The following is a 61,111-nucleotide window of genomic DNA, read 5'->3' on the forward strand; positions in this document are numbered from 1 at the left end:
GGGCCCCGAGGCCCCCTCCCTGTGCGTGTCCCCCCTGCCCCTACCCAGAGCCATGGCAGAGCCACCCAGTGAGACACACCGCAGGAGACACAGCACAGCCAGAGGACTCAGCGTCACACACACGACCACCACCCAGGTGGTAGGTAGCTCAGACACTGGGGACGCACAGGAGCACCACCCCATCGCACCCCACCCCAGTTTCACTACACAGACTCACTACACCACCCCATCACACAACCCCAGGCGAGACTCGGAACGCACACAGCACTACCTTCCACACCCCATCACGCCACAACAGGGTCACAGTCACAAAGTGCCATGTAGACGAACACGGGCCCTCAGAACACTGCTTTGAAGACACACACATCACCCACGCTACCAGACCTGGCCTGGTTCCACCTCACACAGAGCCCCGAGACCATGCAACCTACGGACCTGGGAACCAACACACACCCACACTCAGCACCACCGCACACCACAAGTTGCGCACTGCCCCCACACACCGCTGGGGACTTTGTGGACCAAGTTGCACAGTCACACAATACACACTCTGGACCTGAGCAAAGACCCACAGGGCAAAACGGACAGACCACGGGTGCTCATTGTTGATGACGGACAGAAAGGTGCTCATGGACTCGCACATGGCACAGAAATTCACAGACTACCACACGATGCCATCCCACACACTCCCATGCTGTACCCCTCATCCACTGGGGTACCATCACACACACACCCTTGTTGCACCTTCAAACACACCCGGGTGCCACACACACCCCATCTTGTTCTGTGTGTGTACACACCCAGCCAGCACCCACACCCAAGACCTGCCACGTATGCACAGCATTCCACAAGCCGCCCACTGGAACCGGAGGACTCACGGCCTCCCACCCCACACCTTTGCTCTACGAGGAACATTCCAGACTCTCCCTCGGGAGAGTAGAAAGGGTAAAGAGCAAGAGAGAGCCTGTCCTAGCAGCTTTCTCAGAATGTGAGTCCCCCCCTCCACTTATGGGAGTGGCCGTGAAGGGGACACAGGCGAGGGGCACGGTATGAGCCCGGTGCATGGCGGGTGGGTGGGGAAGGCTGGGGACCTGGTCAGGGAAACACTTGAAAGGCTGGAGACCAGAGTGAGAAACATGGAGACAGAGACGGAGTCAGAGCCACCGAGACACGGGCACGGCAGGGGGACAGGGCCAGAGAGTAGGAGGAGGCAGGGAGTCAGTTCCTCGGCCTCCCCCAGCGCCCAGAACCTCGGCCCAATCCTGTACTCTGACCCAGCCCCTTCCCTCTCTGCTGTCCCTGTTGCCATGGTAACAGGAAGGCCGACTATGCAGCAAAGGAGGCTGGGCCTGCAGACCTGGCCTGTCTCCATGGAGACTGGGGAAGGGGGGGGGAGAGCCACATCTTCTAAGCCAGGTAATTGGCCCCCAGACCCCTCTTCCCATTTGTACCCCCTTCCAGGGGGAAGGAGGAAGGACCTGTCAACATATCCTTTCCCTGTCCTGACACCTTAGCCGGCAGAGATGAGCCTGGACCATGGGGACAGGGATTGAGGGGTGGAGAAGCTGGGGGGTGTCTGGAATCCCAGGAGATGCTAGGCTCTGTCCTGCTCTCCAGCTGAGCTCAGAAAGACCTCGGTCCCCCACACCCCACCCTAAACACGCGCTCCCTCCTCAAACACAAGCCTGGTGAGACTGATGACTGTGCATCGTGCTCCCAGCAAGAGGCTCTGCGGAAGTTGGGGGGGGGGTGAGTTAAGAAGGTCACAGGGATGGACAGCGACAGGGGAACTCAGCACGAGAGACAGAGAGACCCATAAGAGAAATGGATACACAGTCCAGAACCAGAAAGAGGCAGATACAGATGGACGAAGACAGAGAGGTAAAACAGAGAAGAAAGAACAAACGGAGGGAGACAGAGAGGTAGAAGTACTCAGTGAAGGTGACAGGGACACAGGGACATGTTCAGCAAACTGGAGAGACTCAGAGATAGACTGGGGAGAGACTCCTGCCAGGAATGTGGGAGGGGAGACACAGGAACGGGGAGAGATCCCAGCGAAGATCAGCAGCGTGACATTGGCACTGAGATGGGGAGAGGCCAAAATGTCTGCAGTTATATTCCAGTCACTCGACAGACTGACCGTATGGCCCGAGAACAGAGACATCCATTAGAGTTTGTAAAAGATGTGGAGACAAGAAACACTGAGACAGGCACAAGCTCACCCCCACACCTGTCCCTGAGGGGCACACACACGCAAGTGTCTGAGACACACAAGGGGCTGGATGGAGAATGGGGGCGCTGCGTGACGGGCAGGGCTCCGGGGGCGTGGCCCACCCGAGGACTGTGCAGGCAGGCAGGCCCTGCAGGGAAGACAGAGCGATGCTGGGGCCCGGCCGGTGCTGAACGGACAGCTCCCTGCTCTGAGCCACCGGCAGCAGGGGCCCGCCCAGCCTCTCTCCGGCACCCTGCCCCTCAGTTTGGCTTCGCTCCTCGCACCAGCCCCCTCCCCGTCACCTTCTAGTTTTCTATGGCTTCTTCTCTCTCACCTGTCTCTGCTCCACCCCAGTCCGTTTTTTCTCAGCCCCGACTCCCAGGTGTCTTACCCTTCCTGCTTTATGTTTCCTCCTCTGCCCATGTCTCTGGTCTCCTTCTCCACCCTACCGCCTCTTCCCTCGTAACCACATACTCCCAGTCTCTCCCTTCTTTGTCCTTAACTCTCTTTCCTTATCTCTCTGCCTCCCCCCGTGGTCTCTCACTCATCTTCGTCTCTTCCCATGCTGTCTCTCTCCCCACCTCTCCTCGGCCTCATTTTGGCTCCTGCTGTGTGACCTTCACTTGTCCTTTCTCAGCTGCAGTTCCCACAGAAACCTCCAGCGGGGTGGGAGAAGTCCAGGACAGAAAGCAGACCCACCCTTCTCCCCCTATGGGATTTACCCCTTCCTCTCTTAGGGGCCGGGGAGGTACATCTTCGGCAGGAATGCAAGGTCACAGACATTTGAAGATGACCTCATGGACGTGTACACACACATACATATGCACTTGATTACGAAGTCGCCAAATCATCCCTGCCCAGGGACACACTTGCCACCCCACGGGCCCCCCAGGCACGCCACACTGAGCCTGTCCTCCCCAGCCCCATCTGGTCTCTGTCTTTGTGTGCAGTATTTCCTGGTGTCCCCGCCTCTTCAGATCCCTGCATCTCTCTCCATCTGTCTCAGGGTCTTTGTCGCAGCCTCCTTCTGTACTGAGAGAAGGTCAGTGGACAGGGGCCAGCTGCCGGGACCTGGGCTGACCTGCTGGTCCTGGGCAGGGCGGAGGGCAAAAGTGACCATCCAGTCTGTGGTTCTCAGCAGGCTCCCCGGGGGCTCCAAGCCTTTAACGCCCTCACACCCCCAGGAAATAAGATTGGAGTATCCCCAGTTTGGGGGTTTTTGTTCTCTTTTTTTATTCCAACGGGGCTGGGGTGTGGCAGGGGGAGGTCTCATAGAAATTCCGAAGTTTCTCCCCCGAAAAAAGAGAGAAAAAAGAGGCAAGGGGCGCCAGAGGACACCCATCTGCCCAGAGGCCCTCCTCCGCAAGTGGGGAGCGGCTCAATTCTTGGGAACCCGAGCAGTCCCAGGATGGGGTTCTCCCGGCGGACTGCTTTCCGCTTCAGGGGAGAGCCCCGTGGTCCCCGGAGGCCTCGGCTCCCACGCTGCTCAGGTCCGCAGTGGGGGCCGCGAGCGGGTCCGCGGCACCGTCCGGCGAGTCCACTAGGGGGCGCAGGCAGGCTCCTGAGCTGGGCCCCGACTTCATCTGGACCCCAAGGCAAAATCTCGGCGTCCGGCCCGCAGGGGCACAAGTCCTGTCCCTCGCTCGCTGTGGAGGCCGGGACGGCCGGGGTATGGGGTGGGCCTGTCCAGATGCCTGTCTGGCCCATGGTCACTCGTGCTCAGCCAGCTCTCGGGGGCCGGGTCGCGGCCGGGGAGGACTGGTAGCCTCGGCGGGGGCGCCAAGTCCACGCGGGGGCGCTCCGGCCCCAGAGGTCCGCAGAGCCTGGATGCGCCGGCACTCCTGGCAGACGCGCACGTGCGTGCAGGGGGTGGAGGCGAGGGGTCGGGACACCCCAGGCGGCCCGGGGTCGTCCAGGAGGCGCTGGGGGCCCCCATGCGCGCCTCCCGAGTCCCCGCCCGCGCCGGCCGAGTAGAGTTTGCCGTTGCTGAGGCGCATCTCACGAACGGCTCGCAGCGACAGCAGGGCCCGGCTCGGGGCCCCCGGGCGCCGGCGCCGGCGAGAGCGCGATGTCTTGCGGCAAGACACCGCGTGCCGCAGCTCCTGCAGCATCTCCTGGCACACAGACACCTGCGAGCAGCAAGCGGGGGTCACCGGTGGCACGCTCCCCACTGTCCACTCTCGTGCCCTCCTGGCTCTGCGTTGGTCTCTCGCCTCCCCCAGCTTTTCTCCACATCCCTCTCCTTTTCCCGCTCTTCTCCGTGACCCCTGCTCTCCCTGCGCCGCCTCCTTCCTTCTCTTCTTCCCCCCGCCTGGCCTCCCCCTCCCGGGTCCCGTAGCCGCCCCCCTCCTGTCTCACCTCTCCACTTCTCAGTCCCTGTCTCTACTCTCTCCCGCCTGGTTCTCACGGGGCTTGCTTCCTGGACCTGCCCTTCCCTTTCTCTTTTCACTCTAAATTCTCCGCCTGCCTCTAGCCTCTCCCCTCCTCTTTGTTCTCCATCTCCTGCCTCTGATTCAGGCTGTCGTTGTTGGTAGGCATATTTGTTGAGCACCTCTTGTGTGCCGTGCACTGCTTTGGGCTCCAACGATCAGTGGGGAACCAAACAGGTGGTTATATTCCAGTGTGTGGACATAAAAACAAAAAAAAACGGCCCTGGCTGGTGTAACTCAGTGGATTGAGCGCGGGCCTGCGAACCAATCGCGGTTCGATTCCCAGTCAGGGCACATGCCTGGGTTGCAAGCTGGTTTCCTGCAGGCCGGTTCCCAGCAGGGGACACACGAAAGGCAACCATACATTGATGTTTCTCTCCCTCTCTCCTTCCCTTCCCCTCTAAAGATAAATAAATAAAATCTATAAAAAAAAAAAAAACAGAAAAAAACCCCACCACACACACATGCAAATATGGGTAGTATGTGAGCTTGTGATGAGTGCTTTGGAGAAAAACACAATCCCAAAGAGAGGTGGAGTGCACAGGGGGGAAGTGGTGCTGAATTTCAGCAAGGGGCGCTTAGGGAAAACTCACTAAGAGGACCTTCCAGTGCCCCGTGGAGCCTGGCCGGAGAGTGGGCAGACAGCTCAGCAGGACCAAGGCGCCCAGGTGCAGGTGCTGCGGCGCACTCAGGAGCCATGAGATTGGGGTGTGCAAGGGGGAGAAGGGTGGACGAGGTTAGAGGAGCAGCGGGGGCCAGTCCCTGCAAGGCCAGGGGACACCGGGGACTTGGCTGTTATTCTGAGTCAGTTGGCAGCCTGTGGAGAATGTGAAGTAGGGGGTGCTGGGCCCTCACAGGATCTCACTCTGGAACTGTGTTCCCAATAGCCTGCAGGGAGGCCAAGGGCGAGGGCAGGGAGGCACTGAGGGTGCTGAGGAGGGCAGAAGGGATGGGATTCCGAGTACAGTATTTTGAAGGTGGAGCCAGCAAGAGTTGCCAAGAGATCAGACAGAGGGTGTGAGGGACAGGGAAGAGTGAAGGGTGACTCCCCACCTTCTGGCCTGAGCGGCCAGAATGACAGCGTTACCTGGTGAGTGGGCGGGAAGTCCTTGTTGGACACGTGTGTTACGAGCACTACCCGCCAGACACCCACAGAGAGATGTTGAGTACTGAGTTGTGTTTCCAAACCGGGGGTTTGGGGAGAGGTCCTGTGAGATACAAGACCTCTCCCCCAGATCCCCCACCCTCCTGTAAGCCCCCTGCCCACAGATCAGGGTTGCTGTGTGGCCAACAGCACACGCAGGCCAGCTGACATGCTGGCCTCCGCCTGGCTTGCTCTGCCACTTGAGCCGGGAAGCCCGCTGCCATGGCGTGGACACACACACGGCCCTGCGGGGAGGTCCCTGTGCCAGGCACGGAGGCCTCCTGCCGGCTGCCGAGTGAACGACTGTTTAAACCATGGTCCTTAGTCTCTGTATCTTAGGATGGTTTGACATCTTCAGAATCTTGCTGACCAGGGAGGGACTGCCCCTCCTAGAGGGAGCCAATTGTGAGACAGCAAAGGGTTAAGGGCCGCCTTCCACATGCAAACCAACGAAGGCCAAGTCTGCACCCCAACCACCCCGTTTGGCTGCTCAGACAGCCTGCTGCCTAAATCAGCTGGGGCCAGGTGCCAAGCAACTGGAAACCCCTCCTCTGGCCCAGAGCCCGCCCCCATCGCCCACCCAGGAGGTCCTGTGCTGAGTCCCCTGCCCTGCCTTGTCTCTCCCACAGAAGCCCCGGGAAAGGCTCTGGCCCAGGCTCCCGGCCTCACTCCTGCTCCTGCCCAGACCGGGTGCTTCCCTAAGTGGCCCGTGTGGCTCCGAGGCTCCTTCTCTCGGGAACCATAAGTAATAAATTCTTTCAGTGGCATTGGCCTCTCCATAAATTAAAGCCACTTTGTGAATTAAAATCCCACAGGTACATTTAGAGTCAGCAAGCCATCCTACAAGTGGCTCCTCCAGCCCCAGTGGAACCTTCAGCCGACATCCTGACCATGATCTTGCCAGAGACCCTGGGCAGTCAGAATCTCGCAGCTAAGCTGCTCCCAGATTCCTGACCCACAGAAACTGTGAACTGATAGGTTTGCTGTTTTAAGACACTAAATGTGGGGGCAATTTGTCACATGGCTCTGGACAACCAATACAGGAGTGCTCGGCATCGAGGTGGTTTAACAAATCATGTGGCTACATGAGATCACCAAGGAGAGGAGAGATAATTCCAGACCCGAGCACAAGTCCCCACAAAGCAGTGGCCAGTGAGGGAGGAGTGAGGCGGGTGTGGGCAGTGTGGGTTTTGAGGACAGAACGGTGGGCCCAGCTGAAGCCTACTGCCACCTCGCACGTGATGAAGCCTGAGACTCAGGCACTGGATTTCGGACGTGGAGGTCACTGGTTACAAGAGTGGCTTCAGTGGAGAGGAGGTGGGGACAGCAGCTGGCCTGGAGAGTGTCCAAGAGTGACTGGGAGGAGAGGGACTGGGAACGGCAAGGCTGTCAGGGAAGGGGGCGGTGGGGTGGTGGCTGGGAGGGCAAGTGGGGCCGAGAGAGGGTTTCTGAACGTGGGAGAACGACAGCACGTTTGTGTGCCTCTGGCCTGGACGCAGTGAGGAGGGCTCGGTGACAGCGTGGAGGCAAGGAGGTCGCTGCCGAGGGGTGTCCCAGGGAAGGTGAGCTCGGGGGCGATGGGCCAGGTGGAGGTACCTCAGCCGGGAGCGTGGGCTTCCACAGAGCGAGCACCAGGGCGCGTGGGGAAAGCAGGAGGCAGCCAAATGTGGGGGCGGAGCGCTGCCCGCTCTCTTGAATCCTGCTTTGCTCAGGGCAGGCGGAGTGAGGTCACTGGCCAAGCAGGGGGAGGGGCTGGGGGCGTGAGGCGAAGGTGGGAGCCAGGTAGGCGTGCAGGGCACAGGTGGGTCTGGAAGAGCAGGACGGCCGGGCAGCACTGGAGGCCGGAACACGGTGTGACCAGTCGGCAAGCCTGTTTGTTCCGGTCTCGTTCTGCTACACCTCCGTCACCTCTCTCCTCATGTTTCTTCTCACTTGACCTCCTCTGCCTCTCCCCACACGCTTCTCACTCCTTTCCACGGCATCTCTCTCTGGGCCTGTGTCCCCTTCCTCCTCTGTCTGTGGACTCTCCCCGAAACCTATCTGCTCTCTCTCACCAATGTCCTCCAGCCCTGGTCCCTTTCAGATGCCCTCACTTCCCTGGCTCCCTCCTCACCACCTGCTTTCCTCCAGTAAGGCCCCCAGTGGCAGTCTTCATGCCCCTCCGCCCCTGGGGTCCCACTGCTCCCCCACACCCTGCGCCAGCCTCCTCACCTCTTCAGACTCTGCTGACCTCCGCGTGGACCATATGAACTCCATGACTGCCACGAAGACAGCAATGATGAGGCCACAGATGAGCACGACAAAAATACCACCAATATTCTCCATGCCCAGACCTGGGGGTCGGGGAGAGCCAGGGTTGGGCTGTGTGAGCACGGGGAGGGGGGGGAGGCTGTGAGGGGGTGCCTCCACATCCTCTGGAGGGCACGGCATGCAGGGCGGCTGACCTTTAGCTCGGTGGTCCTCCTCCTTGGGGCACCGGCCCCCCTCCCACCACTTGCGCTTCAGGATCTCCAGCCGGTTGTTCTCCTGCAGCTGCAGGATGGCCAGTGTGATCTCATCCCGGAACGGGGAGCCTGGACCGGGCACACGAGGCAGTGGACTGGTCAGCCCCGGAGCCCTGCCCACCAAACCCCAACTGCTCCTCGACCCCGGCCCCTCCTCCCACCTCTGCCACTTCCCCAGGGTCACCCCTGTCTGCTTTGGGTCTGCTTTTGAGTCTGAGCCTTTGGGTCTGATCGCTGCTTCCCAGCAACCACACTGGGCCATGTCCGTGTCCCCTTCCTGCAGCCACTGGGGCTGCCCCGTCCGCCCCGGCCCAGCGCTCAGCTCCAGGCACACCGGCCCCCAGGCTGTTCCTCCGGTCTTCCGGGAGCAGCCCCACCCTAGGACCTTTGCCTCTGCCTGGAATGTTCCTTCTCTTAATTCACTCAGGGCTCTCTGTGTAGGGTGCCACCTCAGGGGGGTCTTTTCTGACGAACTTTATTTAAAGTGACGCGAAGCACTCTGCTTCCTGCCAGTCTCTTCCCCTAATTTACTTCAGAGCAGTCGTCACCACATGACACCACATCACAAAGCTGTGCTCACTGTCGGTTTGCTGTCTGTGCCCCGAGTGGAGGGCAGGAGGGTGGGGCCTGCCAGCGCCCCACGGTCAGCCAGCAGGCAGCACCGGCCTGGCACAGAGCCGGGCCTCAGACAGACCTGCCGAGGGAGTGACTGGCAGCCACCTCTCTCCTCCCCGTCAACCGTGCTTGCCCTCTCCCGTGCTCACTCATTCACCACGATACGGGAGCATCTACCCGGGCCAGGAAGTTGGGAGACGGGCTAGTGGGGTGACTGGTGTTTCTCGGGCTCCCCAGCAGCACCGCCACCGTACCCAGCGGCATGCCGATGCCGTAGCCCTTGGTGTCGAGGAGGCCCCCGATCTGGGTGAGGTTGCAGTTGAGGCGCCGGTGGTACTCGTTCATGGTGGACTCGAGCAGGAAGGCGTAGCGGGAGTTGAGGACTCGGGCAATGCCTTCCTCTGTGCTCTTGACGAACACGCTGGGCTGCTTTGACTGCATGTAGTTCCACATTCGCTGGTACGTCTGATACCGCGAGTTCTGGGTGGAATGGGCCAGAGGGGAGGAGGTGAGGGCCTTTCCGTCCCCTGCCCTTCCCCCGAACCCTGCTGCCCGCCCTCCAGTGAGTCCCCATCAACCCAAAAGGGAGCAAGGAGACCAGAGGGAGACAGTGCAGAAGCCAAAAGGACAGGCTGCTCACGGCCAGGGCCAAGTCGTCCCACGTCCCCCGGCCCAGGGGGAGCCCCAACGACCACAGCCTCGAAAGAAGAGGCTGTGGTCTGTTTTTCAACCCGTCTCTGTCCACCATCCCTGTGCCTGGCTCAGCCTGGCACCAGCCCTGTCTTCCTGGTGCTCCCAGGTCCTACTCATAGATCCTGGGAGCAGATGCTCACCCCCAAACCTAGCCGGGGCCCAGCCTGTTTCAGGAAGACCTGAGTCCATGCCAACCAGGACCGCTTACTTCCTACCAGCCCTGCAGGAACCTTCTGGGAGTGACTACCCCTGCCCTTACCACCTGGTGCCCACCCTGCGTCCCCCTGTTTGACCTGAGGTCCAGACTCCTTTCCTCCAGGTACCTCACAGGCCCCGCTCCATTGCTCAGCAGGAGCAACCTCCTGCTGAGCAACCTCCCAACCCTATTCCAATGGCTTCCCACTTGGGAGCTGACCCTGCCACCCACCTGAAAGACCTGAGAACTCACCCCCTCCTCCTTTCCTGCCCACCCTTCAGCCAGCAGCCCCTGGCCAACTCCAGCCTTCTCTCCAGACCACCTGTCTACCCCCAAATGCCCCAGAGGGAACTTTTAGCTTTTAAATGGGTTACCCTTCAAGGGTTTCCACATCTCCACTCAGAGGGTTCAATTTCAGCCTTATCCTGGCATTCAAGGCCTCTGCAGTTTCTTACTCAAACCACCCTGCCAGGTTTGCTTTCCTCTTGATTTCTTCCTACCTCCCCAAAATGTATATGGACAAGCTGCCTTCACCTTAAAGTGCCTTCCCCCCTTCGTTGCTGGCCCATTTTGCCAGGCCTGAACCCACCCACCTCCAGGGCCCACTTTGGGCTGTCCAGCACCGATGTGACATTAGATCCCACACCTGCCTCCTTCCCCACATTCTCTGGGTGAAAGTCCAGTGTCCCCAGCCAGACGGCAGACTCCTCATGACAGTATGAGTGTGTCTTCCGCTCCCCAGCCTCCCTGGCCTGCGTGACAATCAGCTCCTCTGACCCAGGAGGGCTGACCCGGCACCACGCCTGCCCGGCTGCTGTGTGCGGCAAGGATCCCGACACCCAGCCCAGGTGACTCTGGGGGCCGCACCTGGAAGAAGGTCATGGTGGAGCCAGCGTGGATGGTGCCGTACTCAATGTTGGTCTGGTCCGCCAGGTCGTCAGCCGATTCCACAGGCACCTCCATGCGCTGCACGGTGAGGAAGGCGGCCAGGTTGGCCGTGTAGGAGGAGATGATGATCAAGGTGAAGGCCCACCTGAGGGGGGGGAGGGGTGAGCTACAGGCCGGAGCCACCCTGCCCGTGCCCATGGGCCCCACTGCTGGTGCCCCCTCAGTGACCCGGCATCCGGAACACTCCGTGACTGCTGACTGGTGCAGAGACTGGGGGCCCAGATGCTGAAGCCAGACTCTCTGGGTTTAAATATTGCTTCTAGAGACATCTGCTTCCAGACACAAGAGCATAAGATGGTCTAGAAATATCTTCCACCAAGAAAAACTAAACAACTAGACAGAATATAAGAAACTACGTAAATATGCAGGACAGCAGGCATCACAGGACTGTGATTCCCGAGGGAAACAGACAGACACGTGAAGTGAGCTTCGCTCGCCGTCGCCGAGCCTGCCGGCTGGACCTGCTTTACAGGCTGCAGTGCCGGGAAGGAAGGAAAGCCCAGCCTGGCCGACTCCCTGAGCTGTGGAGGTGGAGATCACAAACCCAGGAGGCCACGGTGCCTGGAGTTTGTGGGCTGGAGAACCCCAGGGGTGCTCTGCACTGAGATGGTTCTAGAAATTGCATGGGGTCCCCTTGAGTCTTTGGCTGAACGTCCAGTTGTAATTCTAGCAGCCAGACGAGAACAACTTTCAAAGAGAGAACAGCTCCCAGGCCTGGGAATTTTATGAGCTCTCTCCATCCCGAGAGTGCTCATCGGCTTCATGAGACATTAAGCAGAGACCCAAAAGGAAAACCCATTACAAACAGAGTTAACTTAGCCCCAGAATAAAGGCTACACTAGATCTGCCCCCAAAGAACTTAAACACGGGACTGGAAAAGATAGAAATAATCTAAAAGTAACTTGACTGTCTGCCAGAAAAAGTTCAAGACCTTTGAAGTGATACATTCAACAATGTAAACAATGTAAAGTTCACACTGCATGTCATTCAGCAAAACATTTCCCAGACGTACAAAAGCACAGGAAGCCGTAACCAAGCACAACCAAGAGTAAAATCACTCCATCGAAACCGACCCAGGCTGACAGAAATGAGAAGGACATTAAGCAGCTATTACAAATATGTTCTTAATGCTCAAGGATACAAAGAAAAACGTGGACAAAAGTGGACAAAATGCAGAGACGCAGAAGATACAAAACAGAAATGAACGGGACTTCTCGAGGTAAAACACACAACGCCCAAGAGGAAAATTTTACTGGAAGGGATTACACAGATTAGACGTTGCAGCAGAAAAGAACAGGGAATTGGAAGAAAGCAAACAAGTCTATCCAAAATGAAGCATAAAAAGGAAAAAAATGCCTGACAACGGGCACAGAGACCCACTCGCCTGAGGAATAATATCAATTGGTCACACACACATGGCTGGAGTCCCAGAAAGAGAGGAGAGAGAGGAATTACAGAAAAATACAAATTTGAAGTAAGGCCCCAAATTTTTCAAATTTGATGAAAACTACAAATATACAAATCCAAGAAGTTCAATAAACCCAATAAACACACAAGATACACACACAAAACACAACAAGGCACACTGTAACCAATTGCTGAAAACCATCAATAAAGAGAAAATCTAAAAAATCATCCAGGAGAGAGAGAAATATACTAGACACAGAAAATCAAAGGTAAGAGTGACAGTAGACTTCTTGTCAGAAAGCATGCAAGCCAGAAGACAAAGCAACAGTGTGGTAAAAGGAAAAAAAAAAAAAGCTCACCAACCTAGAATTCCATATTCAGAAAAAAAAGATCCTTCAAGGAAGATAACATACTAAGGAATTTCTCATACAAACAAAAGCTTGGAGAACTAATTGCTAGCAGGTTTGCACTTCAAGAACTGCTAAAGGAAGTTCTTCAGGCAAAAGGAAAATACTAGATGGAAATTTGAATGTACATGAAGGCATGAAGAGCACCAGGAATGGTAAATATCAGACATACTCCTCATGCAAAATTTTCATCCAGTAGGGGGCGCGCGAGAGCCAACCACACATTGGTGTTTCCACTTTCTCCCTCCCTTCCCCTCGGTCCTATAAATAAAATCTTTAAAAAATTTTAATCTAAAAGACATTTACTGTTGAAGCAAGCACACACATATCTAATATATTGGGGTTCACAATGTAATGTGGGGTTCATAAGATAACTAGAAGTAAAACTATGTCAGCAGTAGCTTGAAGGATGGAAGGGAGTTGTGGAAGTATAAAGTTGTAAGGGACTTGCATCTGATGTAAAGTGTCATGATGCTACTTGAAAATACTTTATAGTAATTGAAGATGCATATGGTAGACCCAGAGCAACTACTAAGAAAAATCAAGCAAACAAGTTTAATTAAGCCCTGGCTGGTGTGGCTCATTTGGTTGGGCGTTGTCCCACAAACCAAAAGGTCGCTGGTTTGACTCCCCGTCAGGGCACATGCCTGGGTTGCAGGCCCAGTACCTCGGGGCACGTAATGAAGGCAACCGATTGATGTTTCTTGCCCTCTCTTTCTACCTCCCTTCCCCTCTCTCTAAAAATCAAAGTAAAAAAAAAAATCAAAATTTAAAAAACAAGTAAAACTAATAAATCAAAAGCAAGCATAAGACAGAATTTTTAAACTCTCGATAGATACAAAAGAAGAGAAGAAAACGAGGGAGACTGGAAGAAAGAACAGATGGGACAAATAGAAGACGAACAGCAAGTTGGCAGATGTAAACCCGACCATGTCAATAATTACGATAAAGGTCTCGGTCATGGGTTGGCGAGCTGTGGCCCACAGGCCAAACCTGGTTTGCCATCTGCTTTGGGTACACAAGCTAAGAATAGTTTTCACATTTTCAAGTGACTTAAAAGAAAGCAAAAGAAGAGTAGTATTTCATGACACGTGACATAAAATTCAAGCTGTAGCACCAGTGTCCATAAATACAGGCTTTGCTGGAGCACAGCCACACTCACTGGGGCATTGTCTCTGGCTGCTTTCACACACCATCAGGGCGAAGTAGTTGGGACAGGGATGCAGGGCCAGCGAAGCCTAAAATATTTACTGTCTGGTCTGAGAAGGAAAAAGTTTGCCAACCCCTGCTCCACATACGCTTCCTAGAAGAAACCCACGTAAGGCCCTGACTGGTGTGGCTCAGTGGATTGCGCGCCGGACTGCAAACCAAAGGGTTGCCAGTTTGAGTCCCAATCAGAGCACATGCCTGGGTTGCAGGCCAAGTCCCCAGTAGGGGCGTGAGAGGCAACCACACATTGATGTTTCTCTCCCTCTCTTTCTCCCTCACGTTCCCTCTCTCTAAATATAAATGAATAAAAACTTTTAAAAATATATAATATATAGGTAGGCTGGAAGTGACAGAATGGGATAAAGATATACTAAACATGAGAAAGCATGGCTGTGGTAAAATGAAAGGTAACTTCAGAACAAGGGCTGTTACCAGGAATAAATAGGGACATTATATAACGACAAAGGGATCAATTAATCAAGAGAACATAATAATCCTAAACACTTATGCCTCTAATTACAAAGTTTCAAAATTTATGAAGCAAAAACTGATACAACTGGAAAGAAAAATAGATACAATTTCTCCACAATTACAGGTGGAGATTTCAACATGCCTCTCCCAATAATTGCTAAAACAAGTAGACAAAAAATCAGTAAGGATACAGAACACTTGAATAACACTGTCAACCTACTGGCTCTAATTGCCATTTATAAAGTGCTGCACCCACCAACAGCACATTCTGTTCAAGTGCACACAGACCAGCCACCAGGATAGACCATACGCTGAGCCACAAAACAAGTCTCAATAAATATCAAAGGATTAAAATCCTACAGAGCATGTCCTCAAACCACAGTGGCACTAAACTAGAAATCAATAATAGAAAGATCTCTGGAAAAATCCCCAAATCCCGGCTCCATCACTGTCTAGCTGTGTGACCTTGGAGTCGGCTGTGAGGGAAGTACAATCATGGCCCCTCCTCCCAGGGCTGTTGTGAGAGTTACATCTGTGCAAGCGTGTGCTCTCACTGTCCTGGTGACGCAGAAGAGGGACCCTCTGCCTGTGGGGCCCCAGGGCAGCCGCTATCTTTCTTACTCTGTCCCTGTCTGTCCTGCTGCCTGGCAGGTGAGAGAGACTGAGCTCCCTGCAGATGGTTCAGATCTGGTGAGGGCTCCCAGGCCACACGCCCCCCCCTCCAGCAGGGAGTGAAAACAGCAGCTGTCCTTCGCTGAGCACAGGTGCACAGCACTGTGCAAGGTGCTGGGGCAGGGGTGGAGAGGAGCATAAGGGACACACAGTACGGCCTCCTGAGAAAGAAAACCAAAACCTACCACCCAAGGACCCAGAGTCTGACACCTCCTCTCTGGAAACCAAGTCTCTCCAAACCCACCCTGTGGGTCAATGCTGTGACTCACTCAGGACAAAATTACTTAGTGCCCAGTGGACACCACACACTGCCCAGCTCCTGAAAATACAGCGTGGCTGATAGGCGGTGGTGCTGGGGGTGGCTGGGAAGGAGGGGCCATTCACTGAGACAGAGCAGGGCAAGGGCAACACAGACGGGGAGTTTAATTTGGGAGGGAGGATGTGAGCTCAGTTTTGGACAAGGTGAGTGTTAGGGAAGCCACTGGGCACCCCTGGAGAAGTCCGGACGTGGGAACTTGGGAAGTGTCATTTCCAAATTCCAAGAGAAGCCAGTTTTGGATGAAATGGCCCCGGAAGTACAGGGAGGTGGTCCCCGGGCAAAGGAGCTTGTTAAGGCATGGAGTGCTCTGGTAGCCAAGGGAGCGAGGGGCACAGGCGTCAGGTCCAGCGTCAGGTGCCTGACGACGTGGCCCAGCCTCAGGGGGGGGACGGTCCCATACACGGTTACCTGAGCCTGTCTCCCTGGTGCATCAAAACCAAGGCATTTTTACATGGTTATGACAGAAACTGACATTTCTAGAAGCACACCAGTTACTTGGATTGAGGAAGAACTGGATGTTTTGTTTGAAACTTTGCCAAGGACCGTTCGCCATTTTGGGAAATCACACTTCTGACAGCACAGCCCTGCTCTGGACCAGCCACCTTGGTAAATCACCACATTCTCAGTGATCGTTATTGTGTAAATGTACTCATTCACCAAGCACTTCACTGTGTCCAGTCTCAGGTGTTGACATAACTCCATGAAATGGGCTCACTTCCTGTAGTTCCGAACCTGCCCCTGATGAGCAGGTACAGACACCTGAGTAGCTCAGGCTGCCCTGCGGCACAGTCCTACTCAAGCATTTCCGTATCACTATCCTGCCATTTTATCGTAAATCACTCCCCTTGCTTTCCTTTTGCATTGCAAGTAGGGCATTTTATTGACTTGATTTAAATCTCACGTATAGGTAGATGTTACCCTTGAAATTCATCAGGGTGAAAGAGGGAATGTTACAAACCATCGGTTGTAACAAGAGGGCGCTGAGCACCACTGGTGCGGAGGGAAGGGCTCGGTGAGAGAGGGCGAGGGTGAGACGGAACAGGATCCGAAGACGCAGGTGGAAGCTGGGGCACGGCGCAGTGCGGCGTTTACGGGAGGATGGCGACCAGGGCGTACTGGACATTTAGTAAAGGGGCCCCGCATGACCCTGGTGGAGCAGGGGGATGAGGAGTCAAGGTGCTGGCCAGATCTGAGGTTGGGCGCTTCCTTGCCAGGTGGGTGTGAGGAAAGGACAACTGGATCTGAGCAGCAGTTGAGAACAAAGAAGCCACCCACATGAACAGATGTGAAAGCAGGCAGGGCTCAGAGAACAGAAAGAGAAGGTCAAAGAGGTCATGGGAGTGACCCAGGGAGAGCCTGAGAGGGATGCAGCTGCGGTGGGGGCCGTGATTCAGTTGAAGACACTGATTCCCAAGGCAGAGCCATGCCAAACAATGACTGGACACAGGAGATGAGGGCCCAGGGGCTCGGTCCTGGCCTGGTCGCTGCTGTTGAGGTGGCCACCGAGTGTGACTGGGCACTGGCATCCATGCCCACCACCCTGCCACTGGCTCTGATCTGCTGAACCATCGGCCAGGGTCACTTTTGAAGATTAATAAGCACCTGTTGAAGCATCTTCTGAATGAGCAAATGTGTGGAAGGGCTCGGATGAGAATGAGAGGGAGCCCAGGTAAAAGGAGGGAGGAGTATGACCGGGGGTTTCCGGCGACAGCGATGGGCAGAGGCAGAGGCTGCCCAGCTGGAGAAGCTGAGATGACCTACAAAGAGGAGGTTGCTGCTTCCCCAGCTGACCCGAGACTCGGCCAGACTTGTTGCGGCAGGTCCCCTCACGCCATCTCAGCCACCTCCTCACACACGTGTCTCTTCCGGCCTAAATGCTCTTCCCTCTTGTTGGCACAGATGCCCCTGGTTTAGGCTTTAGGACTCAGCCTCATGTCACCTCCTCAAAGGGGAGGTGACATGTCAGCCTCATGTCACCTCCTCAGAGGGACCTCCCCTGAGCACCCCTACTCTCTACTGCCCTCGTTCACTGCACCCTATTTGGCTTCTCAGTGCACAGTTTATGTGCATCTGGCACATCATTACTTGAAAAGGTAAATAACTTTTACTTGGGCGGGGTGTGTAGGAAGCAGAGAAAAGCAACCCCGCCCCCCACAAGATGTCTGCATCCTGATCCCCGGAGCCTGCATGTTCCCTGCACAGTTTAAATGGGTCTTTGCAGATTGAAGTTAAGGATCTTGAGATGGTGAGATAATCCTGGATTAGCCAGTGAAAGCCCAGGGATCCTTCTGAGTGGAAGAAGGAGCTCAGAGCCTGAGAGAGCGACGTGAAGGTGCCGTGCTGCTGGCTTTGAGGGGGTCCAGGGCCAAAGAGTGGAAGTGGCTTTAAATGTTAGAAAAGACAAGGATGTGGGTTCTGCTCTGCTGACCTCCAGAACTGCAACAGAATTGTTTTCAGCCGCTAAATTTGTATAACCTGCTGCAGCAGCACTAGGAAGCAAATACAGGGCAGGACACTTGAAATAATGCAAATCCCAAAGGGCCAGGAAAAAAAAAATCATGGTGACCCAAAAGTTTCAAAACCAACAGACCCAGTGAATTGCAAATGATGCCACATGGTAGTTAAGACCTGCCACCATTTTGGTTAGTCTGGAATTAAACAAGTTCTGAATTAAGCAGTACCTTTGGCACATGTTCTCAGCATAAAGTATGACGTCCCTGTGTTCATGTGTCTGTTTACTTATTGATTCTCGGCTCCTCTGCCTCCTGAGGGCTGGTTCTACACCAGAGTGCCCGGCGCAGGGCGGGGCCCGACTGCGTCTGCTGGGTGACTGCTGATGCAGGAACTGTGACTGACAGGAGGGGGTGAGGGAGAAGTGCTCCCTGAGAAGGCCCAGTGCCTGGGATGGCCCTGGAGCAGTCGCCAAGGCCCGGGGAGCAGGGCTGGGCTCAGGCAGCCCCAAGGGGGTTAGGGGCTGGTTAGTGGCAACGGGGCGGGAGCCCAGCTTGGCCCTGCCCTGCCTCTAGCCGAATGCAGGCTCTGTAGGAAATCACTCCCTCTCTCTGGGTCTGTCTTCCAATAGAACCAGGAGAACATTCCCTGTCTTAAGCATTCTCCTCAGTTTCCTGTGGTTCTTTTTTTTAGAGATTTTATTTATTTATTTATCTTTAGAGGGGAAGGAGAGAGGGAGAGAAACATCAATGTATGGTTGCCTTTCGTGCGCCCCCTGCTGGGAACTGGCCTTCAACCCAGGCATGTGCCCTGACTGGGAATCGAACCGCGATCCTCTGGTTTGCAGGCCTGTGCTCAATCCACTGAGCTACACCAGCCAGGGGTTTCCTGTGGTTCTAATGAGGGGAAGGAGATGAGAAGAGTTATAGGAACCACGGTGAAGTCCAGAGGCCATTTGAAAGATGGGTAGCGAGTCCGAGTGCTTATGGAGGCCAGGCCAGAATATAACTGAAGGGGAGAGGGGACCCAGGATGGAGGAACGGACATCAGCGCCAGGTGGAAATGCCAGCTGAGCGCCACCAGGTCTTTCAAATCCTCTAGAAGAGGAATCTGGAGTTGTGAGTGAATTTTCCCACTGTTTAAATGTCACCGACTAATTTTTTAAAATTTTAAACTGTGGGACTTCTGGCCAAGATGGAGGCGTAGGTAGAAACACCGTGCCTCCTCGCACAACCAAGTTTAAAGACAACAAAGTTTTAGTAACAAAAATGCAACCAAAACACCGAAAATTGAACTGTACAGAAGTCTGTCAACAATGAACCATTCAGCCAGACCGGTAAGAGGGGCGGAGTCAGTGGCTGGCAGAGGGGTGGTCGGGCAGGAAAGATCGGCAGGACTGACCCAGGAGCGTAGGCGGCAGTTGGAAGATCCTAGGCGTGGGGTGGCGACAGGTGAACCCAGTGAGGGCGCAAGGCGGCTGGCTGACCGCGGTCACACATTCGCACGCAGGTGAAGGAGTGAGCAGTGAGACAGACCGTGCAGGCTAGGGCCCCAGCAACGAGAATTAAAGCCTAAAAGCACCAATTGGAAGAACTTTCAGGGTTTGAGGTGCCGGGAGAGTCTCCCAGGCTTACAGAGTTTGTTGGAGAGACCCACAGGGTCCTGGAGGGTGCACAAGCCCACACACCTGGGAACCAGCACCAGAAGGGCCCAATTTACTTGCAGGAAGTGACATCCAAGAGAGAGCAGAACAAGCACCACTGCCCCTCTCTGACCCCGCCCCTACCTACAACATCACAACCCAGCGACTAGGTCGCCCCACCCTAATGAACACCTAAAGCTCCGCCCCTCATACCTAACAGGCGTGAACAGACCAAAACATTATGGTTCAAGAACAGCTCAAAGCCCCAGAGCCAATACTTTTAAGTGACCAAGAGATAGCTAACCCATCAGACACACAGTTCAAAACACTGGTGATCAGGATGCTCACTGAACTGGTTGATTTTAGTCACAAATTAGAGGAACAAATGAAGGCTAAACTAATTGAAATGAAGGGAAATGCATAGGAAACCAATAGTGATGAAAAGGAAACTGGGACTCAAATCAAGGGACTGGACCAGAAGGAAGAAAAAAATGACCAAACAGAAAAGAGTGAAAAACAAGAATTCAAAAAAATGAGGAGAGGCTTAGGAACCTCCAGGATATCTTTAAACGTTCCAACATATGAATTACGGGGGTACCAGAAGGGGAAGAGAAAGAGCAACAAGTGGAACATTTATTGAACAAAGAATAAAGGAGAACTTCCCCAATCTGGCAAAGGAAATAGACTTCCAGGAAGTCCAGAAAGCTCAGAGAGTCCCAAAGAAGTTGGACTCAAGGAGGAACACACCAAGGCACATCATAACTACATTAGCCAAGATTAAAATGAAGGAGAGAATCCTAGAAGCAGCAAGAGATAAGGGGACAGTCACCTACAAAGGAGTTCCCATCAGACTGTCAGCTGATTTCTCAAAAGAGACCTTGCAGGCAAGAAGGGGCTGGAAAGAAGTATTCCAAGTCATGAAATGCAAGGACCTACATCTAAGATTGCTCTATGCAGCAAAGCTTTCATTTAGAATGGAAGGGCAGATAAAGTGTTTCTCAGATAAAGTCAAGTTCAAGGAGTTCATGAGCACCAAGCCCTTATTATATGAAATGTTAAAGGGACTTATCTAAAAAGAAGAAGATAAAAAATATGAACAGTGAAAGGACAACAAACTCACAGTTATTAACAACCACAACTAAAACAAAAGCAAACTAAGAGGACAGCTAGATCAGGAGCAGAACCATAGAAATGAAGATCACATGGAGGGTTAGCAACAGGGGAGTGGGAGGAGGAGAAGGGGGGAGAAGGTACAGAGAATAAGTAGCATAGACGGTAGGTAGAAAATAGATAGGGGGAGGGCAAGAATAGTATGGGAAATATAGAATTTAAAGAACTTGTGACACATGGACATAAACTAAAGGGGGGGAATGGTTGGGGAGGGGATGTGCAGGGTGGAATGGAATGAAGGGGGGAATGGGACCACTGTAATGGCATAATCAATTAAATATATTTTAAAAAATTTTTAAACTGTGAGTCAAACCGACAGCATGCGTTGTTGGTGTCTGCCCTCTAATACGTAGCTTCTCAGAGCTTGTCAAGGGGGGCAAAATAGATTCTGTCCAAGCTACTGGGTCTCTCGGGACTCTCAGGGACCAGGGGCCCTGTCTGGGCCTTGGCCTCAGGAGGGCGAAGGAAGTCCCGGCTCAGGGACTCTCAGCCTCCGTGACCACCAGGGCAACGTCCGAGACAGCAACAGCACTGGGACTGTTCTGAGTATGACCCCTCGAGTCAGCAGAAGCACTTTTCCACAACAGCCTCTCCGAATCCTTACAACCTGACACATATGCATTTTTATCCCCATTTCCCAGATGAGGAGCCTGAGCCATGCAGAGGGAATGTGGCTCACCCAAGGTCACTCAGCTAGTGAGTGGCACAGCTGGGACCCGGCTCTCCCCACTCCATTCCCTGCCACAGAGCTGGCAGTTGGGACCAGCGATGCACCCAGGCCTCAGAGTGCCCCTCCCAGCCCCAGGCAGACAGACAGAAAGCCTCTCACCAGACTCCACTGACACAGCGAGTGGACAGCGCCCGGGGCATGATCTCCGAGCCCTGCTGCATGAAGCCCCCGACGGGGAACCAGAGGCTGTTGCCCAGCGTGTACTGGTTCTCCAGGATGTGGGGGCGTGCCCGCAGGCAGGGGTGTGGGTTATACCACTCGTAGGGGCTCAGCCTGTGAAGAGACATGGCAGGGGAATATGAAGGGAGTCAAGCAGCGGGGAGAAAAAGGAAAGAGACAGAACACGGGGATCAGGAGAGAAGAGAGAGAGACAGGAAACTGAGGGAAAAGAGATCAGGGCATGAACAGAGAGACACACCCACACAGAACAGGTAGAAAGAGAGACAAATGCAGAGATGGAGAGACACAGAGAAGAGGCAGAAGGAGACAGAGAAACACAGAAAGACAGAAAGAACGGAAGGGGAGCGGCCCAGAGACAGACAACGGAGCAAGTCAGGGCCGCAGGGTGAGATGCAGAGACAGGGGAGGAGGGTGCAGGGAACCCCAGGCCCTGAGTGGAGGCGAGGAGGGTGCACACAGGCCACAGAATGTGCGGGTCTGTCGTGGGCCCCGGGCCCCCTCCCCCGCTCTTCCTGGGCAGCAGGCAGTAGACTCACCTGGCGGCAAGGAACAGAACGCAGCTGACAGCCAGGTAGGCGAGGAGCATGAAGAGCCACACAGCAGGGGAGAAGGGGTCCAGGAAGGAGAAGTAGCCGGGCTTTCGCCCCTGTGGGGAGAGGGAGTGAGACCCCGAGCCCCCCGGACCTGAGCTGAGTGCCCGCCCCTGCTCCTGCCAGGGGCTCTCAAGCCCAGCCGGCCTTTCCCAGGTCCAGCCTATAGACTCTACTTCCCTTGGGGATGCGGCACCTGAGCCCCACTGCCAGCCCCTGCCTCCAACCTCCGCGTCTCTGTGGGAACCATACCATGTGCACGCGGTACAGGATGCTGATCCCCAGGGTCATGAAGGGTTTGGAGAAGTCGATGACCTTTTCCCGCTCGGCTGTGATGGTGAACGCAGCCACAGCCAGGTCTGCCTTCTGCTGGAGAGGAAGCAGGGCAGGGGCAGAGGGGCGGCCAGGGAGACAGACGGGTAGTTAGGGAGAAACGTACAGGGAGCGACCAAGAGAGAATATCAGAAGACAAATGAGGGGTCAGGAGCCTGGGCTGGCTCCAGGAGTGTCCCAGATTGGACCCTCCTCGCCTCATGTCTCCTGTACGAGGCTCTGAGGGCCTATTTCCTGCCTGGCTGCCCCAAGGCATCTGATCCTTCCCGTCCCCCTGTCCAGTTCATCATTACCGAGCTACTTTATAAAACCTCCGCTGCCCCTCACCGCCCCACCCCAGACACACTCCACTCCGGGGCCTGGAGAGAACCTGGGACTGGAGTTGAGCCGCCTGCACAGCGACCCACTCAGCACCCTCCGGGGGCCTTGGTTTCTTCTGTCTTGGTTAACAACAGGCAGCATTTGTCACAGGCTTACTCCGTTCCAGGAGCCGTGCTGGAGAGCATGTACAGGGATCGCCTGTGCACCCCTCCCAACAGCTCCCTGGGGGCCCCACTTCATGGATGGGAAACACTCAGAGGGCAAAGGCACTCGCAAGCAAAGGCAGGGGTTATGACCTCTACCCTCCCGCCTGGCAGGCCCCAGCAGCCAGCCAGTGCCCAGCTCCCCTGGGACCATGACGTTGGGGAAGCTGCATGTGGCCTCGAGAGAGGCAGGGGTGCCTGGGGTTTGGGTCTGGCATGGGGAAGAATGGGAGTGGGGGGGTGAGACAGAGAGAGGGTTGGGGCTGGGGGCTGGCTGGCACACCTGGAATCCCTGATCCAAAAGGGCCATCTCGCTCCAGTCCGGGGGACATTGCTGGCCTTTGGCTGTGGGTAGGACGCAGGCTGGGAAAAAACCCGGCACTGCTCACACCCTCGGCACCCCCCCAGAGACACACATACACACTGCACGTGTGAGCACAGTGCACAGTCACGTCTACAAGACCACCACCATGAGCTCACCACGCCACACCCACACATGCGTGCCCAGGCCCAGGCTACCAGTGATGCACTGCCCACGCAGACACAGGAAGATGCGTGTCCCACATACGAGTGTAGGGAGGAGCGGAGAACATGGGAGCTTCTCTAGAAGTGCAAGGCCCACATGTGCACACACGGCCCTCACATGCATGCAAACACGATGGCCACATCAGGGCAGAGCCGCGTGCTGGGAAGGGCTGGGCACGGGAGTAGGGAGCCCCAGCTTGGCCCCGAGCTGGCCGGGTGACCTCAGATGGGGGGTCTCAGTTTGCTCACCTGTAAAATGGGGGTGAGCGTCGGGACCTGGCTCCCAGGATGTCCCTTCCAGGCATAATGACTCCACCCGCCAGGCCTCAACCAGGCCCCACGACTAACTCCAAATTCAAGCAGAGACCTCCCTCTGTGGCTGAAATAGCAGTCAGGGACCTGGCCCTTGCCCAGGGGGAGACATGTCCTCACCCCAGGGGCTGAGGCTGAGAGCACATGAGGCAACACAGGCCCAGGCGTGGGTAGAGGCACAGGCTGGGAACAAAATCAAGGTCAAGGAGAGTGCTCGTGGGCCCAGAATGAAATCCAGCCAGAGACAAGACAGGCCTCAAACACAATTCGATGGTACAAAAAAAGGACAGACCGAAAAGATAAACCAGGAGGAGAAAGGGGTGGCACCGGTCAAACCACTACTAACTCAGGGCGAGGGAAAGGTGGCAGCGGCCTCCGTGTGACCTGGGAGCAGAGCGGCAGAGCCCCAGAGCAGGACGAGGTGTGGCAGGGGCCCAGAACACGGCTGGAGGCCGGGCTCGGAGAACGCTCTTAGGGACACCCGGTTGCTGAGAGTGAGGAGCGTTTCCCCCTCTTGTGCACTGATGCTTGTATGACTGGCATGGGGACTGTGCACAGGAATCCACACTTATTCTTACGCACGCATGGGAGCTGTGCCCTGGCAAGGCCCTCCTCGGGGGCCCAAGTACCCATTTCAGAAAGCAGGAGGCAGCAGCCTCTCCGAGAAGGGGCCAAGAGGATGCGGTGGTACCCAGGCCAGGCACTCAGGAGCCCACTTCTCCCTAAGGCCTGCCCAGCTCCTGGCCCCTTTCCATTCCGTCCCTGACCCGCTCACCAGCTTCCTCACCCATACCTGAGACCTGGTCTCAGGCCGAACGCCCGGCCGGCCCGCTTCTCTTTCCCACATTCTCCGTGTCTCCTCCAGCGGCGAGGGCAGCAGCTCTGCTTCCTTGATCTGTCCATTTCGCTCCACCTCCACCCCGGCCCAGACCACTGGAATCTTTCTGACAATGGCATCAGCCTCCCTGGCCTCCCTGTCACCACGCATAACCCCCAATCCAAAGAGAGGCCTCTGTTTAAAACCCACCTAGGCTCGCCACTGCACCTAGGACCAAACCCTTCCACGGTCCAGAGGCCATACGTGATCTGAGACCCAGCTGCTCACTGGCCTCACCTCACGGCCCTTCCACTCACCCACTCGGCTCCAGCCCATGGTGCTCACTGTTTGCCCTGCAGTAGAGCAGGCTCAGGGCCTTTGCACATGCTCTTCCCCAGCTCTTCCTCACCATCCAAGGTTTAGCTCATACCTCACCCACTGGGCCCTCCCACAGCAGCCTCCAGACCCCTCTCATTGTCGTATTACCTTGTCATATGTCCTGCTTAGCACTACTGGACATGACCGTTTGCTTATTAATGGACTATTTTTCCTACTAAATTACACAAAGTCCTTGTCTAGCTGGTTAGAGGTGAACCTCGGAGCCTACACAGGGCAGGTTCCCAACAGATACTGCTTGGTTTTGACCAAGTCTGGCCTCTCTGAACAAGCCCAGAGCCGCTCCGGCCCCCCAGTGAATCCCTGGGCCTCTGGCTGCCCCTCTCGTGCTCGCTACTTTCTGGCCCCTGCACTGGCGAGCACACCACTCCCTTTGCCCGAGACGCCCCACCGTGCTCTGAAGAACGGGCCCCACCCACCCCTCCAGGGCCCCCTCAAGCCTTCCTTCCTCTGCAGCGCCTTCCGTGCCTCCCCCCACACATATGCCCGATACCCCCTGATTTCAGCACTTGGCTCAGTTTGGAAAATATCTGTTAGCGCCTCTGCCTCCACCTCCGCGACTAAACATTCAAAGGCAGGGCCAGCTGGACTGTCCTGTCTCCTCTGCTGGCAGCCCAGGAATGTCACGCTTCCTCTGGGGGCCTCGCAGGGGCTCCTGGACGGAGACCTCGCCTTCCCTGCATCAGGGAGCCTCCTACAGGTCCAACGCTCACGCCCACACAGTGCTCACCCCGGGGCCAGAGCTCCGAGGCTGCCCCACCTGGAGCGTCTCCTGTAGTTCCCAGAGAAGCCACTTTACCCATGAAGAAACCGAGGCACAGTGAAGGTGAAGACCGCTCTAGTTGATCCCAGGACACAGAACCACGCACCCCCTGAGGGGGTTTCACCTGTCTGCTGCTCCCACCCCTCCTTCCATGCCGAGGGCATCTGAGGCCAGGGTCCATGAATGCTCAGTGGCCAGAGGAGGGAGCGACCAAATCCTTGAGCCTCCCGTGAACAGGCAGCAAACCCAGCTGCCGCCACCCTCTCCCTAATGATGCCCCAGGCAGAAGCCGGGAGCACCCGACACCCTCCTCGCTCCTCACACATCTGTCTTCAAGCCCTCATGACTCCAACCCCAAACACCTCTGGAATCCAGTTGCTTCTCTCAGCCTCCACGGCCCCTGCCCAGGTCACGTCCTGCAGGACTGGAAAGCTTGTCTTTGCTACCCGGGCCACCCAGCAGGCGTGAGGGCCTGAGGAAGCCCAGGAACAACCACCAGGCACACCAGCCCCGGCTGACACTCCCGGCCAAGCCCCGTGAGGCCCTGTGCCCGCCTCTCTCCAGGCTTGTCCCCCAATGCCGTAGACAAAACACTGTGTGTCCCTCTAACTCATGTCGAAATCTTCACCCTCCGTGGGAGGGCGTTTGGGTGGGGGCCCTTGGGAGGCAGTTAGGTCATGAGGGTGGAGCCCTGGGGAATGGGATTCGTGTCCTTACGATGCAGGCTCCTTGGGACCGTGCGAGAGGACACAGGGAGAGGACAGCTGTCTCTGGGCCCTGACCAGACACCGAATCAGCCAGCACCTTGATCTCGGACTTCCAGTCTCCAGAACTGAGACAAATAAATCTTGTTTATAAACCACCAAGCCTATGGTGTTTTATCCCAGCTCCCTCTGTGGCAGCGACTCTGCCCTCTCCACCTGTTCCTTCATTCGTTTACCTGCTCGACAAATATTTGCGGAGCACCCGCCACTGGCCATGCACAGCTCTAGCTCTGGGAGTACAGCAGTGAATACAAACATGCTGGCCAGCGACAGGCACTCTGAAGAGAAACGCAGCGGGGCAGCACGGCCCAGACTGCCCGCCCCCACGGCAGGCAGGTCTCAGCACAGACAGGGAGGAAGTGCGGGAGACAGGCAGGAGAAGACCTGGGAGAAAGCGCCAGGCTGCAGGGCAGTGGGAACAGTCCCTGAGGTGGGAAGTGACGTGTATGTCCTGGGTGGCTGGGGCAGAATGGGAGGCATGAAAAACGCAGCAGAACAAGGTCGGAGCCAGGTAGGGTCTGGCAGGCCATGGCGAGGGCACTGGATTCTACTCCCAGGGTGACAGGACATCCCGTCTGAGAGTGGGGGAGGGGCGGCGGCAGGGTGACTCGATCTGGCCGCTGTGAGAATAGACCACAGGAGCGACAGTGGAAGTGGGGGGCTCAGGGGGTGAATTATGACAGCCGTGAAGATGCTGGAGTGGGACTAAGTGGTGTGACAGGGGGTCACGTTGATACGGGTTTCACCCCGAAGCAGGGACGGACGGATTCTTACACGCTCCCAGCTCCTTCCAGGCTCCTCCAACCTTCAGAACCCCCTTCCCACCTCCTCCTCTTCCCCCTTCACTGCCCAGCAGACACTCGTTTCTTAGAGGAGACCGCCCTCCCCAAGGGGAGACAGTAGTTTAATCCCCAGAATGAAATCAGAAAGAATTCAGATGATGAGCCACCTGCAGAATGACAGGGCTGCTGTCTACACTTGATCTCAGCCAAAAAGACTGGGAAGCGATGACAGGTGGCTGTCTAACTGCCTAAAAGCCAGCCAAACCACCGTGACTGTCCTCCGGCCGAACCCCGCCCCCTCCACCAGCTCTGGTCAAGCTCTGGGCAGCTCTGGGCAAGCCACGTTTCTGCTTTGCCACAGGCTCCCTGCCGGCCTCTGCCCAGAGGGGACCCTAGAGGGGGGCTGAGGAGGGAGAAGAGATCTGCTCCTTCCAGGCTACTCTCGGGCCCCCAGCCGCCCTTCCGCACCCACAGCCGCCCTTCCGCACCCACAGCCGCGGTTCTGCCCTGGGTGGGCAGAGGAATCCAGCCTGCAGCTTCCTCACACTTGCAGCACCAGCCTGACCTCCCTCCCTCCCTCTGTTTCCAGTAGTTTCTTTGTTCCTTCAGAACTAGCAATGTAGTCACTGTCTGCCTTTCGGGAGGAACGGTGAGGCCGAGTCCAGTCCCCCTGCCTCATTCTGCACATAAACTTTTATTAGAACATAGCCATGCCCATTTGGGCCATGCCCATATTGCCTATGATTGTGTCCCTACAACAAAATGGTTGAGCAGTTGTGACAATATGGCCCAAAAGCCAAAAAGAGTTACTATCTGGACCTTTACAGAAAAAGTTTGCTGATCTCTGCTTCGGAGTTCAATTTTATCCTCCCAGCTACTTAGTAATGACTTTATTCCTAGTAAATAATTCTCTTCATTCAAGTATCTGGCATGGTGTGTCTCCCGGCAGGATCCTGACTGATGCAAAAATGACAACACCCAGGTGGCATGAATGCTCAGGCCACACGGTCACTCACTGCCCATGGGCAGCTGCTCGGCCTCTAGGAGGGCCCAGGAGTGAGCAGTTTCTCAGAAGGAGAATCTGCAGAAGACAGCAGGGTTTGCTCCAAACCCAAGAGGCCTACGCTGTGAGTCACCTCTGGGTGACTGCATCACTACCAGCCACCAGCTCTCCTCACATCCCTGCACCTGCTGCGTCAGCAGCCCAGGTGGCAGACGGGCTTGCCCAGGGCCGGCCCTGGGCCTCCCTCCAAATGAGAAGCCAAATGGGTTGTTTGGTAAATGGGTTGAAGTAGCACAATGAACTTGGACCCAGGTACAAGTCACTACCCAAATCCCAAAACACACCGAACGGTGCCAGTGCCCGCCACGCAGCACCCCGACCTCCGAGCTCTGCAGTTTGGCTCAGTTGGGACTCTCATCTGACTTTCTAAGTTTTAACCTTTCCAACTTCTTCCCCTGTCCCCTCAGCCCTCAGCCTTTCTATAGACGCTACCTCCATACCCCTTTGGTCTTGTTTACTCTTCAGTCAGCTGGTTCACCACTTTCTACCCAGTAATCAATTCTTATATCAAATTCTCTCCGTTCAAGTAGCTGGTGCTTTTGGTCTCCAGACGGAGCCTGACTGATGGATGTCAGCAGCGGGTTTGGGTTACTGCCACCCCTTCCTAAATGCGACTTCCTGCTCACTGTGTGGGCCAGCTGACGCTGTGCGGACCGTGGAGGCCAAGTTCTCTGGGTCCTGCACGATGACAGGGAGGGAGAGAGTTGAAGTTGCTCCCGTTTCCAGTGGTCCTGGGAGAACGGCGTGGAGCAAAAAGCATCTGGCAAGTCAGTAGCTCGCAACAGCTGCCAAGGGCTGTGTTGACCTGCTCTAGCAAAAACACTGCATCTGGGCCAACAAATGCAACTGAAGTCTCCACCTGATTAAGTTTATAATAATCTGCAGTCATTCTCCAAGACCTGCTACCTTCTGCCCAGACCAAACCCACTGAACGGAGATGAGATCACTACCCCTGCTTCTTGCAAGCCATTGATGGTGGCACTGATCACTGCACTTCCCCCAAAGGATGGAGAATTACTTTTGGATTGCTGTGCTGGGAAATATGTGGAGTTCTAGGGGCTTCATCTTGGCTCCTGCCACCACAATGGCCCTGACTCCAAGGGTCAGCTCAGACAGCTGCCACGTGTATCTGTTCCAACTACACAACCAGGAGTGGGGAAAGCACCGGGTGGGCCCATGGGCCTGGTGGGCCTGTTCTGAGTTGAACTGGGGCTCCCGCTCCATCTACCACCCTACCACTTAAGCCCCCACCTACCACTTTTGACTGGTGGTCCACCAGTCAAAGCAGGAAAAACCAGAATGTTTGCCATCTATAAAAATGACAGGGGGCTGTCTAAATATCTAAAAGCCAACCAACACCCTCAGTGCTGAGAAAGAGCCTGTCTACAAACTGGTGTAGTCTTTCTAGGAAACAGTTCAACAATACACAACCAAGGCCATGCAAAGGGTCTTCCTCTTCCACAGTCACTCCAGTCGGACAGCCAGTCAATCAGCTGCAACAGAGGCGGGGCTGTTGCAAAGATGTTTGTTTACAGTTGTTCATAACAGCACAGACAAAACTGAACACCTGGGAACAACTCAATATAAAAAATGCTTCACTAATTACAGTACACCCACGCAGGGATTAATATACAGCCATCAACATCCAGTTTAGGTGAAAACAATATCATTTTTAGCCTTTCAGACTGGCAAAGACTTTTTTAAAAGATTGATAATACCCATTGTTGGCAAGAGTGCATGAAGTTTGACATCCTGGTGCACTTCTGGTGGGAATATAAATTGATGGAAGCTTTTTGAACAGCCACTTGGCAGTATAAACTAAAAAAAACCCAAACCATTCATACCCTTTGACCCAGTGCTTCCACTGCTGGAGACTGTCCCTCAGGAGCACATCCACAAATCCACAGACCCGGCTGATTGGCGGCACTGTCTGTGCTGGCGGAAACTGGAAATCACCCAAATACCCGTCAGGAGCGGATGAGTTAAATGATGCACGCTCAGCCGCACAACGAAATCCATATTTCTCCACTCGAATTTCCAACAGGCATCTCAAAGGATCCATGGCCAGAGATGAGGTACTTCCCTGACCCTGCAAACTGCTCCTCTCACAGACTCCCATGGGGGAAACCGGCCTCACCAATCACCCGGCTGCTTCGGCCAAAGCCTGCAGACGCCCTGGATTCCTCTCTCTCCTGCACACACCCAACCCAGTGGCACGGCCAACAGAGAGACCACTGACGCACAAACCAGCACCTTCTCTCCTCCAAACCCTCCTTTGACCTTCTAAGTGGGCAGACCTGTTTCTACTCTGGCATCATTGCAGTTGCTTCTCAAGACAGTAGCGAGAATAGTAATTTTTATTTTATTATTATTTTATTATTATTATTTTATTTTTATTTTTATTTTATTTTCTATTTTATTATTTTATTTTCTATTTTATTATTTTATTTTGTTTTGTTTTGTTTTGTTTTGTTAACCCTCACCCAAGGACATTTTTTCATTACTTTGAGAAAGGAAGGGAAAGAAACATCAGTCAGTTGCCTATTGTCCGTACCTGGGCTGGGGAATCAAACCCTCTACCTAGGTATGTGCCCCAACTGGGAATCAAACCTGCAACTTTTTGGTTAGAGGACAGTGCTCCAACCAACTGAGCCATACTAGCCAGGGTGAGAGTAATAATTTTTAAGTCATTAAAAAATTAAATCATACACATTGCATGGATGTATGGCTGCACATCCATACAATAGAAGACCTTTCAGCCCTGAAAAGGGATTTAGTGCTGACAGAAGCTACAATATGAGTGGACCTCAATCGCATCATGCTGAGTGAGAGAGCCACATGCAAAAGGTCGTGTACTGGATGATTCCATTTACATGATGTACTATTAGAAGATAAATCCAGAGAGACAGCAGATTGGTGGTTGTCGGGGCTTAAGATAGAGAGAATAGAACCTGTTTAAGGGGTATGGGGTTTTGTTTGGGGGTTACGAAAATGTTTTGGAACTAGACAGAGGTGATGCTTATGCAACATTATGAATACTTTAAATGCCACTGAATTGTATACTTTAAGATGGTTAATTTTGTTATACGAATTCCACCTCAATAAAAAATAAAAGAAAAAAAAAACCAAATTAGATCTCAGCACATTCTCTGCTTAAAACCTTCTAATGGCTTCCGAACACGAGCAACATCCAAACTCCTGACCCACAGATGCTCATGATCAGGGGGGACTCTGCTCTGGGACCTTGCCCTCTCCCTCACCCACTGCCCACAAAACTCGGAGGGAATATCACCCCCCATTTTAGAGGGCAAATTAAGCCCAGAGAGATGAAGGGGTTTGCCAGGGATCACACGGGAACTTGGGCAGCCTGAGGCAGGCTCTGCCTGGCTTCTAACCGGCTCACAGCTGTAGTACCTTGGTGGCTGCCCGGCCCTGCTTCCGGACAGAGCACTCACCGCCCCAGCTGCAGAGAGCTGGGTGCATCGCTGCCAACTCTAAAGGTGAAAGAACCCCCTCACCCAAGGTCCTGCCCCTCCCTGAGGACAGTCCTGTGCAGCGATGTACAGGTGAGGGGTGTGATGGCCTGCCCCCTTGCCAGCTCCAGAGCTGCCCGCAGGACAGCCGAGGCCCAGTCACAGCTGCATCGCAGCTCAGTTCTTCCCGCTGCCCAAGCCTGCTCCTTTACTCCCTCACAGGGCTGGCTTCCCAGGGCGCCCCAACAAACCTCCTACCCACCAACCTCCATCTCAAAGTCCTCTTCCTGGGACCCCAGCCTAAGACATCTACTTAGCCCTTGAGGGCCAGGCTGGAGGGCAGACTTTATCCTGAAGACCCCGGAAGGCTATAGCTAAAGCATTCGAGTGACAGATCAGACTTGCATCGTAGAAGACTCGACCGGAGGACAAACCTGAGTAGAGAGAAACGGGAGGCCAGTAGGCCAGCAAGCAGGGCAGTGAGAGGGGCCGGGGCCCAAATTCACACCATGGCAGTGAAGGCAGGGAGGCCAATCCCAGCAATGGCCACTGGGTGGAATAAATGGCCCATATTTCTAGACTCGCTGGTGAGCCCTGCCCTGGCCCGGGGTGACTCAAGATGCCGCTGCCTCGGGCTGTCTTCCACCTGGAAGTTACTCATCAGCTCTGGGCCAGCCTGTTGCAACGCCAGACTTGGCTCTGCCTGTCACTAGAGGTATGGCCTGGACATGGAACCTTGGTGACTCAATCTGTCCATTAGAGAAAACTGGGCTAATACCAGGCCCTCCTCACGAGGTGGCCATGGACAGGTAAGGAGTTAACACAAGTTCACAGAGCTCGGACAAGGGCCTGGCATGGTCTTAGTGAGCACTACCTTGCTCCCTGCAGCTTCCCAAGTACCTGCTGGGTGTCTGGAAAGGGCAAAGGCCTTGGGTCAGACGTACCTGGAGACCCTGTGTGCGTGTGTGTGTGTTGGTGGGGGGCAAGCAGGTCCCTTCACTGCTGAGCCCCAGATCTCACAGCGGTAGGAGGGAAGTGATCCTCCAGGCCATAAGCGACTGCTAGGAGAATGAAGCAGCACTTGAAGAGCTCCTGGCACATGGTGTGAAGTCAAACGCAGCTGCTGCTGCTGCTGCTGCGAGGCTGGTTGGGAGTGTCTGCGCAAAGCTCGGCACACCCGGCCATCCCACAGCAGGCAGCTGAGCCTCGGCGAGGCCAGACTCCGCCTGTCCTTTGCGCTGTCAGCCGGCTCCTCCTCCAGTGTTCTCTCCCTAAATGTCACCGCCATCGCCCAGCTGCCCGAGCCAGGAATGAGAAGAACGCCCACGTCTTCTCTCCCATGTCCCCCACCCCAGGCAGTCAGCCACCGAGCCCTGGCAGGCTCCAGCCTCCCCATCTCCATCTCTGCCGTCCTCTTACCTCCCCGCCTGTCATCCTGCCAGCCCTGCTGCGCCCCCACCCTGCTGACTGTTTCTTCACTTAAGCCGGTTCAAACCCTGGGGGACACATTCCACAGACCTCCCCCTGAGAGCCAAACTCTTTAACCAGCTCAGTAAGAGCAAGGCCAAGCCTGGCACTATATCCCTAGGGTGTAGCACAGGGCCTGATACACAGCAAACACTAGGTAAATGCTCACTGGCTGGGGAACGGGCAAACGTATGAATACATACATACACATTCCGCTGTGTCAATAGAAATAACATTAACAGTACTGTGAGCGGGCACCTGCACACTGCACCCACCGCCTGCCAGCCCCGCTCTCAGGCCCTATGCGGACTAGCTCATTTCATGCCCATGACAGCCCAGGCTGCTAACAGCTGCTGTTTCCCCAGTTTTTACACTTAAAGAAATGATGTTATAGGGAGTTTCAGTAACTTGCCCAAGGTCACACAGCTACTGCGCAGCAAAGCCAAAATTCAAACAGGACTCAGACAATGACTGCGGCGGCTGACCAGAAGAGCTCCTGGCCACTGCCCTGTGCTCACTCCCAGGCACCATCACACCAAACTCTCCCACAATCCCATGGTGCAGGCCCGAGGTACAGGGTGGGAAGACTCTTGCCCAAGGTCACGCAGCTGTAAACAGGGCTACTTCACTACTTCTTTGCTGATAAATGAACTGGTGTCCATTTTAGTGATTTCAGTTATGGGGGAGGGGGGTTCTACTCCCCTGGAGTTTACTTATTTCTGGGGACCTTGATGACCCAGCTGTGGAAATGGAGGTCAGGTGGAAACAGGCCAGTCAGGGGGGTGCCACGTGCCACCTCTCACACTCCTCGCCTCCTGTCTCCTGTCTCCTGAGGTTCCAGCTTCAAGCCCTTTAAACTCACCTGGGGCAGTAGCTTCCAACCATTGGCAGCCTGCAGAACAGTGCCTCGGGCCTGCCTGTGGGGTAGGGTGGGGAGACCCAGCCGCCAGGACCCAGGGGACACCCCCACCTCCGCCTCTATCACAGAAGATCTGCTTTGTCCAGGATTCTGAGGGCACTTTCATTTGGAAAAAAGGTTTTGCAGTCAAAACAACTTTTGAAAATCTGTGCCCTATGGGATAAATGTCCTTGTCAAGTAAGGTGGCCTTTTAAAGTCTACCCTGGTGACATTCAGGGGCTTGGATGCAGTGAATTCTGGGATGGAAGAGGAAGGAGGGTGAGAATCTCCAGTCCCCTTAGCCAAGTCCAATGTCAAGGCTGCCCTAATGTTCATGGCCACAGGTTCTTGCCCTACTCACCTGCCTGGGTGTGCCCTAAACAGGCACTTATTTGTCTCCCGTGGCTCAGTCCCACCTCTATGTCTGGGAGTCCAGTGGGCTTCTAGTGCCTGGATTACAAAGGGGAACGACATACGGACCCTGCCCTGACCAGTAACACGGGTGGTGCTGCAGTGCTCACTACAGACCTGTCAGGTTTCACTGTCCCATCCCACGGGGGGAGGGGAAGTTGAGCTCCGGGGAAGAGAAAGGACACACCAGAACACTCATACCCAGGTTGGTCAGACTCCCAAATATTCTTTCTGATGCACCCTCCCCTTCCTGGGCTCCCGACTCTCCCCCCTCACCTTCATCCAGACACTGCCCACACGCAGGGCTCGCTGGCGCTTCTAGTGTGACCCACTCTCTCTTATCCACTGACCTTTGTAAATGCTACTTCCTCAGCTTGGAAAACACTGTCCTCCCAGGCCTCCTGCCTCTTTCTGACTCCACACTGTGAGAGCATCATATCCTGCTTGAGTGTCACCTCTTCTGGGAAGCCCTCCCTGGATGCCTGGCTAAGTAAGACGCCTCCCCTAGGACCGAATTTCCCCCGTCACAGCCCCAGTGGCTCTGTCTTGTGGTCATTTGCTTTTCTGCATCCTAAGGAGACATTAAACTCTCGTGGGCTGGGCCCAGGTCCCCTGTGCTCACCACTATACCCTGTGTAGCCGGCATGGTGCAAAGACAGAGCAGGAGCTCAACAAACGCTGATGAGCAGCCTCGTGAGTTCAGCAGGCAGCCTCGAGGTCTGCCATGTGCCAGGCCCTCCTGGCGGGTGCGGGGCACGGTGCACAAATTCGGCCTGGTCCCCGACTTCCGCAGGAAGCCTCTCTTCATCTCCTTGTCCTCCACCTGCCTCCCACTCGACATCTCTTTCGTTCACTCAGATCTCTGGGCACCATAAGCCATGGCAGCGTAGGGAGCATTTGGCAAACATCTGGGACACAGGAGGTGACACACAGCCACTCTTCCCCACGTGTCCACCCCATGGCCCTTGCCAGACTCAGGTACACAGCACATCATTGGCATGGGGAGCCCTCAGTGATTCATTCCTCTTCTGTTATGTGCCGGGTGGCTTCTGAGGCTCCCCTTAGCTGCCCCGGCCCACCCTCCCTCAGCCCATGCACAGGCTGTGACCCCTTCCCTGTCCCAGCCTGGTGCAGCCGTACCCGGTTGATGAGCTCGCCAACCATGCCGGTCCAGGAGCCGTTGGGCTCGGGTGCTCCGTACAGCCCATCCTCCACCAGCCGCAGGCGGTAGCGGAAGCGCAGCAGCTCAGCCAGCTCCCGCAGCATGTCCACGCAGAAGCCCTCAAAGCGCTCATTTCCCGACAGGGCCTGGAAGTTGGGCCGGCGCATGACGTATGGGTTTTCCTGGAGAGGCAGGGAGAAGTGGGGTCAGAGCCCGGGCATCTGGAGGCTGGGTCAGGGTCCTGGGGCCCAGGCTGGGCAACTGCATCCAGAATCCGCTGAGTGGGAAACAGGCCTGGAAGACACGGCAAAAACGAATGGGCTCTGCCAGCCCCGAGCAGATGACAGGGTGCCGTCGTCTCCGTGACCAAACTGGCATTCGTCCGTCTCCACCTCACATGCCCATGAGGGAGGCAGGTGACCTGGGAGTGTATCACTGGATGGAGGTCAAGCCAGGCTGGAACAGGGTCTTCTAGAGTTTTGGCTACAACCTACAGTAAGAGATGCATTTTACCTTGTGAAATGCGTAGGGACCCACACACCTTAACGGAAGGGACCTAGTTCCACAAAACGGCCCTTACATTTATGCCTGTGGCAATATATCCTGATATTTTCTGTTCTGGTCTACACATTTTTACACACCCAGTAGTGAACCGACTTCAAAGAGGGTCTGCCCCACTGGGAGTCAGCTGCAGCCCATTGCCACCATGAGATGCCAGATGGTCCACACTGAGAGGATCTGGAAACCCAGGTGGTTTTATAAAATCTCCTAATTATAAAGGTTAGCCACAGTTCAAATCCTGATACCACTTTTTAAAAACGCTGTGCAGGCTAAACTAACACCTGCCAGCTTGCAAACTCCGGCCTAGTGCTGGTTTGTTACCACGATGCTTATTCCTGAGGGGTTGGAGCCAAGTCTATGGACCCCTGTGGTGCCGAGTAAGTGTGCAAGCTGAGAGAATGCTCCCAGGGCTCGTGAGACGGGGCCCAGGAGGGTGCCCGCAACAGAAGGGAAACTCACCTTGCCATAGGTGCTGCCTAAGGGGTTGTTTGTGCAGCGTCACTTTGGACTTAGGAATGAAAAGAGGCAGGACTTAGGGAAGTCGGGAGAACTCTGCAGCAACAGCCACGACAGTGACCGTGTCCTGACTGCCTGCTGAGCACAGCGCCTGGGCTGCATGTGTCCTCTGGAGTCTATCACCTTGATGTCGTGCAATGACCTTACACAGGAGGTGTTATTACACTCATTTTCCACACGGGGAAACTGAGGGTGACAGAGGTCAAGTGGCCTGTCACCTCGGTCATTCAACACATCATTACCGAGCTCTAAGGCAGGCGTGGCGGCAATATTTTGCAGCTCTTCCCATCAAGGGGTAGGGCCGATTTCCTTGCGCCTTGGCTCTGAGCTGGCCTCGAGACTTGCTTTGCCCAACAGAATGTAGTGCAAGTGACACTGTGTGAATTCCAGAGCCTGGGCCTTCAGAACAGCATTTTGGGACCACCTGGTAAGGAAGCCGGGCCAGCCTGCTTTCGGAGGAGTGAACTGAGGTGTGCTGGCCAGCGGCCAGTACCCACAGCCATTCTGGACCTCCCAGCCCAGCCCGGCTGCCAAAGAACACAGCCGCCATAGTGAGACTAGCAGAACTGCTCGGTCAACCCACAGAATTTTGAGAAATAACACTCATGATTGTTTTGAGCCTCCAGGTTTTGAGGTGGTTACACAGTGACAGGTACTATAAGGCCAGGTCCTACTATAAATTCTGGATTCTAGGACCCCACAAAGCCCCACAGCTGAGGGGCGATGAAATGGAGGGAAGTCAGTGCCTTTTTTCCCCCCCTCTCTCTCTCCCGAGCTGCCTTTTCAAATCCAAAATTGTGGAACTGGGGGTAGAAATGTGAGATACTACTAATAATAGCAGCATCAACGAGCGTTTCTTGTGGGCTTTGCTGTGTGACAGCTATTCTGTCAGCGTAGGAGGTCGGTATTATTACCGCTGCTTTAGCGATGAGGACACGGGGCCTGAGAAGTGAAGTGGTAAGTGGCTGAGATGGACAAGTCAGGGTGACTCCAGGACTCTGCTCTGAAGCCCTGTGCCAGACCAAACCCAAGTGGACAGAATCTGAGAGCAGCACGGGAGAAGCCAGACACAGAGCCAGGGACCCAGGTTGGATACCAAAGCTGGAGAATCAAAATTCAAGAATGGTCTAGATAAGCACCCGGTGTTAGAGCCGGAAGGCGTTAGTACAGCCCCCTGGACATGCAAAGGAGGACACTGGAGCTCAGGGAGGGCATGTGTCTTGCCCAAGGCCACGTAGCTGAAGCAGGTCAGTGGGAAGGGGAGATCGAGAAGAGCTGGGATTCAGAACCCCGTTGCTGTGAGGTCCAAAGCCCTTGCTCCTTCCAGCAGTCCAAGCTGATATCCAAATTCCAGATGGAAGCACTTGGGTTGTGCATTTGGGGTCAAGGCCTCAGGACCAGGGTCTGAGCTTACATAACCAGAAACAGGGACTGGGCCTGTGAACAGAACTCAAGATCAGAAAACAGGGATCTAGGGTTCAATCTAGAACCCCAGACCGTCAGAATTGAGGGTCTTACAGGAGCCTCTAATCCAGGGTGTTCAGGCTTCTTCAAAGAGAATCTTCTGCAGAAGCATGACAGACAAAGACAGTGGGCTGGGGCTAAGTCTGAGCTGAGAATTCATCCTACAAATGTCTGTCTGTGCACCTGCACCCAAAAGGTGGGGCCCAGCCGGTCCTGGAGGCACACCTGCAGCAGGAGCCAAGACTGGAGCCAAGACTGGAGCAGCCTAATTCGGGACAGGTTAAAAAGAACACTGACATCATCAAAGTATCCCAGGCAACTGCTAAAACAAGTCCTCTCAGATGTAGTTAAGAGGGAAAAACAAGCTACAAAATGTGTACAGTATGCTACTCTGTGTGACAGAAAGAGTGGGGACGTGATTGTATCTGCACAGACACTTATGGAAGGATGGCTTCTGGGTGGGGGGATGGAGAACTGGAGAGAAAAGGAGACTGATTTTTCGCTCCATCCCCCTTTGACTTTCACCTCATTTAGGGTCATATTAAAGCCTGTCCCTACCTAGTTTTAAAGTTTTAATATTAAATAGTAAAATGTTTAAAACTTTTGAAGTATGATATTTATTTATTTTTAAAAAGATTTTATTTATTTATCTTTAGAGAGAAAGGGAAGGAAAGAAGGAGAGAAACATCAGTGTATGGTTGCCTTTCGTGAGTCCCCTACTGGGAACTGGCCTGCAACCCAGGCATGTACCTGACTGGGAATCGAACCATGATCGTGTGGTTCGCAGGCCCGCACTCAATTCAAGTATGATATTTAAAGGCAGATGGAAATGCAAAGGGTCAAGAGGAACCAAAGTGATCCCAAAGAACGTGAAAACAGAAACAGTCACCCTACCAGATATTAATACTTAACAATGTGGTACGCAAGCAAAGATGGGCAAATGGACAATAGGACGGAGGGGCGGAAACCCACACCTACGTGGACACTCATTTATGATGAAGGTCAGACTCTGGTGAAGGCGTCAAGAGTGATTATTTTAATAGATGGTGCTGCTCAACTAAACATCCATATGGAAAAAAATGTATTCTGATCCCTTTCCCCTTAGTGATACATAAAAATCAATCCCAGGTGATTGTAGATCTAAATATAATGGAAATGTATTAATTTTAGAAAATAAACAGACTATCTTCATGACCTTGGCCCAGAGAATTATTAAATTCTAAAGGAATTAACCATAAAGAAAAAGAAACAGATAAAGTGAACTGCAGTAAAATTAAAAATCTTTTCATCAAACGATACCACTGGGAGAGAAAAAACACACCAGTGAGTGGAAAGGCAAGCCACCAAGTGAGGGAAGACATCTGTAATACACATTTTATTACAGACAAAGGACTGTGTCCAGCATATATAAATAACTCACAATTAAAAAAAAATAAAGACTGGAGCAGAGACTTCCCAAAAGAAGATTTGCAAATAGCCAATAAACACAAGAAGGTGGCCGGGTTCCCTGATCACTAGGGACATGTAGGTGAAAACCACAGTATGACTGGGTCCTGTATGTACTCACCACTAGGAAAAATGAGGAGCAACTGAAACTCTCACTCACATACTGCTGGTGGGAGCGAACATGGTTTTGCCACTGTGGACAACACTTTGGCAGTATCTATGCAAAGCCCTGGCCAGGTGGTTTAGTTGCTTGGAGCACTGCTTCATTGCCAAAAGGTTGCAGGTTCAATCCCTAGTCAGGGTGTGTACGGGAGGCAACTGATCCATGTTTCTCTCTCTAAAATCAATAACCATACCCTTGGGTGAAGATTTTTTAAAAAGCTGAAAAGACCCTGCAATTCTACTGATGAAATATACTCAACAGAAATGCTGTATATGTTCACTAGAAGGCTGTAGTAGAGTATTCAGAGCAGGACTCTTTATAAAACACAGGCAACAACTCAAAAGAGCATCTACATTTGGTGGTGAAATGAACTGTGCTCCATTCATATAACAGAACATATAACGATGAAACTAAACTACTCACAATATGGATGTATCTCACAAACACCTGAGCAGAAAGAGGCCAGACCAAAGAGAGAACACAGAGTTTGATGCTTTTTACATGAAGTTCAAAGGTGGGGAAAGCTAATCTGTGGTACTAGAAGTTGAGACGGTAGTTACTTTGGAAGGGGCTCAGGGAGGGCTCAGGTGGGAAGGCTGGTCACACAGCTGTGTTCAGTTTTTGAAAATTCAGCGAGCAGTACACTTAGGATTTGTGTAAGGTTCTATATGCATGTAACACTTCCATAAAAATCTCTTGAAACTAAAAACAAAAAAAATTAAAGTAGGGTGGGTTCTAAAACATTCCTCACAAGCTTCTTGGCTGGACCCTTCTATGAACCCAGGACCCCAATCCATATCCTGGGGTGCCATTTAAATGACCCGGATCTAATCCAACCCCTTCACTCCATTATGAATATTTTAACTCCCCTTTCAAAGGAGCCAACTGAGGTTGGAGAGAGGAGACCCGCCCAGTCCAAAGCATGTGGATGGCAGAGCCAGGCCTACAACACAGCCCTCACGACTCAGAAAAAAGCAGAAACTGAGGCAAATCAAGGCAGTGTAGTGCAAAAGACAAGCATGTGGGCTCCGCCACCTTCCAGCTGGGTAACTCGGGTAGTCACTGAACCCTCACCTGAAAACCCGAGGCACAAAGGTGCTCACCTCAGGGCTGCCATGAAGACCAAGTAAAGCCCTGATCAGAGACTGACCACGAGCATCACCATTTTTACCCAGGGGACCAGATCAGGGGAGAGAAAGGGAAGGGACTCTGTGCCTAGCACATCACTGGGCACCACCAGGGGTGCTTTCTGATCTCGTGCAATCCCCCCACAGCCCTTCGAAGTGGCAGCAATAGACCCATCTTATGGATGAAAGTATGGACAACCTGAGTGGGAGGGAGCAAAGCTAGGAAGGAGAGTGAGGTCTGTCTGGGGTGATTCTCACCCCAGAATCAATGAAGAGCAGGACGAGGCATCACGGCCTGACGAAGGGAATCGTGGGGACTCACTGAGTGCCGGGAGAAGTCTCCGGGAGAAACGGGGCCTGAGGAAGGGCCCCCACATAGCCCCATCTCCTCGGGCCTTCTCTTAAACACCCTTGCCTTCCCTGTGGGGCCTCTCAGTCTGGGCACCAGCCAGCTCTCTCTCAGCTCCAGGCCCGTGAGCCCCCCCCAGAGACACCCCCACCCTCCACCCATCCAGGACCTTCTGCTGCTCAGCCCAGCCCTATCTTCACTGCTTCCCAACATCCCACATCAGATCCCCTTCTGTGCCCACAGCCCATAGTCCTCACCACCTCAGGCCTTGTACCCCCCGACTTGGAGCACCTCCCTCTCCTGCAGCCTCCCTCCTGGGCCCAGGAGCTATTCTACACCCTGCCCTGGCCCTGCCCCCACCCCTTCCCATTCAACACTTCCAGGGTACAGGATAGGCATGACTGAGTCCCTCGCAGACCCTCCTCCCCCACCTCTGTCACAGCACTCACCACCCCTTTGTGCTGGCTGGGTGCTAGGTGGCACTGTTCTAGGCCCTGAGGAGAGAGCAGGGAGTAAGACTGTGTGTTGCCCCAGGAGCCCACCCTGACTCAGGTCTGAGTCCCCAAGTGTCTGACACAGGCCTTGTCCAGAAACACAATGCTGGCGAGTCAACAGGCACGTCCGGCGGTGCGTGCTGAGCCCGCTGCCTGCACGTCCAGCCTGACGAGCACGTCCTGAGGCCCCCGCTCCTGTGGCTCCTGCTGCCCAGGACGCCCGCCCCTGCCTTCTCTGCGCAGCCAACTCCTGCCCAGCTTCTAAAGCCCGGACTAACGCCACCTCCTCTGAGAAGGCTCCCTCAGGCCCTCCGAAGCCAACTCATCCCTCCTTTCGGTGTAGGAATGACTGTCCATGCCCGTCATCTCCATGGAACTGGGAGCTCCTCCCCATGCATGGCTCATTCCTGTACCTCCAGAACTGGCCCGAAGCCTGGCACACAACAGCTTCAGGAAATATTTGTGGAATGACTGAGTGAGTCCATCAGGAGAAGAATGAAGGTCAGGAAGAGAACAGCACTGGCTCACGGCCTCGGGAAGGAGAGGTAAGTGTGAGGAGAAACTCGAAGTCCCTGGGATCCTGGCTCTGCTCTCTGGCATGCTCTGCCTGACCTCTGCCCCTGCCCCGGACCAAGGACCCTGTGTCGTCTCACCTCAGGAAGGCCCTGGAACTGACAATATCCCCCCCCACACAACCTCCAACACACAGAGGCCTGACTTCTGCCAGCCAGCCCAGCCTGGCCCACAGGGCTCCTCGGTGAGGCTGTTAGGAAGTGTCTGGTTTCCTGTCTGCAGGCCATCTGTCCCTCCCCAGCGGGCTCACTGGCCCTTCTCCAGAGGGATTTGAAGTCCACTTTTAGATCAGAACTTCCCTAAGGACTGAGGCAGACAGGCTGTCTTAGGGGGCCTCTGACATCCCGCAGAGCCTGTGATAATCCTTTCAACCTCCCTGTCCACAGCATTCACCCACCCAGCTCAGAGGTACTGAGGGGCCCCTGCGGGCAACAGATGCCAGCAGGCTAGGGACTTGGCTGCCACAGAGAGCATGGCTGCCTGCCACACCCAGACTCCTTGCTTAGCTGCCCAGACAGCCTCCCCCTCATCAGGTCTGGTGCGTCACCCCTCCCTGACCTCCTAGAGGCCACTGTGCCTGGCGGGAGGCAGCAGGGCGGAAGGGAGAGGGCATGGCCTGGAAGACAGACACTCAGCTCCAGCAGAGACTCACTGCATGACCTTACCTTCAAGAGAGGGAAAATCAGACAGACTTCCTGGAGTAGCTGGGAGGTTTACTGAGTGACGCCTGGAAAGGGCCCAGCTCAGGGCCCGCGCAGAACACTGCTCAATAAATATCCACGAGGGCCTGACTGTGGTCTGATAAGATGCAGGAGTAGCACCACCCAGAGCTGCACAGCAATGAGGGGATGAGAGGACTGGAGATTCAGAGCGTAGGCTGTGGGGCCTCAGAGGCTGTCTTCTGTCCTGACCACACCATTGACTTGCTGTGTGACCCTGGGCAAGTCACTTCACCTCTCTGAGCCTTGGTTTCCACATCTTCAAGATGGATATTAAATAAGCTGACATGTGTCCACACACTTGGTTGGCAGGTGTGACAAAATGATCACTCTAGCAACAGTGATTTACAGGACTTTCCAGGGGCCAGACGCATGCAGGCGCCCTGCCCGTGCAGGCTTGTGGAACGCTCACAGTGCGTCCCCCGGACCAGGCATTCCCAGCCCCACGATGCAGGAGCGGGCTGGCAGAGCCAGGCTGGACGGCTCTGGCGGCAGAGTCTGTGCTCCCTCTCTGGACAGTAGCACCTGGGTCCCAGTCAGGGGTTGCTGGGCACGTGAGTCATGTCCCCAGTGGTCTGTGCACATCCACGCTCCTGACTAGGACCAAGCTGGGTACTGCTCAGGAGAGGCCGCTTCACCCACTGCCTCCCCACAAGGGCCACTCACCAGAATGGTTGTGACCACCAGCGTCTTGTTGGCCAGTGTCTGTGACAGGTTGATGTCCAGGGTCGTGGCGTTCATGGCCAGGGTCCGGTTCGAGTACCATACCCCAATCTGGGGAAGAGAAGGAGGTGGCACTGTGACTGGTGACGTCCCCTTCTACCCTCCCCCGCTCCCACCTCCGCCCACCCCCACCAGTCAGGGCTCCGGCAAAACCCTGGGCCTGCTCACCTCACGGTGGCCCTGCCGGGACTTCTCTAGGATGCGTAGGGTGTAGTTGGTCCTCTGCCCTTTGCTGTTGAATTCAACCCGCCCGGTCAGCCCATCATACTCTACCTAGCAGGGTGGGAGGCGGCCAGAGGGAGGGGTGGCAGGGGCCCAGAGACATGGGCAGGGGAGGTCCAGAGGGGAAGAGACAGAGGTGGAGGGGACAAGAAAGAAGGAGAGGAACCGGGAAGGATCACAATTAAACAAGCAGGACAACAGACCAGCAAATGAGGGGGGACGGAACAAAGACAAGGGGAATTAATAGCACAGGTGGTCAAAGGAAAGCCAGGAGAGACGGGACAGAGGAAGAGCAAGGAAGAGGCCCAGAGAAAGCAAGAGGCAGTGGGCGGGGTCAGCGGAGAGGGCAGGGGGGCCGCAGGGTAGACACAGTGAGTCTCCCACCTGAGGCAGGCTGACCACGCTTCATCCCCCCGCCCCCGGCTCACCATGCGCAGGTAGTTCATGAGGCTGGTCCCATGGGGCCAAATGTTGGCCGATGTACAGGCCAGCGGCTTCACACCAATCTCCTGGCTGCGGTTTAGCTCCCGGACGGCGCTCACCACCACGTGCACGGCATCGAACATCAGAGCAGCTGACAGCTGGGTGGGGGTAGAGGTGGGGTGGGACAGGGAAGGGGCAGCTCAGTCAGGAGAGCCCTGAAGTCCCATGGTGCCACCCCTGCCCTCAGACAACTCCTTTCTCCTGAACGTGCAACCACGCACGCAGGTCAGGAGGGAGAACAAGTCTCTGGAGTCTTTCTCAGGGAATGTGTGTGACGGGGAAAGGTGTGCGTGCTGCCCGGACCTCTGTGGAAGCATCTCTTCCTCAACGCATGCGGCCTCGTGTCCCTGGGGAAGGGAACATCTGAGAGGCTTTACCTGGATGGCCAGCTGTGTCACCCCCACACTGGGACGTTTGTGGGTCTGAGGGTGTGCTGGGGAGCCTGCGTGTCTGTGTGGCTGAGGCAGGTGGTAGACATGGCCACAGCCCCTCTCTGGGTGTGTCTAAGGGTGTTGGTGTGGGTGGGGCTGGCCCAGTGCACCTGTTTGTCTATGCACAGGGTGGGGCATGGCATCTAGGAGGCAGGTGCACAAAACAGCCTTGAGCCCAGGCCTGGGAGGCAGGCAGATCTGAGGGAGAGGCCCAGCTCTACTATTCCCTGTAGTGCACCAAGTCCCTGTACCTCGCTGAATCTCGGTTTCTTCCCCTGTTAAGTGGGGATAATTGTCGTCTCCGCCTCTGAGTACTCAGGTGAAGATCAAGGGAGGTAACACAAGTAAAGAACTCAAAACAGTGCCTGGCACAGATACAAGCCGGCCACTGAGTTGTGACTGATGGCACCGGGCGTCTGTGTGTGAGTATGCCTCAGCTGTGCAGGTGTGAATCTCTGTGCTGTGCAGGCAGGTGCAGGGTGTGTGGGAACGTGCCTCTGTCTGCATACGTGTGATGCTCCTGCCTGTGCACATCGACTGCGTGGCTCAGTGTCCACGGGAGTTTCTGTGCATGCAGGAATGTCTCGGTGTCTTGGTATATGACTAGATGTCTGTGAACAAATACGGGAATGTGCATCTTTTGTGTGTTTGCATGTATTCAACATATATTATCGGGGACCTACTCTGAACCAGGCTGTGTTAGGTGCTGGAGATACAATGGTGAACAGAGAAACCCCTGCCCTTGGGAACTCACAGTCTCTCTGTCTGTACCTGTATCTAAGCAAAATATAGAGCACGGTGACTAGATACACAAAGATAGGTGTTGTGGAGGAGAACACAGCAGGGAAGGGGCTTTGGTGTTGGGAGTTTCCCATGTTTTAAACAGGGGGACCAAGAAAAGCCTTAAAACTGAAGGCACCTTTGAGCAATGACTTGGTGATGAGGAAGCAGGTCAATAGTTCCCAGGGGACAGGTGTGGAAAGCAGTGGGGACAGCGAGTGCAAAGGCCCTGTGGTGTGCTTGTGCTGGAGAAGCAGAGGCACCTGGAGGCCAGTGTGGCCACGGCGGCATGGGAGGTGGAGAGGAGGACAGGGTCTGACTCATCTCAGAGTAAGGCCGCGTGGCAGGTACTCGGAGAGTGACCGGAAGCAGCGGAGGTTCTGGGCACGGACCGGCAGAGCTCTGAAGGGCCCCGGAGCGTCTGTGTGCAAAGTGCCTGCGTGTGGGGGCAGGGCACATGCTCACCGCAGGGCCTGGATAGGTGCTGGCTTCACAGTTTTCCCTCCAGGACATGTTGAGGCTCCGCACAAACTCATGGTAGAAGGGGTGCGAGGTGTTGAACATGGAGAAGCCCAGGATGTTGGAGGAGTCCTCCACAATCCCGTCCAGGTGCAGGATGGGGAAGTCCTGAGGCAGAGAAGAGCGGTGAGGCCTGGGGCTGGGTCCCACGGGAGGGAACACCGTGGGAGGGAACAGGGGCCAGAGGGGCTGCTGGGGGTACGCACCATGGTGGTGAGGATGTATTTGTAAAATGCAGAGGTCATTCCCAGCTCCGAGGCCTGAAGCACACGAGCAGAAGAGGTGACCAGAGAGGCAAAGACCCACAGGCAGAAAGGGAGAAGCAGGAAGGGAAGAGATATTTAGAGACAAGCCTGGCAAGAAGGCATCCACGGGAAATACAGGCAGAAACACTCAGAGATGGGGAGCAGCAAGGAGAAGACAACACATGTTGTCTCCTTGACCCCTCATGTCCCACCGTGCTGACTGGTGGCTCAGGTGGGGTGTAGGTTTTCCCGAAGGAGAGAATGGTGCCCTTGAATGCCTGCAATGCACTTTAGGTCGAGTACACTGCCCCCACAATTTTTAAAAGCACTTTGCAGCAAATGGCAGTCAATCTGACTCTCAAGATTCACATTTTGAGCCCCTTTTCTCTGAGGACAGAGCTAAAAGGCCTCTCCAGGCCAAGGGAGCCCAGTCCTGCCCCCACAATGGTCATTGGAACATTAACTGGCAGCAGCTTGCACTGCCTGAGTGGTAGGAGCTGCTACCAGGAGGGTTACAGCCCATTTCATGACATGGATGTACAGGCTTGGGAGGGAAGTGACCACTGGCCCCTTGGCCCACAGAGGAAACAGAGCCAGGACCCTGGCCCAGGCCTGCCAGCCGCCTGCCCCCAAATCTTTTCTCCCAGCCTCTCTGCTTTCAGAGCCCTGTGGATTCTCTCCACACTTCTTCCTATAAGCTACAGCCCCGATACATGGTTTGAATTTTTTAAAAACTGGAGAAAAATAAATAATATGGATTAGATCATGAGAAAACTTAGTGAGTAGAGAAGCGATGAATAATGAGTGGACACAGGTGACTGGTGGACGGCAGGTGGTGGGCTGATGGTGGAAGGCTCTGGCACTGGCCCCCCCAGGTGCCTCGAGCCAGTTCACTCTCCCCTGGGAACCCCAGCTTCTTCACCCACAAATGATCATCATGCCAGGCCCACGGAGGCTTGTGGGCACTGGGTGATGTGCTCTGTTCCCCACGTTCCTGCCCCTGTAGAAAATCAGAGACGGGCACCCACCTTACGGAGGATGAGGTGGGAGATGGAGGCGTTGGCATCGATGATGATGGTGGACACCTTGTCATCGCGGATTTCCTTGAGCAGTGGTGTGGGGTCCCGGCTGTCGTCCAGCATCCTCACTGACAGCGTCTCCTTGGAGATCAGGAAACCTCGCACCAGCTCCTCCAATCGTAACAGGCCTAGGGGTGGGGTCGTCCCAGGTTAGAGCCTCTTCATGTGCCTGACATGGGGCGTACACTCCCTCCTCCTCACCACCATGGGCAACCGGGGAGAGGATAAAAGTGCATTCAAGAGATGGGGCAGCTGTCTGTCCAGAGTATAGCTGGCTGTCTTGGGGTACTGGATCCAGGGACCTGATGACTGGGTCCTCCTAAATTAAAATCTCAACCTACAGTTCCTCCTGACCTCCAGATGCCTGCCTCCTGCCACCTTTCTGCCCCCACCGATATGTGTGACAGGCATCTCACACTTCACACGTGCAAAGCCAAATTCTGCTCTTCTTGCCCAAACCCTTGGGTCTCCCAGGTCTAGACGGGAGCCTAGCTCCCTCTCTCTCACACCCACACCCAGTCCCTCTAGGCTCTGCCTTCAAAACCCATTAAACCCCATCGACCTGCAGCACACCACTGGCACCACCCTAGTGCTGCAGGCCAGCACCATCTCTTGCCTGTTACAACAGCCACAGCTGCCCCCCACAGAGCCTGTCCCTTACACTGCAGCCAGAACCAGGTAAAGCGGATGTGTCCCTTCTCTGCCCCAAACCCACTAACAGCTTCTCATTCATTCACAGTGAAGACCAAAGCCTGCAAGACCCCATCTCATCTGCCTCCCAACCTCCATTAGCTCCTGACCTCATCTCCCTCCATCAGTCAGTCTTTCTAGCCACAGATTTCACACACACACACTGTCCTACGGCCTTTGTGCTGGCTGTTCCCTCTGCCTAGAACACTCTTCTCCCAGACACCACACAGCTCCTGCCCTTAGCACTTTTAGGTCTTTGCTCAAATATCCATTCCCCCCCCCCATGACACCCACATCCGCCGTTCCACTTCGGATTGCCCGCCTCATTCCGGCATGCTCAGTCCCCATCACCCTCATCTATTTGTCCACAGGACTTATCCTTCTAACTAAAGAATGTCCTCATTGCCTGGCTCCTTCCCCCCCACCCCCAATTCTAGTGTAATCTGACAAGGGCAGGGATTCCGGCCTGGCTTGCACACCGCCATATCCCTAATACCAACACTAACACCTGGCACATGGCAAGTGTTGGGTAAACACCATTTGAAATAGGAATTCTTCCCGAAAGTGACTGAGCCCTCACGCCCTCTCTCTCTCTCCACCTGCAAACCCAAAGACCCTCCAGCTTCTCAAACAGCTCCACCTGAATCCCAAAGACACCTCCGACCCAACGTGTACTTGTGAATGGACTGTCCCCTCGTCCTTGGGCAGAACCTGGTCACTATTCATGACCCTGCTCTCTCTCCTCCCTCACGGCCCTTCTCCAATCCAGTGGTCTCGTCTCTCCATCCCACTGCCACCACCCAAGCCCTGCCCAGCCCCATCCACCCCACCTCTCTCCGGTCTCCCCGCTACATCTCAGGTCACTCTCCAGTCCACTCACTGCACTGCAGCCAAGGACCGATTCCTGCAGTGCACACGGGGCCCTGTCCCCGTGCCCAGCCCCAGGTGGGAAGCTTCACTGTCGTCAGGGTAAAACGAACGCAAGACCGCGTGATCACACCCCGCTTGCGTGTCCTGCTTCATGCTCCCACACTCCTGCCGCAGGGAGCATCTTTGAGCCTCTGCAATGGGCCATACCCCCTGGGTCAGAACACTGCCCTGCCACATCCTCTGCTCAGAACATGCTTCCACCCTCCTCTCCACCCTTCAGGTCCGGCTAGATGTCCCTTTCTTGGGGATAATGTGGGCTCCAAACCTCCCAGACCTTGGTGCTCCCACAGCCGTGGTCAACTCCTAACAGTTATCACTCCACATCATAGCTGCTCAACAACTGTGTCTTCCCTGGCCCTGGGGCTCCCTGAAGTCAGGGACCACGCGGAGGCCTAGTGGTGGCCTGCACCTGGCAGGTGCTTAGCACTATCTGCGAGCTACATGGTCCCTTTGGGAAGTGGGGGGAGGGGGCTATGGAATGAGAGCTCTGGGTTCCTGAAGGGGAAGGAACAGTGGGGACTAAGAGCTGTGCCCGGGGGCCCCACGCATTCCAACCAGGAGGCACCGATGACTGTGTGGGAGACTGGACCTCTGGAGAAGGGAGTTTGGGAACCAGAAAACGAAACACCCAGTTTCCTCCCTCACACTCGGCCTTGGCACAGATGAGGCTGGCCGAGGGGTAGTTGAAGGACTTGAGGATTCGGGAGACCGCCAGGCTGACGTCCTCGTTACTGGGGTACAGGCTGACAGACGCGAAACGAAGGTACTGAAGGCGAGGTGTCTCCTCGGGACCCACCTTGATGTGGGGGATCTGGACAGAGAAGGAGCCTTTGCTTCTGCCCTGCTCCCTCCTCCCCACCCTCCCTCCCAGGGACCCCCCCACCCCACTCCAGCCCACCTCACCTCCTTCTCCCCACAGATATGGCTCACGGTGGAAGCAGATGCAGGGCTGGAGGAGGGCCCCAAGACAGACACGACCCCCTTGGGCAGGATCTGACACACTGCGAGGGGTGGAGACCGCAGAGTCAAGAACCCTCTCTCTCCTCTTGGTCCCCGTTCTCCCAGGGAACGGCCCCCGACCCCACCCGGCAGTGGGACTGACAACTCCTCCACCATGGGGACCCAGAGGCCCAAACCCTGCCACCCTGTGGACATAAGGAGAGCGCAGAAGACAGGGAGAGACTGGGAGAAACAGCAACAGAGGGACTGGTCAAACCAGAGAAAACAAAGGAAGGAAGGAAGAGATACCAGGGGCCTCTTTCTGGCTGCAGATCCAGGGCTAGGCTCCTTGGCCTTCATCTTCCTCAGCCTTTCTGGTCACGCTACCATCTAGGGTGCATCCAACACCCCTGCACCCTGAACCCATTCTTCTGTTGCATTTACTTGCTCCTTTCTCATCCTTTCTTCCCCCTTAAACATGTGTGTGCCTCAAGACTGGAAAGTATAAGCTGTTGCTTTGCCAGCCCAGTGCCCACTCTCAAGGCAGAACCCTAACTTTTCCTCGGGGAACCACATGGTTCCCAGGATTGACTGTCACTCAACCCAAGGTCACAGAACTTTATCTTCCTGGCCACGCTGATTTGTTCAGAGACTGAGGTAGGCTCAAACCAGGCCCTGGAGAGCCTTCTCCAGGTCTGCTACAATTACTACTGGGTTTGCTGAACAGGTAAGATCTAAGTTCTCAGCTGCTGGAGCCATACTGCTACCAACTGAGGAGGGCATTCCTGACAATGAAGCCAACTTAGAGGAAAACAGGACCCAGAGATGAAGACAGAGAGATTCCTAGAACATTTGAGCATCTGGATCCAGCCATGCCTGAAACAATCCTGGGACATCATTTGAACACCCGGATCCATCCATGCCTGCAATTAGTCCTTAAGCCTTTAGGCACATGACATGAGCTGCTAAGTTCTCTTTCTTCCTGACAGCAGCTGTAGCTGGGGTCCTGCCACATTCAGATAAAAGCATCATAACTGAATGCCTTACCTTCCTACAAACTTGCTCCTTCTGGAAGGCCACACTGGTGAGGGCCCTTCCATTAACCAACATCAAATCCCTAGAAATGACTCTTGCTTTCCATCTTTTTCTCAAAAGCCAGTTAGACACCAAATCCTGACTCTTTTTTGTCCTCAAATTTCCTCACATCTGTCCCCTTCTCTTTGACCCCTTCTCCTCTGCTCTCTTCAGGGCTCTCAACTCAGATGGATGCCAGTCTCCTCACTGACCACCTGAATCTAGCCTCCAGATTCACTTTCACCAGGTCCCTGGTCTAAACACATCGACAACTCCCCACTGCCATCGGTGAAGGCAGCATCATTTAACCTTCATTGCAGGCCTCTGGGAGCTGGGCCTGCCAATCTGCCGAGCCTCACCTCCTACTGCCTAGTCACACTCTAGCCCAGATAACTCCCATGATCCCCCTAAACATGTCCTGAATCCAAGTGGTCAGGATGGATATAACCCAACACTCTATTCCTTGGCTTCAAATACTTCCTCCTCCCTTCCACAGCAGCTCCAGACTACAAGCACATGCCTGGAATACCATCTGCCTCCTCACCCTCTATCCTGGCTTCGCCCAATTTGCATTCTGTGCTGCACCAGCCAAAAGGTCCAGGAAACGATATACCTCATTCTCTCAATTATTTGAAATACACATGAATAAAGGCTGATAAGGGCAGCAGGAAAGAAATCCGTCTACAGTACCTTTGAAGGCAGCCTTCCCAAAGGTCTACAACCCCAGCAATGTCTGTTCAAGGGACACCTATTAACATCCATCCAGTCCATAGTATTCAACAAATACTTATGCACACTTTCTTTGTGGCTTACTTTGAACAACACCGCTCTATGTATCTTGTTCACCCTACCGAGTTCATCTTCAGTTTAGCCTTCTCCAGAATGCCTTCACTAACCCTGCCCCTGAGGCCCCTGCCTTATTGCCTGTGCCCCTCATTACTCGGCTCTGGGGGCCATGTGCTCCTGGCCAGATATGAAGCTTATTTTTCAAATGAGGCCCTCAGCTCCTCCAGGGCAGGGTTGAGCCCGGTGCTCTCTCTCTCTTCCCCATACCCAGCAGCACCATCTCTGGGAGGATGACAGAGCCAACATGAAGGAAGGGGTAGACAGAGCTAGAGGAGGGCAAGGTGAGCTAAGGAGGTGGGGGTTGACGGATGCAGTGATGGGGCTGAGGGCTACCAGCCTGCCCAGCCTCACCCCACACCCCTGTGGCCCTGCTCACTGGTGTCCGTGGTCTCGTACTGGCTGTCCCGCTGCAGCTCAAAGATGTCTACTTCCACTCGGGCCTTGGCTGGGACCTCGATGATCCCGTTGATTTGCTCCCGGGCCAGGGCCAGGGCCAGACGCTCGCCACGGCCACACACCGTCTGGTCGTCCAGGATTGCAGCTGAGGGGACACAGGGGTTGGAGACCAGATGCCAAGATCCAGAGACGGGAGTGGGGATGGGGACTGGGGTGGAGACTCCCGGATCTGCGGCTGCAGAGAGCTGGGAGTCTAGACTCCTGGAACCAGGGAAGAAGTAGCCAGGGGCCGCTGCTCCTTGTTCCTGAGGAGAGCTGAGACTGGAGGCCCAGGTCCTTGGGTACTCAGGAGATGGCCTGCCTGGGTTCCCAAAGAGGAGCCCGGGGTGTGGTGGGAGGGTCTCTGAGGAGGCAGGGGCAGGGCTGCAGGGCCTCACCCATGCGCAGTGATGAGAGCACCTGGCAGCTAGGGCTGGCAAAGGCGACAATCAGCAGCAGCAGCAGCTCAGCCGGCATCTTCCTCCCTTCCTCATGGGGACGCAGCTACCGCGGCCCCCACTCGCCACCTGCAGAGATTGACCATGGGGAGATTGCTGATGGGGAGCCTCAGAGCCCCTTTGGAGGACTCCTGGACAGGGTAGTGACCACAGACCCTGGGGCATTGTGAGTGAGCTCTGAAGGGCCCCACCCTCATTAGAAGCTGACAAGACAGTACTGGGGGCATTGCTAGGAAGGAAACTCAGGCCGGAGCAGCACTCCCAGGGAGGCACTCACAGCACTCAGGCCTGAGGGGGAGAGCCACCACTAGAGAATAGTCACAGCTACCAATGGGAGGGAGGCATGACATGGATCTCAGGTAAGAGCAAATTCCAGGGACCATCCCCACCCTAACAGGATACCAAGAAGTGCCACCCCCAGCCCAGGCCCGCCCTTGTCTCTGGGCAGGCAGCTGTTACTAGGCAACAGAAAGGAGCTGGAGAGGATGCGATGGTTGCTAGGCAACCCCTCCCAGGCCTCACTTGCCACCTTCCTGAGGTCCCTGGTTCCCACAATCCCACAGGGAGAGACGCCTGGACATCCGAGGTCTGGAGGGTGGAGTATCCAGGAGTTAGGAAACTTGGAGAGAGAGGGAAAGATGGGGAGAGATACACATGGAGACACACAGATGGACTTAAGGCAGCTAAGGGGCTGGAAAGAGTAAAGAGAGAAAACGGGGGCAAGAGAGAGCCAGAAAGAGGAAAGCTAAGAGGGGATAAATATCCGGAGACTCAGAAGAGGAGAAAGGGAAAAACAGGCAGAAATGTAAGGGCCCAGAAAGTTGGTAAGAAGACAGGGGACTGGGGTTAGAAATGGAGAGAAACAGAGGAGTTACAGGGAGATATGGAGAGGACTAGGAAACAGAAGGAGGCAAGAGACAGGACGGCAGGAGACATGGAGGTGGAGAAAGGGCGGGCAGAAAAGAAAAGACACAAGACAGACAGAACAGACAGGAAGACGGAGAATGAAGAGAGACACAAACTCACCCAAGATGCCACCAAAGAGAACCAGAAGGGAAAACTAAAGCAGGAAATGCACTGACTGCTGAAGAAGGTGCCAAGCTGCACATCCTCCCTGCTCTGGGGAGCTAAAGACTGTGGGGAGCCCTGGCTGGCGTAGCTCAGTGGATTGAGCGCGGGCCTGCGAACCATGCGAGCGCGGTTTGATTCCCAGTCAGGGCACATGCCTGGGTTGCAGGCCAGTTCCCAGTAGGGGACACATGAGAGGCAACCATACATTGATGTTTCTCTCCTTCTCTTTCTCCTTCCCTTCCTCTCTCTCTGAAAATAAATAAAATATTAAAAAAAAAAAAAGACTGTGGGGAGACAGTGCATCTTTGCTTCCCATAATTACTCCCCACTTCCAGCGAGTTAGAGATTCCTGCGGGTGCCCCAGCCTTCTGCAAAGAGACCACTGGGAAGAAATGAGTTGGGCCACATATGCAACTCCCCCTGACAGGGGCCAAGCCCCAAGGGGAGGACACTGGGTTCCACCGGAGAGGGTTCCTATGAGGTCCGGAGTGCTGGGAGGTGAGCCTGGGGGTCTCCCTGCACCCCACCCAATCCTCAGGGAAGGAGAGCTTGAGCTGGTGAGATGGCAGAATGAAACCTGCGAGGCGAGGGCCGAGACATAATGTAACATTTCAGACTGTCCCTTCTGTCCAGGAAAAGCTAGGCCAGGGAAGCAGGAGACCCCAGCAGTCCTTGGTCTACCCCCGACTTCCATGTGACCTTGAGCAAGTCTGTCTGTCTCTCTCTGAGGTCTTCTGGTGAAGTCAGGCTTGTGGCGGAGAGGTGAAAGGGCATGCTGGGGGCTGCAGAGTGCAATTTGGATCTAAGGCGAAGGCTTGTCAAAGGTGGAGCAGAAAGGAACACTGGGAGACCCGGAAGGAAAACCACAGGGAAGGGCAGAGGAGGCTGGGGCTGGGAGAGAGGCAGGAGTGAGGGGGTCATCCTGAGATACAGGGGCTTCTGGGGTAAATCAGGAGCAGAGACTAGAAGAGAGAAGACCAAGGAGACAGGGGGTAAAAGAGCAGGGTGCCACAGATGGCACACACAGGTGGGAGCAGAAAGACAGAGACAGAATGCAGGGCCGGGGTGGAGGCAGCAGATGGACACAGATGCATAGGAAGGCACAGACGGAAAGACAGACAGGCCTAAAGGAAGTAACTGGGACTAAATGAGAGAGAAAGACACAGAGACATCACCTAGAAGACACCAAAGGAGGGAGAAACCAAAGGGAGCGTGTGAGAGAGCAGGGGCAGGGAAAGCAGGCAGGCCTGAGCCCCACATGCCCAGGGACTTAGGCTGAAACACTGCTGCCAACTGAGCAGAAGGGGCTAAGTCAGGGGCCCTGCCAGTGGAGGGAGTCGGACAACTGGGCAGATGAGATATTGATATTGGTATCAAAGGTGAGAAGGCAAATGGGGTTAGAGAAGGCAAATGAGGTGAGAGAGCGAGCAAAAAAAAAAAAAAAAAAAGACAACAGGTACAAGAAGTGTGAGGAGGAAAAAAAAAATCACAAAACTCTGGGAAAAAAATGGCTTGTCAGGAGACAGAAAAGGTATGTCAGAGCCACACAGCAGATCTACAGAAGAAGGGGTGAGCGGGAAGACACAAGATTTAAGAGAAAGGGAGAGACAGACTCACAAACTAGCAGAAGGGGGGCGTGAAAGGGAGGAAAACTGAGGTGGGAAGGAAGACTGAGTGGCCAGGAGAGGCACGGGCAGGGGCAGGGCAAAGCACCCATTCAGGGGAGCAAGTCCGCACAGAGGTGCATTCACTCAGGCTGCGGGGCATCGTGGGTAATCTGGGGTGTTAGTGGGGAGAAGGGACAGAAGTGGGAAGAGAAGGGGGTTGGCTGACAAGACCACCAAGGAAAAGAAAAAATAAAGTCACAAAGTGGACAACGCAGCAGGGCAGTGGCGAACGAGTAAGGGGTGGAGGGAATGGACCAAGAGTGAATCTGGGGAGGGAGGCAGAAAGTAAGAGAAGGGAGAGGACCTCCAAGCCCAAGGTTAAAGACGGAGGAGGCCAGGTGAGCAGAGGCCCTGGCAGAGCACAGAGTAGACAGAGAAAAGTGTCAAGAAGGCTAGACTAGACATGAGAGTCTCCAAAAGAAACAAGAGACAGAGGAGTTTGGAGAGAGATAGAAAGAGATCAACACAGACATGCCAAGCAATTGTGAAGGTAACAGCAAAAAAGAGAGAAGTTGACAGAGTCAGAGTGAGGCCCAAGAGACACACGAAATGGAGATTCAAAAATGGAAAGACATTCCTATGAGCTAGAGACTGGATGGGATGGGGATGGGTTCATGGCAAGCAGTGAAAATGAGGCTCAGCAGAAAGAAGAGGGAGACAGAAAGAGTGAGAGTGAGCAGAGCCGGTCACCGCGGACCCAGGCTGAAGAGAGCAGGGGCGGAGACACGCCAGCAGTCCGGAGAAGGAGTGAGACCACAGGTAAGAGCCAGTCAGCCCCTCAGGACCCCGGAACCTGAGGGGCGAGGGTGAGCTATGTGCCCAGAAGGGGTGAGAAAGGGCCCAGGGGAATGGAGGTTGGGGAGATGGCAGGCCCCTGGTGGGGGAGGGTATTTGTCACCCCGGGAGCCGGGAAACGTGGGGGGCCCCTGCCAGGCAGCAGTGAGTCCAGCCTTCTAGGACTCAGGCCGGCCCCAGCCCAACCCCTGCCCTGCAGACACTTACGGATCCTGGTGGGATGGAGAGCTGGGCTCCCTCGAGGCCCGAGAAACGACAGCAGGGAGGTGCTCTGGCACTGGGTGGTGGTGTGGCTGGGGCAGGGGGAGAGGGCAGTCCACAGGGCCCCCTCCCCCGCCTCCAGCGATGGCCCCCAACTAACCCAAAACGGAGGCTCTCAGGAAGCAAAGAGGAAGGAGAGGTGGAAGGACAGGTGGAAAAAGAGAGGGTGGGCCGGGAAGGGGAGGAAGGGGGAAGGAGAAAATGGAGGAAAGAAGAGGAGGAGAGGGCGAAGGAGCAAATGGAGGGGAAGGAGGGAGGAAAAGAGGAGAGGAAGGTGAAAACGGGAAGGAGGGGGCACAGGCAAAGCCGGGGGAGGGGGAAGCCGGCCCAGGAAAGGGCCCCCGCCCCCTCCCCTAGCCAGGCCGCCCTGGGGGGGCCACTGGGGGTAAGGACTGGGTGGAGACAAGGAGGCCAGCCATCAGGAGAAATGGGGGAGGGGAGAGTTCAATGGGGGGGAGGGGGCCACCCCTTCCCCCCTCCCCCCAGCCTTGGCCCTGCCCTGGATGAGGCAAGGGCCTGGAGTCCTCAAGCCCTCAGCCCCCAAGGGAAAAGCATGCTGGGGACGGGGAGAGGCCAAGGAGTGGAGGGGCTCGGGAAGGTGGGGTGCTGAGAGACCTAGAGAGCCAAGGGGGGCAGGCAAAGTGGAGAGATGGGGAGGAGGGAGAGGACAAGGGAGGGGGGATGGAAAGAAGCAGGTGGAAGAGGAAGGCAGAGGGTGGAGTGTCCTGGGGGGTGCCCAGCCCAGGGCTTGGGTGGGAGGGTCTGGCCACAGACTCCTGGTCGCCTGCAAGGATTAGCCTCCGGCTGCTGGTCCCCAGCTGGGCCTGCTTCCCTGCTGGCCGCCACTGCTGCCGGCTGCCGCCACCGCCACCACAACTGCCACCTCTCCTCCCCTCAGAGGCCGAAGCTGCTGCCTGCCTGCCCGCCCGCCCGCCTGCCACCCGCGCTGGGTCTTGGAGCCAGGGGGGGCGGAGAGATGAGGGAGGCAGGGAGGAGGGCGGGCTGAGGGAAGGGAGGGAGGCAGGCAGAAAGAGAGGAGGGAGGGGAGTCAGAGGAGGGGGAGCCCGTATTGGTCGTATTGGTCAGGGCTGGGGGGGCCTCGAGAAGAATGCTGATGAGGAGAAGGCCCTGCATTGGGCGAAGGGCCCACCCCCAGACCACCCCCTCCACCACAGCATGCCGCCGCCCTGCCCAGGCAGCCCTTGGGCACAGGAGCAGAGAAGATGAGCAGCTGGGAGACCTGAAGAGAAGGCCATGCTGCTGGGGGTTTATAGGGATAAAGAAACGTGCAGAGACAGAAAGACAGCCATCAAGACCCTCAGAGTTGGACCAAGGTCCACAAACCCCACAAGGACAGGGAAAGGCCCAGGAAAGAGAAAGAAAGGCCCTTGGAGACAAGAAAGCAAGACATGGTGACAACAAAAGGACCTTGGACCCAGAGAGCCCCTGTGAAGATGGAGAAAGGTCTATGGGAAGAGAACCACTCCCTCTTCAGGGATGGGGAGTGGTTCATGGTGATGAGGGAAGGCCCGCATAAATGGGAACAAGAAAGCACATCACAGAGATGGGGGAGGGCCAAGGAGAGTGAGAGAAGGTCACAGAAATGGGGGGAGACCTGAAAACACAAGGGAATGCACAAAGACAAGGATATAGACATAAGAGGCCCACTGAGGCAGGAGCAGTCAGCCCATGGAGCTCAGAGAAAAGCCCCCAGAAATAGAAACAGCACCCACAGAGGTGACGGGATGGGTGTTAAATATGGGAATCCTCCATAGAGAAATCCTTGGACCCAGGGAGATGAATGGGTGGGAGTAGAGGCCCTAAGTTCTGTAGTCACCTAGAGAGGTCGTGGGAAAGGGCAGGGAGCTGGAGGACAGAGGCAACCCTAGTGGAAGACTTTGCCCCCCTCAGGAGGGAGCTGAGCATGGCAGGGGGATGGAAGAGAGAAGCAGCAACACAGATCTTGGAGTGGGGGTGGGTGGCGCACGGCTGGGTGGGGGGGTGAAGTTTGGGGGGAAGGAACATGACAGTTGGCGTTGAAGGCTGAGTCCATGACTCACCACCACCCGCAACTGCTCGTGACGGGGAGGAGACACTGACACACTCACATGCAGCATTCCAGCACACATGACTGCATGCCTCGAGCACACATGTGCCATGTGGCAACTCACACTGCCCTGGCCATGGGAAGTCCCCTGCAGCTGGCATGTGGGGCATCCCTGACATACATTTGATCCTGAAAGACTGCCAACTGTGCACACACCTCTTCACTCGACCTGAGCAACATCTATGGCCCCTCAATACTCATTCTCAGCTTCAGTAGGCCTGAAAGCCCAGACTCACACCTGCCTCTAGGCCTTTGCCTGTACAGGGACTCCAGCACAGAATGCTGTCCTCCCTAAATGGAGCCTATCCCATCAGTCCTAACACTGTACCACCCGCCACCTCAGGGAAAACTGATCCAGGCCTCAGCTGACTCCTGTATCATCTGAAGAGAAGGGACCAGCCAACCCAGATAAATTGGGAGGTCCAAGCTGGCTGGCATTTTCAAATGGGGAGAGGAGGCTTCAGCAGGACTGAGAACCTGCCCAAGGACACAGAACCTGTCAAAGCCTGAGCCTAGCTTCTAGGTTCTCAGACTCCTGCCCCCGGTGATTTCACTGAGGGAAAACCCAGATTACCAGCTTTGGAGCTCACTGATTCTCACCAACTTCTTTCCTCTCCTTACATTTATCCACCTGACATGCTACTGGGTGCCCCCTGACAGGCAGTAGAACCTAGGGATCATGCATGTAAACTTTGCAGTCAACTCCTGGGTTGGAATCCTGCCTCTGTCTCTTCCTAATTATGGACAAATTACTAACTTCTCTGGGCCTCCAGGTTTTTTTGTAAATGAGAATAGTAGTTCCTCTCTTCTATGCTTGTTGAGAGGATTGAACTAAGTAACACCTAGAAAACACTGAACACAATATTGAACATTTAATACACTCAGAATATGCTTGCTGTTATCACTTGAGGTCTGAATAAGAACAACTCTTACAGAGCTTTTATCCTATGCCTCACAACATACAGCACAGGAGCCATGATCCTCGGATACGGAAACTGAGGTACAAGGGAGTCAACTTGCCCAAAGCAACAGTTAGAAAGTAGCAGGGCCAAGATTCCTATACAACAAGAGCAGCTTGTTTTATTACTTTTATTAATTTTAGAGAAACATCGATTTGTTGTTCCACTTATTTATGTCCCACTTATCATTGAGTGATTCTTGTATGTGCCCCGACCGGGGATCAAACCTGCAATCTTGGCTATAGAGACAAAGCTCTAACCAACTGAACTACCTAGCCAGGGCTCCAAGTAACCTGGTTTTAATTACAGGGGCCTGGTATTAGAGTTTAATCTAGTGGAAAATCAGGACCCCGAGGTAGAAACAAATTGAATAACATAGCAAAGTTATGAAAAGTCACACCTAGGTCTTACTCTGTGTTTCTGGCCTAAGGAAGGTAAAGGACCAATTCCTCTGAAACTCAGTTACTCATCTGAGGAATGGAGGTGAGGGCAGACAGACCCAAGTCAATCTCTAGAAGCTCCTGTCCTTGAGTTTCAAGAGTAGCTCTAGAAACATTTACAGCAGCCCTAGCTGGGACAATGCACTCCCAGGGGCCCTGAAGGCCAGAAAGGGACAGTGAGTAGAAGCAGACACAGACAAGACGCTTGGACACAAGTTGACTGTATTTTCCCAAGGCTGCAGAGGGTCAAACAGAAGGAAGCAGAATCGAGTCCATCCACCATAGGGTCTCTTCCTTCATGTTCTCACCCATGTTCCTTTAAGTTGCCTAACTAACCTCCGCCTACCCCGGAACACACACTCCCTGTTTCTTCAAATGAAACTACCTATCTCTGCTTTTCCTTTTACTCCATCTCCCATTTTCTCCTTCAGGTTTTCCTCGTTCCCTCAGATCCCCTCTCTCCTTGCTTTTCCTCTGCCATTTCTCCTCCCCCCTCCCTCAAAGGTCCCTCAGTTTTTCTCCTCTTGCTTCATGCTGCCTTTTACTCCTCCCTTCCTAACAAGTGAATCTGGAAATTGAAGTTCCCCTTTTCTTCACCCCCTGTGATTGGTGCTGCAGTTTCCTCTCCTCTTCACGCTGACTGGCTCTTCCCTCTCACCCATCGCTCCTCACAGGTTCCTGCGCCTCAAGTCTCCCGCCCTCGGCCTCTCGGTGTCGTGTGCCTCAATCACCCGAACTTCCCCCTCGACCCCCAAGCGAATACACATCCCCAAGATGGCGCCCGCAGCCTCACACCGCTCCCTGACGTCATCACGCTGCCCCCCCCCCAGCCGTCAAGCGGAGCTGACAAGGTGGTGAAGGAGGCG

General features: G+C 54.9%; 1 protein-coding gene across 5 annotated transcripts; it reads right to left on the reverse strand.

The window, feature by feature from the left end:
• Positions 1 to 3,432: 3,432 nt before the first annotated feature.
• Positions 3,433 to 57,749, reverse strand: GRIK5 (glutamate ionotropic receptor kainate type subunit 5). Of its 5 annotated transcripts, none has more exons than XM_037160047.2 (20): positions 56,686 to 57,749; positions 52,886 to 53,014; positions 52,429 to 52,593; positions 50,097 to 50,194; positions 49,839 to 50,004; positions 47,523 to 47,701; positions 46,456 to 46,509; positions 46,196 to 46,357; positions 44,465 to 44,617; positions 43,983 to 44,087; positions 43,758 to 43,865; positions 35,658 to 35,861; positions 22,242 to 22,355; positions 21,936 to 22,045; positions 21,319 to 21,492; positions 10,661 to 10,826; positions 9,159 to 9,384; positions 8,230 to 8,358; positions 7,997 to 8,118; positions 3,433 to 4,341 (listed from the first exon to the last, which is right to left on the reverse strand). In XM_037160047.2, exons 2-20 carry the CDS (start codon positions 52,962 to 52,964, stop codon positions 3,922 to 3,924), a joined length of 2,934 nt encoding a protein of 977 aa, XP_037015942.1. In that variant the 5' UTR covers positions 52,965 to 53,014; positions 56,686 to 57,749; the 3' UTR covers positions 3,433 to 3,921. The 5 variants fall into 5 exon arrangements, with proteins under 5 accessions (XP_037015942.1, XP_037015941.1, XP_037015943.1 ...); XM_037160046.2 differs by having other exon boundaries at positions 22,242 to 22,358; XM_053657167.1 differs by lacking the exon at positions 3,433 to 4,341 and adding an exon at positions 5,396 to 5,458 and having other exon boundaries at positions 22,242 to 22,358.
• Positions 57,750 to 61,111: the final 3,362 nt, after the last annotated feature.

This window comes from Artibeus jamaicensis, unplaced genomic scaffold (assembly GCF_021234435.1).
Source record: "Artibeus jamaicensis isolate MK-2021 breed Jamaican fruit bat unplaced genomic scaffold, CSHL_Jam_final scaffold_36, whole genome shotgun sequence".
Classification (NCBI taxonomy): Eukaryota; Metazoa; Chordata; class Mammalia; order Chiroptera; family Phyllostomidae; genus Artibeus; species Artibeus jamaicensis.

Excerpts from the sequence above, each read along its gene's own strand:
- GRIK5 (XM_037160046.2), bottom strand. The coding sequence starts at position 52,964 with ATGCCGGCTGAGCTGCTGCTGCTGCTGATTGTCGCCTTTGCCAGCCCT. Across the intron at positions 47,702-49,838 it reads CATCTGTGCCAAGGCCGAGT|GCCTGTTACGATTGGAGGAG; the intron begins GTGAGGGAGGAA and ends CCCCACCCCTAG. Across the intron at positions 43,866-43,982 it reads CCCGGCAGGGCCACCGTGAG|ATTGGGGTATGGTACTCGAA; the intron begins GTGAGCAGGCCC and ends TCTCTTCCCCAG.